This window comes from Sipha flava, unplaced genomic scaffold (assembly GCF_003268045.1).
Source record: "Sipha flava isolate LNK unplaced genomic scaffold, YSA_version1 35a_pilon_pilon, whole genome shotgun sequence".
Classification (NCBI taxonomy): Eukaryota; Metazoa; Arthropoda; class Insecta; order Hemiptera; family Aphididae; genus Sipha; species Sipha flava.
Genome location: NW_020273058.1, coordinates 3,327,633 through 3,399,721, shown reverse-complemented (window position 1 = coordinate 3,399,721; position 72,089 = coordinate 3,327,633). Strand labels below are relative to the sequence as shown.

Genomic DNA, 72,089 nt, shown 5'->3' with positions numbered 1-72,089 from the left:
CTTTTTAAAATATTTTCAGGCATTTCATATTCTAATTATGTTAAATATTTTTTATTATACAGTAAATTTCCAACTTTTATATTTATTAAACCTTTATAATTAAAATATTAATATTCTAATAGTTAAATATTTGTAAATATTATTGTTTTGTTAAATAAAAAAAGGTTCAACAAAATGTTTTCATATGTGTAACATCAACTAACAAATAATAGAATCTAATAGTTACATTTGAACATTTTAATTCCTATTTGATCAATTTTATTGTATATCCTATAAGTTACAATAATAGATGTTTTACATATTGCACCTTAATATATATATATATATATATATATATATGGATTTTGGTTTTAATTATGTGCTATTATAATACAATAAATATCACTTCTGTTGACTATTGTGTTGCACCAACAGCTTTATTTTGAAACAAAAATATATTTATATATTTATACATATGAATGCTTTTATTTTCTATTTAATGTGATTTTAGATTCCAAGCAGAGCTTATTCCCTTTATCAGTTCAAATTTTTAGTGTTTTTAATTTCATTTTACCTAACAGTATTAAAGAAAACATTTAACATACTGCTGAATTTAGATGAATTAATTTTTTAGATTTAGCATTTATTTTAAACTTTTAAATTTTAGATAATTTACATTTGTTCAAAATATTTAAAAAATTGTAAAATTGACTTTTCACTGATAATGAAATAATTTATGAAATTCATTACTATTTCTATTTCATTAATATTCATTACTAATTTCACTATTATTTTTTGAATTATTAAGTAAATTAAGTAAAGTTATATTATTGAGTATCAGTATTTTACTTTTGAAATTAGTTTCATACACACTTTAAATAGGTAAAGTCTATGCCTATTTCTTCAAACACAAAACTTTGCTTGCTTAAAATCATTTTTTGATCTGTTAATGCTTTCAAAATATGTGTACTATTAATTACAACACTATCTTTCGCCGATAAGAGTGTAGCAAATGTTCAACACCCAGTTTATGTTTTATTCTGCCTTTTTTTAGTTTAACAACATTTATTTCAATAAAAAAGTTCATCAGAAAAGTGTTTGTTTTTAAATGAGTGATAAAATATAAATGTAACTTATAGGTACGCAATCGAGTATAACCCGTTATTATGACATTGATGGTCAAAAAATAGAACGAGACAATGGTACAGATAAACCAATGTGCAAACTTCATGTCGATTAAAATGTTGACGTTTTTTTTTTTAAAATTTATGTGTTATATATGATTGTTGCGTAATGCAAATTTTACATCTAATTTATGCTACGTAACTAATAAAATAGGCACTGTTATTTTTTCTGTTTTTCTTTTTATTTATTTTTAGTTTAATTTTAATTTCATTTTCTTGTACTGAGTGGTATATTATACTATTGCGTGATTAATAAATAATCCAGTGGTTCTTTATACGCAATAGGATTATTATACTAACACAGTATATTCGTGAGTACTTAGACGTTGTTGTTTTTTTTTTTTTTTAAGTATTTTATTTATTTTTGCTTTTATTGTAGATATTAGACATATATTATACATATTGTGCTAACAGATATGAACATTTATCACATTTTACACATTTCCATTCACTAAAACTCAATCATTTCATTTTAATGTATAACCTGGTAGTAAAATATCTTGAACATTATTAGAATTGTTTTGAAATTTTTCTATGATGTTTGCACATTTGTTATATATTTATCAACATCTGCTATAATATTAATATATTAATAATATTTAATAATAATAATAATTAGTGAAGAAAAAAATGTACACAATTAGCTTTCTATCGGATTAATTTTGTTTGATTAACGTAAATAATATTTTATTCAAATACAGTTAATTTTGATTGTAATTTACAATACATATAATATTTTATATATATATATATATAAAATATTATATATATATATATATATATATATAAATAATTTATCAGTACTTAAATAAATTTTATGGATCTTTGAAATAAATACCTTTAAAGTTTTAAGAAATTATTAAAGAATAATTTTATTTTAAAAATCTATCTTTAACATTTATATATTTTCATAATTTTACGAAATGCTATACTGATACATCAATGACATACCATGGATTAATAACAAAATAAAAACATATTTACCAATATTTCACTAAGCACAAAGCTGTATTACAATTTATAAATTTAAAATTAAATATTTGTTTTATGTATTTCATTTAAATTAAAATAAATGTATGGTTAAAAAATATTTTTATTCGTTTTACTTTAAGATTTAAAATTATAATATTAGTATCCTAATTAGTAGATTACGTCGAGGACCTAGAATTTGGCTATATAATTTTTGATAAACTTAATCAAAATATGTAAGTATAATTATTCTATTATGATAAAAGAATCATCTGGCTGAATGGCTGGTTAAAAAATATTGTTCATTTTTTATTATAGTCCTAAATATATACTATTCGATGTACGTATCTAATATAAATTAAATTAAACTATCACTAATAACATTGTTTTTTTTCAATTTAAAGATTGCTTATATTAATTTAGTATTATGTTGATATGATATATATTACCAGAGTAATATTGGATAATTTAACTGAAATTTTTACATTTTTTATGCACATTAAAATAATATTTTCAACCAATTATAATATCCACGTTTTTGTGACTTGGTATCCCAACTTAATTTTTCAACAAAAGCTAAAATGGTATAAATCATTCATAAATAAATACTATGACCTGAACATTTTTAATAATCTATATAAAATGTGAGTACAAGTTTTCATAACTATTGTCAACAATAAAAAATATTTAGTAGATTGTGCTATTGCTCTTTGTAGTTTTCTAACAAAAAATACATTTTTAATCGATCCGAAGGCACGATAATAGGCAAACACCTGTTTAGTATTCAGACGCGGAGATCTGTTGTGTGTTTATTGTATGTTTACTAAACTTTGATGTCGATTTGACATCATATTGATAAAGATTTAAAAAAACGTTTTTGTTGTTTTTATTATACTAATATATATGTATCGTTATGTACTTAATACAAGTGTATAATCGTAATGATGTACATTACGTATTGAAACATAATTGAATATACAAACATGTATATGTAACTGCATTATTAACCGCTACGATACGTCTATAACAACTCAACGCATAAAATCTGCAATGTGAAACGGCCTCGGATGTGACAGATATGAATGCAGAAAAGGTAATTGATGTTGCAACGCCTAAAAAAAGCAGTTCGAAGAAGTTAAGGTAAGTATATGCTTAAGATTTTTTTTTAGTGCGCTTTGTAATAAATTACGAAAAATAAATAACTGCTCGTTTTACGTGTTGAACGAAGAATATTGAAGATAATTACTCTCGGTCGTGATAGCGTTCAGGTTAAAAATTAAGTTGTCATCATACATGGCCAGCTGATTGGTAGAAATTCGCTACGATAAAAGGAAAGTAAACGTAGACAGGAATTCGATCGATTCTTTAATAACTATTTATATACACGTCGAGGTCATCTGCGATTGTCTTCATTGCATTTTCCATAATATCGGCTAAATAATTCATATTTATAATTTATATCGGCTATATAATTTAGATACCTAATTACGTAATCCGGGAAAATATATTAGCAGTTTAAAAAAAAGCGATTAAGAAGCTTACATTGTTTTTGCAACTTTTATTACTGTTCTTCCCGAAATTCCCCACACCCCGAAAAGAATCGTACATCATTGTGACCTCTCGTCTTCGACACACGTCGTGTTACATTATGTTTCAAATATTACGACGGAACTTCATGATGCTTATACTGTACGGATTCGTACGTGTTTTTCTTGCGCTCGGAAGGATGGTCCAGATGACTATTTTAGTCATCGTCTAGACGTATGAAAATCAATGATGTCAAACAATCGCCCACCTATGTTACTCGTGTGTAATATAAACAACGATTGCCGGTTGCGCGTGAATAAAAATAAATATTAATATTAGTTAAAGGGGACCTAGGTTACTTACAGCACCGGGGCCCAAGGGCGCCCATAGGAAAATTCTTAAGGGGGGGACAACATTTTAATTTATCAATATATTCATAAATAGGAATGGCCCATGATATAGGAAGGGGTTTACAATTTTACATTATACTATTACATTATTCAATTGGAAGACTATAAAATAATAATTATTTAACCAATTTACCATAAAAGTAATTTATTGAAATTTTTATTTAATTACTAATACAAATTGGACACTTAAAACATTAGTTATATTTATTAAAATATTAATTGACAAATATATAAATATTATGGTTGTGTACAAACACACATTTTCGTATTTCTGGAACTACACAATATTTTAAGAATTGATAACTATCCATAGAATAGAAACAAAAAAGTGTATTGTTATTTATATCTGATAACCTGATTTTCCAAACTAAATAGATTTTTCATAAACAAATTATAGATTTTCGTATATTAAATTAAATTTTAATAAATATTTTCTGATCATAGTAAACAATTTTCAAAGGGGAGGGCATGTCCCTCCCTTGCCCCCTCATATGGGCGCCCTTGCCGGGGCCCTATCCTTTGGAACCGTGTAGCCATCGTGCGTATAAAACCGTTTATTTCCATCCTTTGCACCTCTCCCGCTCCTCTTCGTCACGCGTATATTATTATAACACAATACATCGCGCAAACAACATTTTGGCACCGACGTCCGTCCGGCCGCGCGTAAATGGTCCGAGGTCATTGCGTTAACGATGGCGCGCGTTCGGCGAATGGGGAGAAAAAAAAGGCGACCGTTGGCATACCGTTTTTGTGGGCCAACGATGACGGACGGACACGTGAAGGGGTGTTGGACCACCAGCCGACTCGTCAATCAACAAGTCCTCCGTCGTCCTATGAGCGCATAACAGGTGCGCGTCATCATTTTTCATCGCGGTCGAGATTGAAAATAGAACGACGTGTTTTTTTTTTTTTTAACGCCGTCGTCAAGGGCGCGGTTTACACGGTTTCGGTCGTTAAAATGTTCAGATTATCATGCTATAACAATATGACGTACACAATCGTAAGACACAATGGTGGAGGACGCGCGCGCTATGTTTAAAAATATCACCGAACGATACAGACGTCCATGTCCCAACCGTTATATTTATGGTAGCCGCGTGGTTTTTTTTTTCGCTCTAAACAATCATTATAACGGCTACATGCAAACAGGAGAAATTTTTTCGACAGACGACCAAGAGCCGGACGGACCGAAGACCAGGAGACACGAATTTTATCCGCGACTAACACGTTTTGTTCTTTTCGCTTGTAAACGTTGAAAAATCAAAACAAAATGTAGACGCATAACAGCAGGCCGGTGTGTGGTTTTTTCCGCAGTTTATATTAATTATTTAAAATAACATATCGTTTGGGAATTCGAAAATCTTTTGTAAAACACTTGTCGTCCAATGTTTGTTTTTTCCAGTTCCCACGGCAGTCGAACAGAAATGGTGAAGCGCCGCTCGTCGCGTGGACCGCAACTCGCACCATACACAACACACATAAAACACCGAGAAACAGGCGATCGTAGGCGATTTAGCGCACGCGTTCGGAAAGAACAAAATCCATTAAAAAAAAAAAAACCCTTCCCTCAAAAAACTTACCAAATTAATTTCAAAGTTGAACAAAAAATGACACGAACACAATGTCATCGCAGTAACACGTGTGTTATATATTATATAATATAGGCCAGTAATAATAATGTTAAAAAAAAAAAAAAAGATTTAAGAATAATTGTATTTTTAACGCGTTAGACTGTTTTGGTTTAGTAGACGGAGTACAAACAATATATTATATATATGATTTACATTAAATTTGACTTCAATATGTTATTATTTACTATTTTATTTTACTGCAATATAACTATTATAATACTATCATTTGCATTTTATATATTATTTTAGGAAACGCATGTTAAGTGTTGCTGTTGGCATATACTATTGTTTATGAATAATAGTACTCATATAAATTATATATCATATAACCAATGATAGTAGTAATATTACAATATAATTTAACAAGTGCTTGGGTTTGGAGAACAATCGACGGACTCGACCACATGCCAAATGACAAGAAAAAAATAAATAGATTTCCATATAATATCGTCGTGCAATTACAGAATATATTAATTAGGTGTTAGAAAAGTCCTTCCGGTTCAGAACAATTATTCATATTAATAAAAGGCGTTCAAGTATCTAGAAAACAAATCGTATCAAATCTCAAATGGTGGCGCGTATTATAAATCCTATTGCCACGGGGCACTGATATCGCGCATATTCGGACCTATTCATTAGGAACCTAACTGATTACTTATTGATTATTAACTTATTGGTGAATTGGATCCACACACGAGTCATACCGAAAATCAATCAAAATCATTAGTTTATTCTGTCTGGTTACGAAAGTAGGACCTGCGTCAGCATTTTTCAACACCATGGATATTTCCACTGATAAAGAAATGATGATAGCATATTACACTATTAACTAAAAATGTTAATTAAAAAAAAAGGTTCATCAAAATCTAAGACCATGGCCATAGGCAGTTGCTATCCTGCTTAATGTTAAATATGACTTTATCAATAAGAGAAATAAGTGTTTAACCATCAAAAATAAAAAACTGATTAAATTTTCAAATGAAAACTTTTTTCAGCCATTTGAGGCAATTTTGTCGAATTTTAGATTTAATCGACATTTGTTTAATCAAAAAAAAAAAAAACTTAATTATATACATAATATAATAATAACAGTTACACTTAAATAGATATTTAAAAAATGAAATAACTTTTTTTTTACTTTTTTACTTAAATTATAACAGTAATAAAATCAATCTAATAAATTGCTATCTCCTATTATTTGTTTCAAATACGTATAGGAATTTTATTTATTCGTCAATAATAATTAGTCATCAGTACAAAAAGTAATTATATAAAATAATTTATACAAAAAATGCAACGCTCAAAATGATGTATATATATGTATATATATATATATATAAAAAAACAATAAAAAATTATCACAAATATACGAGTAGGTCATGGATTTTATAAAATGTCACAAAAACTTTTTTTTTAATTTTGGGTTTACATTATTTTAGGTTAGAAATTAACATTTGCCTAGTACCATAGCTAACAAAGCCATTCTCACATACATACCATACTCTGCCTGTCTAAAGTATGCAGCTCTAGGATCTGAATCAAATTCTGGACTGATTTCAAACACCCTAGGTAATGGATGCATGACAATCATCTTACGTTTGGCTTTGTTCATTAGTTCAGGTGTAACCACAAACAAGCCACATGCTTGTTTATAGCTGTTCTCGTCAGGGAATCGTTCTCTTTGAATACGTGTCATGTACAACACATCTGTTTCGGGTAGTGCTGCTTCTAGAGATGTAAAGTGTTCTTGTGGAACACCTCGAGAAGAAACAAATTGACAAACAGATGAAGGCATACCAAGATTTGGTGGATTTACAAATCGTAGATTGACTTTGTAAAGAGTTAACAACCTAATGGATAGGGATATAATTTAACAAGGGATATAATTTATACAGTTAAATAGATATTAAAAACACAGGAACCATACCTAGCAAGTGAATGTACTGTACGACCGTTCTTTAAATCACCAACTAATGTAATGGTAAGCCCGTTGACCGTACCAATTTCTTCTCTGATTGTAAATATATCCAGCAAAGCCTGAGTAGGGTGTTCTCCTGTTCCATCTCCAGCATTTACAATGGGCTTGCGAGAATGTCTGGCACTCATCTGAACACAACACAATTTATGTTTAAAGTGTAAAAACACTAGTACCATTAATTAAACATAAATTGTATGTTTAATCAATGCTAGTATAAAATATTTTAACACTTACCTTTACAGCACCTGGCTCTGGATGTCGCATAACAACTACATCTACATAACCACTCATTACTTCCACGGTATCTATAAAAATTCTAAGGTTAGTAAAAATTATTATTTTCAGTTGAAATTATCATCACCTTGCAGTGTCTCTCCCTTTTTGACCGAGCTACTGGTTTCATCAACATGCACAACTCGACCACCCAATCTCTGCATAGCGACTGAAAAACTGCAACTCGTTCTAGTGCTGACTTCATAGAATATTAGAGCCATGACCATGCCCTGAAATATATATGTTAACATAATTCACCTAAATTGAAGAATTATACACTCACTTTTAATATATTGTCTAGAGGTCGTCCTTTTATTACGTAAACTCTTAGCGTTTGTGCCAAGTTAAATATTTCATTTAGTTGTTCTTTTGAGAACATATCAACTGACAATATGTGACGGTGTGCTAGACCATGTGTAGAAATGTGCATCAAATTTATAACATCATCGGATACATGGTGACGTTTGTTAGATGTGATTAAAGTATCCTTTGAGTCACTGCCAGAGAGCAAATACGGTTTTTTAAATTCTGTCTTTACACCAGTCACAATTCCATCAATTTCATGCACAACTTTTTCTTTAATCTCAGATAAAACATTGTTAAACAAATCTGAAAAAATTAGTCTGGTTTTTATAATACATTAAGAGATAAATGGTATTTTAGATTACCATGAACATCAGTCTGAATTGTATGGGGAGCTATTAGGTTTAAAGAAGTTTGAGATCCGGTAACAGTATGAACTTTACCAGCAAATAATGGATCACGTAAATCCCGTCCAAATCCTGGTTCAGCAAGAACTTTGCCTTCAATACAAACCACTTGACCTCGTAAAACAACTCTATGTATTGAGCCTTTTACTTGTTTTCCAGCAAATGGCGTCCACTTGGCTTTAGAATATGTTGTTGATGATGGAATTGTCCATTCAGCATCCATATCTACTTCAATATATGTATTTGGCTGAGCAGGAAGTCCAAGAATTCGCATGGGATTTGTATACATTTTTTCAACAATATCCTACAATAAATACATTTGATGTTTTATTTGTTGCTATTAGTGCAACATTAAAATACAATTATGAAATGTATTTATGTTAAATATTATAATTATCAAAAATATGATTTTGAAATATGCATGTAAAACTATAAAATATGGTTCAATGTTGAAACAGCAAGTTAAAATGTATTAAAATTATTTAACAAAAATCTTACAATTAATAATTATTATACTTTTTTTAGTAAAAATTATAAATATTAATAGCATTTACGTACTTCAATGGTTAAACGTTTTTCATTTACTGCATTCAATAATAATGGCAAAACAGTTTCAAGTCCGGGAAAACCAGGTGGTGCTGTATCACTTAGTTTCTCTTCTAACGTATGAGGAGCTAAAAAAATACATTTTAGTTGTAGTAAAATAATGGTATTATCAATTTAATTATTTTAGCAATTATTTTTACCGTGATCAGTAGCTATGCAGTCAATATAAGCCATATTATCCCAAAGTGCTTGTTGATCTTCTTTGGTACATAGTACAGGCCGAACTTGTGATTTGTTGGGACCAAGATGCACTAAGTCTTCATCACACATAAATAAATGATGTGGAGCTACTTCACACGTAACCATTATACCCTAATATTTTTTAATTTATCAACTATATTTTCTTATTATAATTTGTATATTAATATGTATAATAATATAATACCTTTTCCTTAGCAGCTTTAATGAGAGTTATTTCTGATTTACGAGCGACATGACAAATATGAATTGAACGATTGTATAGGGAAGCTAATGTTAATACTGCAGCACAAGTTTGATCTTCTGCATGTATACACAGAGGAGCATGTTTTGGCCAATTCTCAAAATGCTAATATCAATAATTAATAATTAATAATACTATAAGGAAACCAAGAAATTATTAAATATAATGTGTATGTATTTTACTGATATCCATGAGGAAAGATTTTTTAGCTGTAATGTACTAAATGTTTGATTAAGATACATTTTAAGACCAGCAAACTGACCAGCATTTTGTGCAATATCAACACTGTTAGTGTTAGATGCACCAGCATACAAAACATAGTCACATCTAGCTCCATTTTTAGCACACTGTTAATTAAAAAAGAAAAATTACTAGAATTTAACCAATGTTAAATAAATTAAAAATATTATATTATTTACATTTTTAGCTATTTCGTAAGCTTCTTGGTCAACTATAGAAGGTTTAGTATTTGGCATAGCACCAATCAATGTAACACCTCCTGCCAGGGCTGCAGCTGTACAAGACGCAAAATCTTCTTTTTGTGTAGCACCAGGTTCACGTACATGGACATGTATATCAATTAAGCCGGGTAATTTAATTAATTTCTGAGAGGAGATACAGTCAATATGTGTTTTCATTTGTGGATTACATCCTTTTCGAACCATTGCCTAAACAAAACTATATTAAAAGTTGAACAAAATGAGATTTGTCAAATAAAATTATACCTCAATTAAAAGTTTGGCACATTTAACATCAGTAACCAAAGGAACAGCATGTTCAACTGCTAATCTGCGCATTCGATAACCAGGAGTAAGGAATGAAGCAACTCGGCTTGCTCCGCTTACCATCATAGGGGCATTTATGACAAAATCAAAATTTTTATTACTCAAATATTCGGCCAACCCAATTAAGTCACCTCTTGTTGTGTTTATGCCAATATTATCAAACCTCCAATCACAGGGGGTCACCTATAAAATATTTTTGTTATATTGAAGTTTAATATTTGGTAATGAACTTACAGTAATTCCTTTGGTATTGTAGTTATAATAATCAGCTGTTCCACTGCTACCAAATAGCTGATAGCCCATTGCCTGCAATGCTTTGACACTGTCAAGTAATTCTTCTTTATGCTGAATTTAAATTTTATTCTTAAATTATATATACTTAAACATATAATTAGTCTATTTTATTTTACTTTGATCTTTCCAATAGATAGAAATATCTTAGCTCCAGGTTGAGGCAGCTGCATTCCAGAACTGATCATTGCTTTCAAGTATGCTTCATAACGGTTTTCTCCAAAACAAGCTACTTCACCAGTTGACGCCATTTCTACTCCCAACATTACATCAGCTCCTAGGATTGTATTTTTAAATGAAGAGATGATTAAAAGTGATTAATTTAAAATATTTTACCTGCTATTCGAGAAAATGAGAATACAGCTACTTTAACACCAACTCTTCCTTCAACTCCGCCTAAGACATCTATTGGTTCAACTTCTTCTCCAATAATAACACGAGTAGCCATTGCCACAAAATCATGTCCTAGTGTTTTAGAGACAAAAGGAAATGATCTGGATACTCGTACATTACACTCTATTACTTTGAGTTCATTATTCTTAGCAATAAGTTGCATGTTTAAAGGTCCATTAACATTTAATGATGAAGCAATAGAACGACATATAAATTTAATTTTTTCTAGCGTTTCTTCATTTATGTCTTGTGGTGGTGTTACTAATGTTGCATCACCTGAGTGTACACCAGCATTTTCAACATGTTCACTAACAGCCATGCAAAGAATTTCTCCATCTTTAGCTACAGCATCTACATCAATTTCTTTGGCATCTTCAAGGAATTTTGATATGACCACAGGGTGTTCTTTTGATAGATCACTTGCGGATTTTAAATATGCTTCTAAATCACCATCATTGTGAGCTACATTCATAGCTGCACCACTCAAGACATAAGATGGCCGTACTAAACATGGATATCCTACTTCTCGACAAAACTCTATAGCAGATTTTAGGTCTATAAGTTCTTTCCACCTAAAAAAAAAAAAAAAATTTAAGGCAAATTATCATCAAAAATGGTAGCAAAATATAGTTCATTACCTTGGTTGGGATATCTTGATTCTATCTAACATTCTTGAGAATTTAAATCTATTTTCTGCTCCATCTACATCTTCTGGCGAAGTTCCTAAAATACGAGCATTCTGTCTATGCAAATCCATGGCAATGTTATTTGGTAATTGTCCTCCCATACATAAAACTACGCCTTCAGGGTCTTCCAGGTTATAAATATCCATTACAACCTGAACAACAATATATCACATAAATACCCTAACTATTAAGAAAATGAATTTAATACCTCAAAAGAGATTTCTTCAAAGTATAAACGATCACACATATCATAGTCTGTGCTAACTGTTTCTGGATTACAGTTTACCATGATTGTTTTTTTATTAAGTCTTCGCAGTTCTCTAAGACATCCAACGGCACACCAATCAAATTCAACTGAACTCCCAATACGATACACGCCCGAACCTAAAAATAATGACAAATAATTATTGAAGTTTACTTGGTCATTTAATTAAAATCATCTTACCAATAACCATAATGAAGTTTGAAGGAAAGTTTAAGTCACTGCTAATGGCATTATAAGTCAAATACAAATAATTTGTTTCTGCAGGATATTCAGCTGAAACAGTATCTATTTGTTTCACAAAAGGAGTAATTCCTTGTTCTTCACGTCGTTTGCGAATAACTAATTCAGTACTTTGGACAAAAGATGCAATTTGTTTGTCAGAAAAACCTAAACGTTTCGCCTTCAACAAATCGGCATAAGGGACTGATGGATAATTGTACGATTCTAATTTAGTTTGATGTTGTATAATATTTTGCATTTTAGATAAAAACCAACGATCTATTTTTGTTAGTTCATAAAGTCTATCTATTGAATAATTCTGTCTTAAAGCAGCTGCTAAAACAAATATTCGTTTATCAGTAGGTTGTTCTAATTCATTATCATTAACAGCTTTCAACAACGGATCAAAGCCATTAAAGTTTTCATCCACCATGCGAAACGCTTTTTGGAATGCTTCTTCGAAATGCCTTCCAACTGACATCACTTCTCCAACACTTTTCATGGAACTACCAATCTTTTGAAAACAAAAAATAAAAATTTTAAATTGACTAAATCTTTATTTTACAAATAAATAATTAAGTACCTTTGTACTAGCGCGGAAAAATTTACTAAGATCCCAACGTGGCATTTTTACGACACAATAATCCAAACTAGGTTCAAAACACGCAGTAGTACTTGATGTAACAGAATTAATTATATCAGGTAAAGCAATACCAAGTGAAAGTTTGGCTGCTACATAAGCCAATGGGTATCCAGTAGCTTTACTAGCTAAAGCTGAACTCCGGGAAAGCCGTGCATTCACCTAAAAGTTGATAAATTAAAATTATAAGTAAATAAATAATATTAAATAATACAAAATTATTTACTTCAATAATGTAAAATTCATCCGATGATGTACTCAATGCGTATTGTATATTACATTCACCAACAACTCCAAGATGACGTACAACTTTAATTGCTGTTGTTCTTAATCTATTATACTCAGCATTTGATAGGGTTTGACTTGGAGCTACAACAATTGATTCACCTGTATGAATTCCCAATGGATCAACATTCTCCATATTACAAACCTAAAATAAAAAAATGGTTTTACTATTTAGCACATTCAAATATTTACAGACTAAATACTTACTGTAATACAATTGTCATATGCATCACGTACTACTTCATACTCAACTTCTTTCCATCCTTTTAATGATTTATCCAAAATCATTTGATTACTATGGTTAAAACATTGTTTGGCTAATGTTTGGAGTTCTGATTCATTATTTGCAAAACCTGAACCCAGACCACCTAAACTGAAGGCACTTCTCACAAGCAGTGGATATCCCAAAATTTCAACTGCTTTTAAAGCCTGAAAATAATAATATTGAGTTAAATAATTTTAGAGATGAAATTGTACAGCATATTATTACTTCAACATAAGATGTAACAACAGCACTAGGAGCAACACGCTCCCCTATTTCTACAACTTTATCAGAGAACTGTTTGCGATCCTCCGTAGCTATAATTGTTTGGATTGGTGTTCCTAATACTTTTACATTATATTTTTCTAAAATTCCAGATTTCTTTAATTCTATTCCACAGTTGAGAGCAGTCTGTCCACCAAATGTAAGCAATATACCATCTGGCCGTTCAGATTGAATTACTTGAGTAACAAAATCAAGTTCCAAAGGTAAAAAATATACTTTATTTGCTAATCCAAGAGATGTTTGTACTGTTGCTATGTTTGGGTTAATTAAAATGGTAACAATATTTTCTTCACGCAAAGCCTTTATTGCTTGAGATCCAGAATAATCAAATTCACCAGCTTGACCAATAGATAATCCACCAGAACCAAGGATTAAAACTTTTTGAACATCTATTATTGTTTTATGAATCTCTGGATTTAAATAATGTTGAAGAACATCCATTAATTGATAACTATTATTATTTCTAGTTCTAGTAACACATTCCAAGAACACATCAAATAGACATTCTAAATCTTCAGGACCAGGACATCCTTCTGGATGAAATTGAACACTATGAAACCAATTAATTATGAATTATATTTTACTATTAATATACATTATAATTAATTTTACCTGAAATATGGTAATGTATTATGCATAATTCCTTCATTTGATTTATCATTAATGTTTGTAAATAATGCGGTCCAATCTGAAACATTAGGATCTACAGCGAATCCATGGTTTTGTGAGGTCATATAACATTTTCCAGTCTCTCCAAATTCACAAGGCTGATTTTGACCTCTGTTTCCAAATCTAGAAAGATAATAATATAATAATAATACATAACTCATTACAAGATATAACTCACTTCATTTTATAAGTCTTACAACCAGCTGCTGTTGCAAGTAATTGATGGCCAAGACAAATTCCAAATATTGGTTTTATAGTATCTGTATTTTTTAATACTTTCTGTATATTTAAAATGGTTTCTTTATTCATATCAGGATTTCCTGGACCATTACTTAGAAATAGACCATCATAGTTAGCAATATCATCTAATGGAGAATTCCATGGTACAATATCAACTCGAGCACCACGTTTAAGAAAACATCTAATTTGATTATATTTTAAACCACAATCAACAAATCTAATTCTGGGAAAACCTTGCTCATTGTATGTTTTTGGCATCTAAACATTAAAAATGTAATATATTGGTTACACACATGAATATTGTAATTTTGAAAATAATAATAAGAAAATAAAAATAACTAAATTTACTAACTGAAATTGAAACATCTTTGATTAAATTAATTTTATTTGGGTCGACTACATTTTTAAAACTTTTATCAATATTTTCAGTAAGGGTAACAATTTTTCCAAGAAGTGTTCCTTTTTCTCTAATATGTTTAGTTAATGTACGTGTATCTACACCACAAATAGCTGGAATGCCACATTCAGTTAACCATTCATCTAATAATTTTTGACTACGCCAATGACTTGGACGATCACAAACTTCATCTACAATTAAAGCAGATACCCAAATACGATTAGACTCAAACCACCTAAAAATAAAATCAGTTTAAGGTATTAGTATATGATTAATATTTTAGCTATATAAAATATGCTATACATTTGATATAAAAATATTATTTAGATAATACCAACTATAACTTAAGTAACAATACAATTTAGAAGAAAGATAAATTTTAAATTGTATTTTATTCTGTTAATTAGTATTTCATAGCATAAAAATAGAATAATCAATAACTTTTTTTTAAATAAACCTGCCACTAGTAGTGCCATCACTGGATGACTCTTCCTTCACATTTTCATAACTATATTATATTAGCACATATTTTTATTATACTCAAGGGTACAAGATATACAGATTGTATATATCTTGTAAAAAAATAAAATAAAATAAACTTAAAGAGGAAAATATGTATTTTAGGCCATAAAGTTGATAGTAAGTATAATTGTAATAAATTAGTATTAAAACTAAATTTATTTTCTACTATTTAATAAGGGAACTAGTTCACAAATAAGACCATAAAAAAAATATATCATAATAGTTTTTTTATCAAATACAATTTAAAAATCAACAACTAAAATTCATTAAATAATAATAACATCGCAAAAAAGTAAATTAATTTATTCTATTTTGTATTTATAAAAAGTTTAAGCCATTAGTAAATAAAAATAATTAATGCAAATTGATAAAAATTTGAAATATTTTTTTTATTCAAATTATAAAATTAATAAATAGAATGATTATAGAAAATAACATTCAGAACTAAAATAAAAACTCTTAATATTTTAAGTTTTCTGTTGAAGTTAATAATTTGAAAATTAAATTAATAGTCAATTGAAAATAAAATACATGATGTATATTCATTAGGTATTTTCTATTTAAATTAGTCTAAAACTAACTTAAAAAATCATTAAGCAATAAAAACTAGAATTTGTATTGTATATATTGTCAATGGTGTACAACCTGGTTATTATTTTCTACAGGGGTTAACATAAAGAATTACCACCAACCAATTTTTTACACTGGTCCAATGGGTGATCTACAACTGATAATCTTAATGTGCGACCTACAGCCATTGTGCGTAATCTTAACTGGCTATTGGCTATGCATGTAAAGTAAATACAACTATGGTCGTCTTCGGTGTGGTGATATTAGACCAATTGAGGAAAATGAAAATTATAGTGATGATACCAAAGATTATGGAACACGTGTATTTGGCCCGTGGGTTTTTGGACTTGGTTGCAAAAAAAAAAATGATCTTTATGATTGCGTATGAAAATGAGTGCTACGTTGCTAACATGTACACAATAAAAATATTGTTATTATACTATAGTTGTTGATGCATATATTTTACCAACATTATATTTGTAAACTAGATTTTTGTCACTTATTGCATAAAAAGTAATACCTTAATACTTCAAATCTATAATTCACAAAATAAAAATGATCATAATAAATTAAAAACAATTTATAGAATACAATAAAAATATATATTATTAGTTATAAATTAAACTTTGATATCAAAAACCAGTTCTTGATAAAAAATATTTAATACATCATCATCAATTTTAAATTGGTCATATAGTTTTATCCTATATAATAATTAAAATTTAATATAATTTTATAGTATTTTATAAATTATTGAAATGTATTGGCAAGGGTATAATAGTCACAGTAACATCTATGAAACTATCAAATATAAGCAATAATCTCCTAAAATAAGCTATTTTATACTTTTATACAGTTGTGAACAACAGCAAAGTTGTGCTAAGTTTGGATAGATAGAAAGTACACAATTGTAACATACCCATTTTGTAAATATATTGTTTACTATTTGAATTGTTTTACATTAGCCTGTACTTTTAAAAATAAATGAAAACTTAACCATAATGGCAACACTGTGAATATTTGTAAAAAAAAAAGTTATATCTCAACTGGCAGACGGGCATTACTAAATGAATGTGTATCTAAAATGTAGTCAAGATCATTTTGAGGCAATCAACAATTATATCAAGCATACTCACCGTTTAATCCCATAATCATCTGTTTCATAGCTAGGAACTCCATAGTTGCCTACCAGCGGATATGTTAACACCAACAGTTGTTTATAGTACGAAGGATCAGTCAGTGACTCGGGATATCCAACGATTCCAGTTTGAAATACTAAATAAGTATAGGTACATTAGTGGTGGGCCCACACAAAGTAAATAACACTTCAAATAACAACATACCGACTTCACCATCAACAGGTAGCACATTGGAGCCAAAATTATAACCAGCAAATTCGGTACCGTCTTCTAGAACGAGTACGCAGGGTTTGCAGGACATCGTATGCTTTTTAAAAGACTAAAAACGTGTGAAAATTACTTTCAAAAAAGTTGAAATAAAAGAAATCGTCAAGCGCGGTGTGAAATTGCTCTGTTGGAATTCCGGGAGTAGATATAATTATTTTTTTCCTGTGTTTTTTCTCGAGCGTGCGTTTATCAAATTTCGGCTCACAAAACAATAAAAACACGTGAGTTCGAATAACGGTACTTTGTTCATAACCTTATTGTTAACGATTCATACTTACCGAGGTTAACTATCAAAGACTATGTAGATCGTAATCGTAGTACTATTTATAATAGTAGTAGTAGTAGTACTATTTATAATAATAGTAGTACAATGTTGCGGGTAAAGTATTGGAAAATCGAAACCAAAAATAGTGCACCACCGGACGACGAGCTCGGATTCGAAACGAAGAATACCGAACGTTACAAAATGAGGGGTATCTTAGGCTATAACACTTCAAACAAAAACATGAGACGCATTTGTATATATTTATAATAAAAAAAAAAACATGTTACCCGAACGTTGATCGTGAACTGAGAAATATACAACACCTACTTAGTACTGATGCCCGGAGTATTTAATGTGCCGTAATTAAAAACACTACATTACAGCCCATGGTTAAGATTATGCACATTGATATGATTAAAATATTTTAAAGTCAATTAATTTAATTATATTTAATAATACCTAGAATAATTGCCTGAAATACCCATCATGCTATCGTCTATCGACGAAGTCACATATCAATGTCAATAACTTCATGTTGCAACTAAATAGTCGCAAACGTGTTTAGTCTTTGGAGGCGGCCAGTCTTAAAAATAGTCGTAATGTATTTCATGGTCTAATAGTGGTAAAATTAATAAGTAAATATTTTTTTGTTATACAATCATGTTGATTTATTTGCATTTTAGGTTGTAAATTAGTATTAACTCTATAAAAAAAAAAAAAATATATTTCCATAACGGTTAGAAATCCAATTTTCTATTATTATAAATACAATATGCAAGTATTTATTTATTTTTTTTAATGAACTAAGATATAATATTGTTTTCTAAACTTTTTGGATTAACATATTAAATATATAAAATTCATGAACATTGAACTTGTTTAAAACTGTATTTAAGGGCCAAATAATTTATTCAACACACCTTTCTATTTTTTTTTTTCGCGGAAGGCATTGTACACTCTAAGTCTTGACTCAACATTTATAAATTATTATAAATTTAATATAAATATACAGGCATAGAAATATTTGGTTACTAAGACCTATTTGTTATTTAAATTTTATTTCTTATAAATATTTATCACCAGAGCAATTTTATTTTCAAAGGAATTTTAATTAGTCAAATACAATTAAGGATGATGGAACAAAATATTTTAGATTAAAAAATTAAACAATAAAATATTATACAAGTATCTATTTAACTAAATATAGAAATAATTATTTTATAGGTAAATATAAACTAAAATCATATTTAAGTTATAGAAAAAAAAAACATTATTAACACAAGTTTTAACAAATAAATATTTAATTAAAAACATTGATGGAATGTAAATTTATTCAGCAACATTGACAGTAATGGTTTTGCCTTTAGGATCGTCAAATGTATCCATGGTTTTGATATCCATTATCATAGTGATACCCCATGTAACAATAAATAGCAGAAGGAAAGTGACAAATAAACCAGCCAATATGGGCGGAGTAAAAAAAGAATCTCGTTCTTGAGGATCACTGAATTTTGCATTTTCTGATGACTTAGTCAACCATGGCTGAACCTAGGTAAAAATAATTTATTTTTAATGTTGATTTAAAATAACTTAAATTTTAAAGTAATTAAAAGTGCATTAATCATTGTTAATTATATTTATTATGAGAAAATAATTAGTTTAAAACTAAATAATTGTAGTGTAAAAATCCCAAATATAAAATTTGTTCTTCACAATATTTATGGTTTATTTATAATAAGTAGCAAAAGTATTTTATAGTATAAAAAAAATTACTGAGCTGATATTTTTTTAATACGCTTCTAAATATTGTACTTAAAATTATACCTGGATAATTATCAAGACTTTAAATTTAAATTAATTTTAGCTATTGATATATAATATTTTATATCATCTAAAAGGATAACTTAAACACAGTTGCCTAAAAGACACTTTAATAATTACTATCAGTATTACATGTAAATGCAGAAAAAATTAGTATTAAAATAAAATGTATACTAAATAATTTTAAAATTATACTAAGAAATATTAATTAAAATAAATTACTAACCTGAAATTTATCATTAAATTTCAATACAATGGTTTCATTAGAGAAGATTACTGGACCTTCTGAGAAGTAAGACAATCCTTTTTGAGCACCAATTGGCTGTTTAGGTGTAAGTAGAACATTAGAGCTACCATTATCAAACTCAATTGATTTCAAATCCCAATTAAATGTTTTTCTTTCAAAACGAAAACGTAATGTCACTTTTGATTCATTGGCTAAAAAGGTAGTTCCAACTTTAAGTAATGAATCACGTGAATCATCAATAAATACCTATATAAAAAAAAAAAAAAAAAAACATTACTTATATATGTTTTGATATATATATATATATATATATATATATATAACCATAAATATTTATACTTCAGCATTAGATCCTTTTAGTTGTGTATCAGGACCATTGTTAATCGATAAAGTTGGATAGCTAGCTGAATATATTAGTGATTTTCCTTTAGGATCTATAATTTTCAATGGTTCAGATGTACTATCAGCTGCCATTAGGTGTCTGGTTACAAAATGAAGTGCATCTGATTCTTCAGTTTTTTTAATCCATGGGTTCAGTTTACCAGAAAACACTAATACTACATTAGTATACTGTTTACAAAGGTGATTAAACATTTTTGAAATATTATCATTATTCTTCAATAAAGTTGATTGTCTATCGTTATTATTATTATGATTATTTTCATTAAGATCTGCCAAAGCTATAATTTTTCCAGAACCATTTACATATGTATCATCATTATAATCTTTGATAGAGAAACCATTTTTAGATAACATTTCAACAGCTTTTTCAGGTTGATCAACTGATGGGAAAAAACGCTTTTCTTCAGTATTTTCAAATAATTTAAATAAACTATGACCATGATCATCTACAAAATAAAACAAATTAAAAATTAAGTTTTAATATTAGTAATAAGAAAATTATTATATGAGCCTTTAATTGAGTTCAATATTTTAACTTTTAAAATATATAAAAAAAATAGTTGTATTTAAATATAATAAAATAATAATACTTCTAATACTTCTAATATGAACAAGGCAACATTTTTAATAAAGAACAGATTGCTGTAATTTTGAGTTTATAATGGAAGAAACTACAAACAACTTATTTTAATTACAAATCACCAGTAGAAAGAATTTTATGTATAACTATTTAAATTTGAAAGAATCAAACATTTTTTTTTTCAAAAAAAATTTTGAAAAAAATGAAAGTGTTTATGAATAAAAGTAAAATTTATAGTTATAATTAATTGAATTTCCTTACATACTTAATACTTTAAATCATCTAATAAAATAATATATTGGAATTATGTAAAAATGTATACCTTAAAAGGAACATAAACATAAATCATGTTAGAATTACAAAATGCATATAAATAATCCCTTTTGCCAATATAAAATATTATATGAAGTAAACAGGTTTCAGATTAACTCTTTTAGAAAGAATATGAATAACTAGGTAGTTATATACAATAAATTCTGACATGTATGTCACGCTCTGTACAAATTCAATTTGTACAAAAAGTTACATTTATAATTTTCAGTAATTATTAGGACTTAAAAATTAAAATTAATCTAAATTAACTATCTAGCTGTAACACTGTAATCAAAATACAAAAATTAGGAACATTAAAATCCTATCAAACAAATGCATATTTACTGTTAAATTACTACACGAAAAATATTCATGTTTATTAATTAGTTCTACTAGATATATCTATAGGTAATAAAAATAACAGATAGGAAATTAAAATACAAAAACAAATAATTTTTATAGAGAATTAAATATATTTTCAATGAAGTCTCCCAACCTAACATAATTAAATAAGATAGGTTGTTATAAATCACAATTATTATATACATTCAAAATATTACCTTTTACTGTGAAGTCTTCAAAGCTTAGTTCATTTTGCAAAACCATTACTACTTTAGTGTCCTCATCCCAAAGTGATACAAGCAAATCTTTAAACCCAAAAACATCCATAGAGTGTTGGTACTTGGGTAAGGCAGTTAATGGTGTTTTTCCACAGGAAATAGCGATTGTTGGAACTTCATCGCTGAAAGACGACGAGAAAGCGGACAACAAACACCCGAGTATAACAGTCAGATACTTGGCCATTTTAACGAAGATTTTATATAATCATTCACAAAAAACCACGCATTCTTATTAAGTATAATTCAAAAAATTAATAAATGGAGAGCTATAATTAAGATTACCCAGTGTTATAATCTGTACTTGAAACTCACCTGATAAGAGAAAAAATCGATAAAGGGAAACGCCCGGAACCTAACAGTTTATCCACATCATCGTTTTCAATGATAATAACCTCCTTGGAATATACCGTTTCGAAAATACGGCGCTAAGAAAAACAATAAGTGTACATATTGCAATTGTTTTTGAAACCAATAAATATTCAGGTACGACCAGACAATTTTATAATGAAGTTGGAATTTGAGACTGATGTATTCTTATGAACTATGAATGCTTGAAAACATGCATTGTCATACAATTCTCGAGTATCTGTGATCACCAGGGTTGGGATTTTATAGCATATGCATATTCCTTATGAGATGCTTAAAAAATAACAGAGTAAACTAAAAATGTGTTTCATGATACAGAGAACTCAAATAAAAAATTTTATTTTGCTTTTTTCGCATATTTAGCATTTTTTTAGTTTTTAGTGCTTTTTTTGTATTTTTTGAGCCTCTTTTGAATTTTACCTGTGTTTTAATCAAAATCGGGCATGTTTCATGAAATTGTATAGGTAAACGTGTTTTTTGATTTTTGTCGATCGAATTTTCAAGATTCAAAATTTTAAATTAAATTTTAATTTAAATTATAAATGTATAGATTAAGTAAATAGGTCGATCACGGTGATGCAACGCTGTACAATTACAGCGGAAGTATATAGGTAGGTATAATATAATATTGATAATATTATGACTAAAACAAATAACTTAACGATAATTTCGTTTTAGTTATTTGGTTCTAATTTTTGTTATCTGCTGATTTTGTTGGGCTTTTTCTGTCGATTTTTACTAAATCTACTAATAGTCGATTATCAACGAACGAGTGTAGAATTCGTTTTATGCAGTCCACATTGGAGATGGAAAGTTTAGTTCACTTCTGTGAATAGTTTATAAGTTCATTCAAATGAACTATCCTTAAGTTCACCTAGTTCACTAATTTCATTGATCATACTGATATTGTTTGGCAATGAACTATTCGTTTTATCACTATTAGTACAGCAGTACACAATTCAGTAGTAATTCACACTACTTATGGGCATTTAGGTATTTGTTATCTAACTGTAAACAGCTGTTTAAAATACCGAATTTCGAACAACGAACCACAGAGAATTTTTAAAGAAGTTCACGAACTATTTCAATTCTACAATGCTACCAAGTTTTTTCGAACTGTGAACTGTTAAGTTACAGGTACTGAAACAGTTCAGAATAGTTCATCAAAGTGAATAGTTCAAATGAACTATTCGTTCATGAACTTAACATCTTTAGTTAGTGTTGCCAGATTTGAGTTAATTACCCTATATTTAGATATTTAGGATTTTTTTTTTTTTTGTTAGAGTAATTTTTAGGGAGCTAAAATTATCAGGGTGCGATATTTTAATCATAGTGCAAAATTAAAATTAATTTATACAAAATATATATCATATAAAAAAGAAAAATAAATGATATAAATCTACAACTGTCAATAATTGCAATGTGATAATCTGATAACTGATAAGCAAAAATTATAATCTGGGAAGTCCCCATAGATCTCTTATTAGACTAATGGGTACATCGTGCTAGTAAGTAATTGTAATATTAGTAGTAATTACAATTATACTTTTAATTTTAAGAAATGTCACGAAAGTATACACAAAAATTAGCTATAATGAATTAAATAAAAAATAATTTTCAAGAAAAAAAAATGTTGGGGGGTGATATCGAAATTTAGGGGTAACAGATCCCCTCCCCATAGGTCTTTTTAAAATTGTATAAAATAGTGTTCTTAGTGTAAGGAAATTATAAGGAAACAAAAAAAATATTGCAGGATATATTATAAATTATTATTTTGACACATTTTTATATATAGATTTTATTATTCATTATTGAAATGTGCAGATACTTAGGTTTAGAAATTTTACTTCCATAATAATTTTTTTGCAACTGATCCCCCCCCACCATACAAAAGATATGTATAGGCCACAGGTGTTATTAATAGGTTTTCGCAAATTAGTCGTGTTTACTTCTTCGTGTTGTCGTGATCCGAGCGCGCGATATTTTCATTCGATTTTATTTATTTATTTAAAATGCCGAAGATTAGTGCAACTACATCTAGTAGACTAAATAAATTTACTGTCGAATACAAAGATATTTTTTCTACACATGGTTTAGTTTTTTTTTTGCAAATTTTTTATTTTATAGGGTATATTCCTACAAAATAATAGCATAAATGCATATTTTTGAGGTTTTTAGAGCATATAAATCCGGACTTTAATTAACAGCAATTTTCACAAAATAGCAATAGCAGAAAAAAAAGTTTACCCTCATTATGTTGAACCCAGATTACAGAATACCAATGAAAATGGACAGGGACTGTGATCGGAAAAGGAACAGGTTATCGAATGAGGAAATGCCATTGTTGGTGCGTGGACCAATGGGATTGCGTGGTAAAACAGGTGTCTCGTTTCGATTGGTCGCCGGTTGTTTGAACGATTTGTTGAATTTTACGGATAGAAGAGGGCGGGACGGATACGGGAAATCGATTACGCCCATAAGTTAATTTTTTTAGTTTTCAATAGCAACTCTTATTTTCAATTGTGATATTGTATGTTCAACGATAACGGCAATACGAAATATTTCAAATACATGACCTTGTATGTAATTCGGGTTTTTTGTAACACATTAAGGACATAAAATTACATTTATCTTTGATAAATCTTAATTTTTTTGTTTTTTTTTTTATTAAAATAGAAAATTTATAATCTGTAACATATGTACAATAAGCAAATGTGATATAAAATGTGACAAAAATTACAGATTCATATGAGGAGGGAGGCTGTCCAGTGATAGAACCCTCGTGCGTCGCTGGGGTCAGGGATTTAGTAAATCCCTGCACCAACGCCTTTTTAATCGATGGGTGGGATTATTCGGTGGGTTTGCTCCACCTTGATTAGCTATGAGGAGGTTGGGGTGGGATTTTTTATAATGTTTAGATGCAACTGTGGTAACGGATTCAATTTTTAGGTCATTGAGGAGTGAGTTGTTGGAAACATAACAGGGAGCAGAAGTTAGTAAACGGAGAGTAATTGATTGAAATGCTTATATTGTTTTTATTTGTGATGGTTTGACACAGCCTCATATCTGTATTCCGTATGCCCAAATGGGTCTTAACATTGATTTGTATATAATTATTATATTACTAAGGGAAAGATTTGATTTGAGGATAGGACGGAGGAGGTGTTTACTGTTGAGTTTTTTCATTGTTGCTTTTCAATGGGGACCCCAGATGAGACGTTTGTCAAGGATCAGGCCCAGATATTTAATTTGAGTTTCAATTGGGATTGCCGTTCCATTGAAGTGAAGGACAGGAGATATTTCTTTTCTTAAGGTGAAAGGACTTTTCAGTATTTATTTTTATTTTCCAATTGGATGCCCATTTTTCGATTTTAGTAAGATGCGATTGGAGATTGGAGGCTACTATGATGTTATTACTATGGTCGCTTAAGATTGCAGTGTCATCTGCATATGTAGCTATTAGTATGTTGTCAGCGCTTGGTATATCTTCGGTGAACATATTATAAAGGTCTGGAGATAGGTCGCTCCCTTGAGGGACCCCTGCATGAATTTTGAAGTAGGAGGAGAAATTGTTACCTTGTCTAACAACAAATGTACGGTTAGAGAGGTATGATTTAATTATTAAATAAAGGGGTGCTGGTAGAATTTTTTTTATTTTGAAAAGTAGTCCTTGATGCCATACACGGTCGAAAGCTTGTGATACGTCGAGGAAAACTCCGGGGCAGTATTTTTTTTCCTCGAACGAGGAAGATATTTTGTCTATAATTCTATGGATTTGTTGGGTGGTAGAATGTTTGGACCTAAAGCCGAATTGAGTGTCAAGAATTATTTTTTGGGTTTGAGTGAAAGATTTGATTCTAAGGAGTAACATTTTTTCAAACAATTTGACTAAAAAAACCGATAGTAAGCTGATAGGCCGATATGAAGATGCCTCATTTCTGGGTTTGTTTGGTTTATGTATGAGAATTATTGTAGAAAACTTCCATATAAGCGGGAAATAAGATAATCTTAGCATTGAGTAGTATAAGTAGGTAAGAAGTATTATGGAATTTTTCGGGAGAAATTTTAGCATTTTATTTGTGATTAAGTCGTAGCCGGGTGATTTTTTATCCTTTAGTTTAAGTATTGAAATTTTTTATTTCATTAGGGGATGTATGTTTTACGGGGAATGACATCGGTAATGGGTTATCTAAAAAATGTTCAATTTCGTTTAGTTTGTTTGGGTTGGGAGATATATTAGAGTGTGGTGTGAATATATTTGAAAGGTGAATACCAAAAACGTTTGCTTTTTCTTCATCGGATGTAGTTAATGAGCCATCTTCTTTTTTTAGTGGATAACTATGATTTTTAATTTTAATTTTTAGTGGCTTTCCATATAGATCCGTCCTGTGTATTTAGTGCTTGATATTTTGATTTGAAGTATATTGATTTATGGGTTTGTATTAATTTTTTGATTGTACTGGACATGTGATTGAGTGTTCGTTTGTCAGAAGGGAGACCGGATCTCTGCCAGCAAGAACGAATTCTGCGTTTCTCGGCAATTAATGACTTTATATCGGGAGGCAGTTCGTAAGCATTATTTTTAGTCAAATTAACTTGATTGGGTGAATAGGATAAGATGAAGACGGCGGTTTGTATTGAGGTAACCAAATCATGTGGCGGCATTTTCTATTTATTATTAAAAATAATTTGTAAATAATCTGAGAATGATGATATCGGAATACCCGAATACCTAGAAACTAAAAAATAAAGAACTACAGTACAAGCTACAATTATATACAATTATAATGGTTTTATGATGGTTTCCTTATCGATGGGAATACGAAGTTTTGGGGGTACACTCTCACTACGTCGCGCGTCGCCTAAACTCGTAATTAGGTATATATAGTTTCTTTTGATATTATTATATAAGTTATATAAGAAAAAAATTAATTAACACGAATTAATGATTAATATGACTATAATTACTTGTTATTTTTAAGAAAAAATGTTTTAGGTTACTAAAAACAGTAGAAGTAGATTCTTATATTTTTACATTTATAATATTTCTGTTTTAGAGGAAAATAAGATGAACGCTAACCGATGTAAAAATCGTCTAAAAAAAAAAAAGCTCAGAACCTACAAATGTGTTCTACTCTTGTAATTTGATAGCACAAATTATTTTTCTATGCAAAGTAAAAATGTAGGTTTAAGGCCGCCCGAGGCAGTATTATTCAGTATTTTTATTTGGCCTGAGTAAAATTTAAAAAGTTTGGCGCCACAGGTTCTATATATACATTAAATTACAAAAGAAGAATAAACTTGGATGGTACACGAATAAATTATGTTGGTAGTAATTTATTTTCAAATCTAACATTGTTACCGAATCAAATTGATTTTATTCACAAGGTTCGATGAAAACTTCTTCCTTAATTTGGTCATGTAGTTAAATATTATAATTTAAAGAGAATAAAAAAAAAAAAAATCAAAACAATTACGTTTAATAATAAAATATTATTATAACTTAAAATAACAACATTTAAAAAAATAAATTAATGTCCAACAACAGTGGATACAACTAGCTACTAGGTATATTTCAATTATACCTACACATTGAACAATGAGAATATTAAGAGTAAATGCATTTTATACATTAAGAAATTGTCTGTTAAAATTGAAATACATAAATTTACATTATATTCTTAAAAATTCATAAATAATTTTATTATTTTAAAATATAATTATATATAATGTTAATGTATACATATTTTATACTTACAAAACAATAGTTAAAATTGTCAACAGACATTTTAATATAAAACCATCATAATATTTAAATTAGGTATTATAAACTTATCATACTCTAATCATATAAATATTTAATCTAAATGTTTTTAAATTAAGGCAGTGTACAATTTTATTTTAAAATATTAGGTAAACAAATTAAATATTATACATTATCCATTTAACAGGTGTTATATTTTTGGAGAAAAATTAAAAAAACCGATTTATTATAACTAGAAAAATTTATATAAAATTTAGCAAGAAAAAATAATAACACATTAATTTTTTTTCTAATACAATATTTTTGGGTTGGTGTTTTAAAAATTAATTTGGCTATATTTACAAAATATACACATATATACATCAATTAAAATTATTTTTCCTTTATAACTACACACATAAGTGTATAGTCTTAAAAAATAGACCATTTTAATTGACTATCAAAAACCAAATATATGAGAGTATGTACTAATGATCACTTTATGAGAAAATGACTACTCAAAATATATAAATATCAATTTAAAATAACTTGATAATTATGTAAAGCACACAGAACAGTATTGCAATTTATAGATTAATAAAAAAAGTCAATTTCATGAAGATATAAATATTTACGCATTTTATACATTTAATATTATATTATGCTATAACTATTTGGCAAATTGTATTTTATAGTTACAAATTCAATATATCAATAGAAATAAATGTACTTCATTTTTCAAGAAATGTTTGAAACATACATAAGAATAACAATATTAACACATTCAAAATTGTTATAATTGACCATAAGCGTAACATCCGGTACATTTATTTTCGATCCTAAGTATAAAGACAAAATTATTAATATTATATTATAATATACTATAAATACACTAAAATAAGTATTTTCTATATACAAAGAACCATTAGGAGACACATATGTTTTAATCACAAATTGTCATGGTACACGTGTCATATGTTATCTACCAAGAAAATCATATCTACAAAAATCTACACAAACGTATTAATGCCTGTTGGTTCACAGTTGTCCTATTTTAAATAGCTTATTTGTTAACAGTTGTTCATATTTTTCTTATTTTTTAACAAAAATGTTTTTTTTTTATATCTTGTAAAAAACATTGAAAAACATTTTTTTGATTGATGGATTTCCACCATTCTTCTTGTATTTGTCTTTAAAGATTGGTCACTTCACGAGCTCTGATTCCATACTTTACTTGCATTTGTTTACATAAGCCTTCAATAGTCTATGTTTGACCACCTGTACACGAATCTATAAATTTTTTGTTGTGGTTAACTGTTTGGTTTACGGTAGATGGCATACGACACAGACAATTTGTTGGTAGATAGCATACGACACGTGTGCCATTGTCATCTAACAATTAATCACTTAACGACTTCACCCAACAAAAATCAACTAAACCACAAAAACACGTGTGAAGTTAATGTACTTAGTTGCAAACAATAAAAAATAAAATAAAATTAAGTTCCTGGTTTTGTAAAAAAAATAAAATGATTATCTTAAGAAAGATGAATGATAATTATAATTTTTGATTATATAAGACTATATATTTTAACGTTAATTAGTTTTTTTTTTTTTAAACTATTTTGATTTTATTAAATAAATTAAATTTTTATAATAGTAAATAATTTTAATATAGTAGACTAATAAATCATACCTTGTATTATCCTGATGCTTGGAAATAAAAAGGTATTATTGTAGTTCCTATTATTTGTCTATAGTAATTTAAGATACTTGAGGAGAATTTGACATATGTTTAGTATCTGAAAAATCCAATAAAAATGTATGTTGTAAAAGTAAAAAAATATATTTAGTCAAAAAAAATTATATTTAAAAGTATATCCTCACCATTATATCTGTATTCCATTAGTCTTTCAAGTTTAACTTTAACAGGCAACAGTTTATACTTCATTTCTTGTTTAACTACCCAATCATTTGATGCTGTAATATCATGATTATTATTGTTCACTACAGAACATTTTTTTTTTTCAATAGTAACTGGTTTTGTGTAGATTTTCTTTGTAGTTGAATTACCATCATTGTTACTTTCATATATAATTGACATGACTTCTTTAAATGTTCTTTGATTTTTAATTTCATTTCCATCACATGTCATACTTGACTCTTCACCATTTATATAATTTTGTTTTTTGGAAAGTTCTAGTTGTTGTTTGATAAACTGATGACCACTACTCATTAGAATTTCCTCTTCAGAAAACCCTGGAAAGCCTATTTCTTCTTTTAACTTAATAATCTGTAAGTTAACCAAATCTCGGTTTTTACATGGACGGAGTTCTTCATCAGTAAAACCCTTGAATCCATCAGTATCAATTATACTTTTAATATTTTCATTGGATAAACTTTTCTTTAAGGCTATTACTAAATGCTTTAATTGCTCATAATTTTTACATGGGACAGCATCTGATTGTGTAAATCCTTTAAAGGTATTAAGTGATTCATTATTTTCCAATGGTTGTGCATTATTAATTTCATTTTCTTTTGGTAAACTAAATGTTCCTTGGTTAGGTGCAGAAATCACATTATCATTTAATTTAAGGTCAATATCACAGATAGGTTCTAGGGTATTTTGTTTACAGTTTATAGTCGTTGGTGCAGTATCAATTATAGAAATGCCAACTTCATTAGAGGAATCTTGTTTTAATTTCTTCACCTTTGATTTATGATTTTTATGATGTTTTTTTCTTTTTTCATGATTTAATAAATTAATTTGGTTTGGTAAAAGTTTTAATTTTAATTTTGGAACTTCTAATTTAATTTGTTCATTAGGTTCTGAAGTTATTTTAATATTTTCAAAAGAAGTTTTTTGTGGAGCATCATCTTTACATGATAATAATGTGCAGCTTTCAGCATCAGCAGAATATTCTTTCTCAGATATTGATTGGTTGATTGGTAGAACACATTTTTCATTAACATTGTCAATAGATTGCAATGACTGTGGTGTTTTTATATCACTAGATTGTGAATGAAAATTTTCTTCTATATCATTATTATCACTGAATTCAACATTGTTTGTTTGAATCAAATTTTCTTGGTTTTCTAATATATTTTCTGAAGTATTTGATGTGGTTTTCAACGTATTATCAGTAAAAGAAGGGTTGCCAATAAATAATATATTTTCTGTTATAACTTCACTATGAGAATTTTCATAAGAAATTTCACTCATTGATAACAAAACATTTGCTGCATCCTGTTCATCGTTTGTCATAAAATCACTCCATTTTGGTTTCTTTTCTTGAATACTAGGATTGCTTTCTGATAGCTTATCATCATTATTTAAAGAATGTTTACGTTTTTTAGAGTGAGTTCTATTAATTTTATGACTTGAGTTGTAAGAAGTTTTAGATATAGATGACTTATCTTTAGATTTATCAACAACATCTTTACTACCATTATCTTTTCTACTACTTTTATGATGGCTAGAGGAAGACTTTGATTTGTCAGATGTAGAACTTTTATTTTTATGAACATTACTTTTTTGCTTTGAAGATCCCCCAGCATTACTTTCATCATCACTTCGATTACCATTTAATGACTTAGGCTCTTTACAAAGACTAGAGGACTTTTCTTTTTTATCTGATCTAGAGTTTTTTCTATCCCTTTTTGGTGTTTTATCACGTTCACTATGGTTTGATTTTTTATCATGTCTATGTTTTTTATCTTTGGAATCACTATGATGCCGGTGATTACTATTTTTTCTATCTTTGGAATGATTACTGTTACTTTTTTTAATATCGTTCTTTTCTTGGCTAGTAGAACGATGGCTGTTAGAATTACGATTTTTAGACTTATGTGTACTAGATTTTTCTTGATTACTAGAATGTTTACTGGAAAAACTATTTTTACTTTTGGGTTTTGTATCATTTGTTTTTAATTTTTCAATATTAGTTGAAATCTTAATATTGTCTGGTTTAGTATTTTTGTGGTTTATAATACCATTTTTATCTATATGCTGTGGTTTTTCTAATATATTTTTGTCATTTTCAAAACCATTTGAAGTATTATCATGGTTTTCTTTTGGAACAAGTTGTATTGGGCTACCAACACTGACTAGATCTGACATACCTGAGATGCTCTCATCATTACTATTTTCATTATCAAGAACTGATAGTGGTTCAAATTCAGGAGACGTTTCATCAATGTTATCCACATTTTCAGTATCTGAGATTAAATCTAAAAAATGTATATAGGTTTTAGAATTTGGTATATAAAAAAAAAAAAAAATTAACTATAGAATTATTAAAAACATTGATAACTTGCCTATTTTAGTATCGGAAATAATGTTTTTTTCAACATCAGAAATATTTTTTGGGTTCGTATTTGATTCTTTTAAACCTAAAAACAATACAATATATTTAGATATATGTAAATTTTATTTTTTTTCATTAACAACCCAACAACATTATTTTTATAAGATGTTTTTTTTTACTTAATACAAGCAAATAATGCATACATATTAACCAACAGAATTTAAACTTATTACTATTTAAACATATTACCATTTTTTTATTATTTAAGCTTATTACTATTTTTTCTTGATATTTGTTATTTCCTCCAGGTTGGGGGTTAAGCGCAGGGCTAACGACCCTGCCTTGTAAAAAAGCTAACGTTCAGGACTCAAACACCAAGTCTCAGACTAGAGTTAACGGAAAAAAGACTAGAAACTGGAAATTGGATCTATTGTGTGGTACTTGGAACGTAAGAACTTTGTACAAAGAAGGAACAACTGTAAATTTAGTAAGAGAAGTTGAAAAATACAAAATGAAGTGTGGTGCACTTCAGGTTAGATGGCAAGATGTTGGTACAACAAAGGTGTCTCAAACAACTATTTTTAATGGAAAATATAAACAGGCTCACAGACTGGGAACGGGATTTCCAGTACATGAATCAATCATTCATACAGTAAAAGAATTTAGAGATGGTAATCCAAGAATATTTACGTTAATACTAACAACAGAAAACTTTGATTTGGTTTTAATTAACGTACATGCTCCTACCGAAGATAAAGATGAAATGGAAAAAGAGCTCTTCTATGCAACATTGGAAGATGTATTTAATACTTTGGTGGGTCAGGTCAGACTGATCCTGGGAGACTTTAACGCAAAAATAAGAAGGGCCTTGTTATAGAAATACCGTTGGAAATCATAGCCTGCATGCAAATTCAAGTGACAATGGATCAAAACTTATTGACTTTGCTGTAGGAAAAGGGCTGGTGTTCAAAAGCACCGTTCCCAAGGAAGGATGTATACAAGTATACTTGGATCTTCTCAGATGGAAAATATAAGAACCAGATAAACCATGTACTAATTAATAGCAGATTTAAGAATGGTGTCCGGAATATAAAGACATTACGGGGAGCTGACCTGAATTCGAATCACCTACTTGTTGGCATATGGATGAGAGTAAAATTAAAAAAACTTAATAAATGACGTGTGTTAAATACAGGACGGTTTGATATTGACAAACTGGAGGACCAATCAATAAACCATCAATTTAGTAACAAAATTAAGAAAATTCTACAAGAAAAGGAAGTAGTAGCCGACGCGGATGTGGATAGGAACTGGGAGCAAATAAGAAGCGCCATTAATAATGTAATGGCAACGATTTTAGGAAAGAAAAACTTAAAAACCAAACCTTGGTTTAACAGAGTTTGCGAAGAAGCCATTGAAAGAAGAGTGGCAAGAATGAATTGGCTAAATGACACAAATAATGATACGCATTATTTCGGCAGGTACAAAACTCGCCTAAGAGAAGCGAGCAACATATTGAGGTGTGAAAAAAAGAAATACCTCCAGGACATGTTGGAAAAAGCAGAGCTCGACTATAAATCGCATAAAACCAGAGACATGTACAAGCAGATAAATCGATTCGCAGGAGGATATAAAAAGAAAGAGAGGTTCTTAAAAAATTATGATGGGATATTAATAACCTCGAGCGAGGAGATATTCAAAATATGGGGTAAGTACTTTGATAAAGTATTAAATTGTGACGAGCCGGACGAAGTCTTCAGTTTCGACCTAAAATCTTGGAATAAACAAGATTGCCCAGAACAACGCTGGAAGAGATAAAGCTACATATAAAATGGCTTAAAAATCACAAGTCACCTAGTGAGGATGAAGTTCAAGATAAACTACTAAAATATGGAGGAAAAGAACTACTGGCTAAGATAGGGAAACTGATAAACCAGATCTGGAAATTTGAAAAAATACCAGAGGAATGGAAAACAGCTATGATATGGCCGATCCATAAAAAAGGAAGCAGGCAAGATTGTAATAATTATCGAGGCATAGCTCTTTTAAATGTGACATATAAAATATTCTCTAACTGTGTCTTATCAAAATTAAAAGAAAAATCGGAGGAAATTATTGGCGACTACCAGGGAGGTTTTAGACCAGGAAGATAAACAATGGATGAAATATTTGTTCTTCGGCAGATATTCCAAAAGACTTGGGAATTCGATAAAGAAATCCATATCCTTTTTATTGATTTCAGGAAAGCATATGACAGTATTCATCGAACATTTTTAATTAAAATTATAAGAGAATTTAACTTCCCACAAAAATTGATAAAGTTAGTGGAGATAAGTATTATGGAGACATTCATTAAAGTCAAAGTTGGAAGTAGCCAAACGGAGCCAATATTAGTAAAGTCAGGTCTGAGACAGGGCGACTCAATGTTACTGGTGTTATTTAATATAGTGTTAGAGAAAGTTATTAGAGCAATGAAAGTTAGACCCGACAAAGGAGTGAAGCTGCAGGACTCATCAATAGGCCTATTGGCGTACGCGGACGATTTAGTATTAATGGAAGAATCACCAAATGTACTGAAATCACTGTTCGACCGTCTACAAAGATTGGCAGCGAAAGTAGGACTACAGATAAACGAAACTAAAACGGAGTATATAGTCGTTGGCAGACGAGAAACTGCGGGTGCGTACCCATCCTTGAATGTAAGAAACTATGTTTTCAACAGAGCCAAGCAGTTTAAGTACTTAGGGTCAGTCATAACTGAAAAGAATAGCCAAGGAAATATCAGCAAGGATACTTGCTGGCAATAGGACTTACTATGGACTAGCAAAACTGCTAGGATCGATATCGTTATCGAGGGAGCTTAAGATACAGCTATATATGACATTACTACGCCCAAGCTGATAGTATAGGAAAAAAAAGTTCTAAGGAAGATTTATGGTCCAATGAAAGATAGCAATAGCAATGAGTAGAGGATAAGAATGAATAATGAACTAGGATTTCTTTTCCAGAAGTCAAATATATTAGAGACAATAAGGAGTAGAAGACTAAAGTGGGCTGGACATGCTTGGCGTAGTTAGAATCCCTTGCTACGTATAGTGTTAGAGAAAGATCTAGCTGGGAAGAGACCTTTGGGAAGACCTCATATGAAGTGGGAAGATCTGGTTAAAAAAGATGTAAGTGTCTTAGGTGGAGAATCAGATTGGAAAGAACGAGCATCCGACAGAGATGGCTGGAGGGAAGGATGTTTGATGGGATGGCCCTAGGGGCTGTTTACCCAAAAAAGAAGAATTACTATTTTTCCTTAATATTTGTTCTCATATTTAAAATATCAAGGCATAAATAATGATGATTATCAATTTAATGTCAAGAGTTTTAAGATTATAATTTAACAACATAAAATTTAAAATTTATCAAACAAGTACCTACATACTTACTTTTGATATTTTCCCATTTTTTTTTAAGTAATATATAAAATTATCAAGCTATTTTTAGCTAATACCAATTTTTTTCATTTTTTCTTGGTGTTAATTTTACTAAGACCGATATTTCATTATAATGGCAGCACAATGAGTGTGGTCTACCGGTACATTCAGCACACGAGTAAAGTATATGAAGCATCAAACTCAATTCTTCCTTGCTGCTAGGAGAGCTATATCATCTGCAAAGCAGATGAAATGAAACTGTTTCCCATTTATTGATATTCCTCTGGAGTGGTTTTTCATTTCATCTATTACCTGTTCAATAAACAAATTAAACAAATATGGAGACAAAGGGCAATTTTGCCTTACTCTTTGACAAATTTTCACTTCTCTCTCGCTTCCATTTATATCTATTTCAGTGGTTTGATTTTTATACAAGTTCAATATTAAGCGCTAGTCTTTTCAACTAATTCCAGCTCTCCTTAGAGTGTTAAATAGAAATTTCCACTCTACCTTGTCAAATGCTTTTTCCAGGTCTATGAATGCTATAAGTTGTTCTGTTCACGTCAACTCTCCTTTCCAGTAGCTGTCTCAAGGCTATGATAACTTCTCGCATTCCTTTACCCTTCCTAAAACCCAATTGGTCTTTGTCAAGTCTTTCTTCCACTTTGTATTTCAATCTGTTCTTTATAATGTTCATAATTATCTTTGACGAGTGAGATAAGATAGCGATAGTTCTGTAGTTTGAGCAATCAGTAGCATTCCCTTTCTTGGGTAGGGTGATAGTTTTACTTTTTATGAAATATTTTGGAATTGAGTCTTCCTCATAGCATTTCTTGATAATTTCAAATAAGTTTTCACCTGTTTTTTCGTCTAGGTTTTTCAGTATTTCTGAAGGTATATCATCAAATCCAGTTGATTTTTTATCACTCAAATCTCTAACTGCTCGGTTACACTCATCCTTAGTAATTCCTTGGCCCTTTAATAACTGGATTTACTTGTTTGTTCTCAATATATTCTTCTTGCTTATTGTTAATGTTTTATCCTAAGTTTTATCCATGTTTCTCCTATGTATAGATCTTTGAGGTATTCTTTCCATCTGTTTGCAACCTCATCATTATCGAACAAAACATCCATTGCCAGCTTTTAAACAAAGATACATTTCTTAAAATATACTACAGTTTTTATTATTTATGTTGACTGATTATTGTTAAAATAATATCTCATCAATTTCCACGTCTGATTCATCTTCATTGTCTCTAGTCATGAATGTATAAATATTATTTGGTCTTTCCTTGGTTTATTTACCTCATTTATTAGCATACTTTCATTAGCTTGATATACTATTTGCACTATCTTGTTTTATATTGCTAATAATAATTGGATTGTCTGCAAGGGGGAAAATTTTCATTTACTCCAATTGCCTATATTTGCGGTAATCTTCTTATCATACTTTTGAACGTTAAATTTAAATTAATCCCGTCTTGGTTCTTTAAAAACTTTAAAAAAAAAATCTGATTGTACTGTCAATACTACAATCACATATTTTATTTAATTTTTATACAGTTTTATAAAGTTTATGACTTAAATTGGGTTACTTTAACCTGTTTTGTATATAATTATATTTTCATATGTTTGCTTGAAATCCACAAACCCTAGATTAATATTCTTATCACCATAATGTTTACTAAGAACTAGTTATACTGTAAATATTTGATTTGCTGTTAACTTCTCTTTTTTTGAGCTACATTAGTTGTTTCTAGTTATACATTCAGATAATTCTTATATTCTTCTTAAGAGGAACATAAATAAAAATTATACCCCATATCTAAAAGATATACAATACGCAATATTTTCTCATATCATATTATTATAAATATTATTTTAGTCAATTTTTAAAACATTCTACATATTAAAAAATGTTTGGATCTCATATGATTTTAAAAATTAGTATCTAATACTAAATGAGGGTATAATAGAATATTTTACAAAATTATAATAATGAAATAAAATAGATTAGACATACCATTAACTTCAGTTAGAGGGTCTTCATTTTTGATTCCTAAGTATTCATTCACGGCAATTTCTATTTTAGGTTCAAAAACATTAACCATTCTGGGTGCCAATACTTGATTGAGTATTCTATCAGTGCCTTCTTCAATATCATGAGCTTCACGTCTTAATTAATTTAAAAATAACAAGTAAAAATATTACATCACTATTAAATATGAATGGATTTATATATATAATATACATATTCATAATTATCAGTTATCATCAATTATATGATACATACCCATCAAATAAATGTTTCTTTAATCTCTCACGGACAATGTTCTTATTCAATTCAGGAGTATATTTAATTTTACTCAAAAATTTGATGACATTTGATTCAATTCGCTGTTTCAAATTCAGAAAAGTTGGCTGCAACAATGAATAAATTCATTATAATAATGTTTAATACAATATAAGGAAAATATAGATAAAATTGTTATATGTAGTAATTTTCATTTAATGTATGTTATTACAGTTAAAGGGCTCTAACTTAAGGTCGTTCTGTGTTTACAAAAGCGAAGAGAAAATTAACTAAGAAATTTTGATCAGTGGTAGAGACATCCAAGTAGCTAGTAATCTGTAAGTCGATCAAGTAAATGTTTCACGAAACGGGCCGTCAAACAACTAGCAGTTAATCCTGGACGGTGCATGAAAAATAACTAATACGTCCGCAAAAAACCGACGTTCTCATTTACCTTGGCGTCAATATCGGTAACACAATATCTACGAAATTCGTCGAACGTGCCATTAGACTTCAACTTCTCCAGCAGCATGAACACCGTATCGTCGACACCCATCAGGTTGTTTTTGGGGTCCATCGCAAGAGGACAACGTACACTTGAACTACTTGATGAACAACGATTTACATTTCTGTCGAACAACACAAATAGATAACTCAATCTGTGCTCTGCGACAGATAATATTCTAAGAGTTTCTTTTTTTTAATCACGGCCGCTGACGATCCGACCGATTTCCTTTCAGTGATTGTACGTGTTTTTGATGTGATAACCGTCTCGCCGTGAAACATTATCATGGAAAGAAAACTTGCAATATCATCGCGGAACCCCATAGTCCTATAAGCGTCTATAGCTATGTATGCGGAACCCAGGCAGAAAATTAATTTACATTACATTTCAAAGATTTAATTTTATTATAAAATAATATGTCTACGTAAACAATATTAAGGGTAAAAAACATTAAGGTACATGGATCTATAATTTATGCTATATGTAAAAAAAAACAAGTAAACAACATATGCATTGAAAACTTCACGTTTATTATTTGTATTGGTAATGTCCTAAGTCAAAAATAATATAATAATTTTTAATTGTAAAGCTAACATGATATAAAACAAGAACATAACAAAAATTCATAAATACTAATGTCAAAATTTTTTTTTTTTTAACAATTAAAATGTAATAAAATATTTTGATTATTATGTAATTAGCTACTTCCATTAGATAAAAAATCTTCATCTTTAGAGTCGGACATCATTTCATTTGATTGTAAAAATGTAGAAAATTTCTTCTCTAACCTTAAAAGTTCTAAGTATAGGTGGGAAGGCGCACAATCCAATATTCTACAACACTGATGCATGAACCAAAGAAATGAGTGAGGTAATTTTTTTTTTAAAACCATATCTATTTTAACAATATCAGCTCTTAGTAAAAAAAATGTACTCAAATGTATGTACCAATAATAAAGGCCTGTTCCTAAATATATTGTATTTGGTTTTTCTTTATAAGAGGTATTTAAAGTTTCCGTCTGTTGAGTCTTGTTAGGTATATGGTTAGTTAAAAACACTTTGACTTCAGTATTATTTGGTACAGGTATTTTCGTATCAGGATCTTCATTTTTTTCTTTTACATAATATAATGGTTTATTACTGTTGATTTCTATTGGTATATCATACTTATTGGCTAAATCATAAATCCTGCGAAAAAAAAATTATATTATTTTCGAATAAAAATAGACTAAATTTTTAATACATAATAATTTCATTTCAAAATTTAATTTTTTTTTTTATATACTTATATTTGTTTAAATATAATAATTTTACAAATTACATTATTAGTATTTCATAAGAATATCATACTCAGAAACCATATTTTGTAATTTTGAATGTTAATATCTGATAAATATATCATATTAAGTTTTAATGTTTTATTTATAATAAAGGATATGGCTGTTGTGTTTAAATACACAGTCACCAATTCGAATAGCTTTGCAAATCTCAAGAGAAGAAACCTCAAATACCTTTTTTTAAAAACTAGTTATGTTAAATTTGACCAAAGAATAATTGTTAAGACAAAAATAGTTCAAATGTTGATATCTCAACATAAAAGACCACCTACATTTAAGAAAATATTAAACAATTTATAGCAAAATAAAGATTTACACTTTTTTTTCCAATTAGCAATACATATATACTATAAATGATGTTATCAATATCAACTCTAGTCTTCAATTTTTCAATACTATTGTGCACCACTGAAAATTTCTATACTATGTATAAGTAATATTGAATATTGATAGCTATTAATATATCATTACATAAATACCTTTCTTCATTTGTTAAATATAAAATATCAGTTTGAGTGAAATCATTTTCTAATGTAGTTCTTGTAACAACACTTAATTGCACTGAATAATAATCTAGTATCCATTTTAAAGTTGATGTTAATGGTTTAGTTGAGGCAGGGATACCTCTATAACTTTCAGTTCTTCCAATATCTGGCAATGATTTGAATAAACATTCAGTGTTTTCTCTAAATTTCTTATTAAATATCTCTATTCAACATAAAAATATTAAAATTAAATGATGAAGTATAAAGTGTATATAATATTAATTTACTGTTTTTTAAGGGTAAAGTTGACTTTATAATGTTCCAATTGTTGATAAATAATTTAGTGTTGTGTATTTTATTTTCATATAGTTTTGTATGCAACACAGAATTGTAGTCAGAAACTACAGTATTTCTACATTCAATATATTTCACATATTCATTCCAGCTAAACAGTTTTTGATGTTCATTATTTAATCTAAAATAAAATGTAATATTAAAATACCAATTCAAAAATAGATACTTCAGACAATGAATATTATTTTTACTTTCAAAATAACTTAACTTCAGCAATTAAGAATATTAATTTAAAAAGAAAAATAAGTTGAATTGGGGAATTTTATCTACTTTTGTAATAGAATTGTAATGAAATACTAAAATTAAATTAATGGGAAATAATGAAATAATTTTATGTTTTTCACATTGTAAAATCTGTATATTTATGATTTAAAAACAAATATGGCAACACATAAAATTTTGATGTATCATTTAGTTTAACAACTAATTAGTATTAGCTTATTATTGTTTGACTATAGCTTCTAAAATATGTACTTTAATCTCTTATCATATTAAATATACTAATAAAGCAGAACTATAAAAGACTAGAATATAAAATAGTTTATCTAGCATCCTGCATCATTATATCTAAATGTTAAAAATTAAAATGATCAGTTAAACTAATAAAATTTAAGATAAAGTATGCAAAATATTGTCAATAAGATTCCAAATATTTAGAAATTTTAATTGTTAGATAGATAAATCAAAATGTATACATAGTAAGCAACATTTTTAAAATTTTGTAATAGCTCATTTCTAGTAAATTTTTTTTCCTTATAACTCATTAAAAAAAAATAAAAATAAAAAAAATGTAGTTAGAAAATATGTTTGCTGCTTTCAATTAAGAAATTATGATTTAAAAAAATTAAACAATTACATACCGATTCACTTTTTCAGCAAAGTCTGAAGATAAGTTTTCTGCATTACCATCAAGACAAAATAAAAACTTAGCAGCAAAAAGTAAATAAGCCATGACTTTGATTTCAATGTCAGGTAATACATGAGTAAAATGTAGGCTAGGAGGAGATATTGATATAAGTTTACAAACAATGTTTGTAAAATCACCTAGTTGTAAACAGAAAAAAATCATAAAAAAATACAATTACTAAAAGAGTAGTAATTACTAGGCAGTTGTAGTTCATCACAAAATCGTTTAGCCATTTTTTTAAAATCAATATTGGGTAGTTGGTCAATTTTTAAAAGAAACATTATCATAGTAATTTCTTGATTTAATTTATTTCTTGATGACATTAGCATAATTTTTCGCAAATTGATACCATGAACTACATTTTCTGGTAAAAATAAATTTATATGATTTATATGAAAATGTCCTTCATGTATCCACCTATTAATAAAATTAATTATAAGTACTTAAGAATTACAAATTGTAAATTATATCTTAGGTACTTTAATATACTTTATCCCAAATAAGAGTGCATCATGGTACTGCGAATTAAGTATTGACAATTTAATATGGCAATAAATAATAATATATATATATACATATATAATAAATGAAAATATTTAATATAGTTGAATTGTTGATGTTCATGGTCTAGAGCAGTGGTGTGCAACTCCTAAAGGGGTTGCCAAATTTTATTAGGGGTTGCCAATAATTTAACATCAAATTAAAAAGTTATATATTATTTTATATTTATGAAACTCTAATTTTGTATTTATATAAATATAACAATTTAATTTATATGAATACATATATTATTGTTATTATTATTTTAATCAGTATTCCCCATAGAATGTAGATAAAAAAATAATATGCATTTTAATTTTAATGTGATCCTTTAGGTTGTATGATAAAACTTAATTTTTAAAATCTGGATCCACAGAAAATAAATAAACTTATAGTCTGAACTCACAAAAAGTCTATTAAGATATTTATTTTTTATTTTTAATGAACGTGTATAATAAAAAAAATCTTTTCTGCAAACAATGTTTTTAATCAAATATTTCATAAAAATGTATTAATTCAAAAATATTAATTTTTAAATTTTTCGCCATAGTTCCTTTTTTCCTGAGTACCCTCTCGTACATTTTTGAATACTATGAGGGTTAAGCGTATCCCGTTTTGAAATGTTGATCTAGAGTAAGTATTTTTTTTATTTGTTTAAATAATGTTCCTTATCAAAATTACTAAAAATTGGTGTAAAGAAAAAATATATTCTAGGTTCTATATTAAAATACAGGTTCATACGATAATCTTCTCATAAAAATTATTATAAATATAAATATATAACTACAACTGTTAAGAAGAAATACATTCAATTTGCTTACTCCCAAGCTATGAATGTTAACATTAAAACATTCTATTTAAATGCTTTTCGATTTCATCCAAATAAAGTGTTTGAAATTTAAAAGCATATTTAAGTACACATCGTTTTTCTCACTAACAAAATAGATTGTCAAAATTTGGCGCTCCAGCCACTATAATTAATTATGCCCCTCTGTACAGAAAATGAACACTCTTATTTGTAATAGAATACAATTAATATGATAGAAAATTAGTAAAAAGTTAAAAATATAGTTTACCTTAAAATATCAGATAAATAAATATCATCATTGTTGATGATAGTGGCTAATCTAATAATAGATATTAATTTTTTTATAGTAATCATATTTTTTTTTTCTTTATGTTTTAACCTTTTCCAACATTTTCGACCAGATTGAAAAATTTTTGTCGATTCCTCAAAAGTTAGGTCTTTACTAATGGAAGGCATTGCCTTGAGAGATTTTTGTACATTTTTTGCCATTTTAATACTAAAATTTAAAGTTAATAATCTAATTTAAGTACTTCAAATAAAAATAACAATTTGATATTTTATACTTAATTTTTCTTGAATTTTTTCTTCTTTGCAACACATTAACATCATTTGAAAATCCTATTGAGTCGTTATTAATATCAGTCTTGGTGTGGTCTAGTTTACGTAACTTGTGAGTAACCTGTACAATTGTTTTATAATTAAAATCAAAGTTTTAAACTAATTATAAAAATATGATTTACTCTAATCTGTTTCTGACTAGCTGTTAAAATTGAACTAGCATTACAGTTAAAAGATGTAAATAACTTTTTTCTTTTTGATCTACTAGTTTTCTGTTTTCCTTTCCAAATTCCAGTCTTGGAGTATAATAATTTTTTTCTTATATTTGCAATGTCATATAAAATTTCACCATCGCTAAAAATATTTTTTATGTTTAGAAAGTATCTAATGAGTTTAATCGGAATTAAAATAATTATCAATAATTAGTACTACCTACACAAATAATTGTCGGTTCTTTTATTTTGTTTATATATATATGTATATATATATGTTATCGGTAATATGGATGATTCAGGTATTTTGCAAAATGCTGACCCATTTTATGCAATTTAAATAAAACAAATGATTTTCAATATTATTATATTATTAAATTATTTTCAATATTATTTATTTTATAAAACACCTAGGCATTATGCAAAACACTAATTTTTTTTTAGGCAAAGTACAAAACATTTTATTATATGAAGATTCTTATAATAATTATATATTATTACTCATATTACAGACAAAATTTAATTTTTATCTATTATTATGTTATTACTATTATAGAAATATTTTAATTAAACTACTAGTTACTTATTATAACATGTTGTAGAAAAGTGATATTTAGAAGTATGTACACAAAATGTTATTTTTAGGGCAAATACACTTTTTATTTTGACACTTGGACTTACAAACACATTTTAAAAATCCTTGGCCAATTCTTGTGGATTGAATTTTTATCAATTCATTATATTGTTCATCAGATAAAAAACTATTATTAGTGGCCAAATTTTTAAAAAAAATTTTGTAGTTTGTTATAAAAATTTGATTTCTTATAAATCGTATCCATAGTTGCAACACCATAACGAGACACGAAAATGATAAGAAAAATGACGATATAGATTGAATGAAATTATTAGTACGTTCAATATTGTACCTTAGATTTATTATTTTAGTAGTAAAAGAATCTTAATATTTATTGCATTAAATTTTGCACACACATTTATGATAAACGGTAAGTAAAGTTGTTGGTAATAGACGATGCCCAATTTTGTTTATTTTCATCATATTGCCTTCTCCACGTTTGGCATTATACATAATACCTAGATAAAGCTCGTATTATGTATATTGCCAAGTGATTTTTGGCATTTTATATAATGCCAAGGCATTTTGCAAAATACCGGATTATTCTTATAGCCGGTAACATACATATATATTCAGTGATTCTTTATTTTAAATTATTCATAAAATAATACTATAATTAAATATCAACATTTAGCATTAAGTAATTATATACAATTTTATTGGTAGTTGTCTAAATATTTTAAAATCATCCAAATTTTTATCCTATAAGATTTTAACGGGCAAGAACAAAAATATAATATGCTTCTAATTATAAATGATTTTTCATCTTACATGTTATTAAATGAAGTATTTAATTTTGGAAGCTTCCTAAATTTTTTTGAAGTAAATGCTGCCTCAATGCACTGCAAATATCGAACCCATAATTGTAACACTATAACTTTTAAACTAGGATTAGCACCAAGTTCAATCATTTCATTGGTAAGTCCTATAAGAATTAAATTGAAACATTCCCAAGATAATAATTTCTTCTTTTTTTCCAATTGAGATCCAACTGTAATTTCATGATCTTTATCAATCATTTTGTCATGTTTACCATACATAATATTATCATTAAAATTGATTAGTTCTTCTCTAAAATTCTGGAAAAAAAAAGAGATTAAATAATATATAATAAAAACACAAAAAAAGTTAATTTGAACAATATATAATAAATAAATTATTATATTTAAATCATACAACAAAGAGTAAATATGTAAAATGCCAATACAATTATTTTTTAAATAAAAAAATTTTTTTCTATGAAAAACAATTGTAATAATTATGATTATTCAATACTGAATGAGGGAAATATTCACCAAAAAAATATCAATAAGTTAATTAAGTTTTTGTTAACATAAAGTGATAAATTAAATTTCATGTAGGATATCTTTATTAAATTATACATAATGAATTTGGGTAATTTTATATAGATACCTATATAGGTTATAATTATCCCAATAACTTATTATGTTTTTATAATTAATATATAAAATATAAAAAACAATAAATACGTAAATTAACAAGAATTCAAAAAATACTTACTTGGGATTGTATCCCACACTCGTTGCATATAAACACTCCATCAGCTATTGTGAAATCATGGCCACCGCAAACAAAGCATTCATTATTTGACTCCATTTTCGCAGTTAATGGAAGGAATAAATCTAACACTCGTCCACCGGATGTATAATTTTAAAATTGGCGGAAGAACGTTAGAGGTTTTTCAAATTTGAAAATAAAAAATAGAGCACGCTTGTTTATTGATTTTCGGTTAGGTGATAACAGTTATCAACAATATGATATATTGATATATAATGATATATATATGTATAATATATATTTTATATGACATTGCAAATATAAGAAAAAAATTATTATATTCCAAGACTGGAATTTGGAAAGGAAAACAGAAAACTAGTAAATCAAAAAGTAAAAAGTAATTTACATCTTTTAGCTGTAATGCTAGTTCAATCTTAACAGCTAGTCAGAAACAGATTAGAGTAAATCATATTTATATAATTAGTTAAAAACTTTCGATTTTAATTATAAAACAAAAGTTATATTTAAGAACATGGTTCTTCAATCTTTCAATAGGTACTGTTATAAACATTGGCGCTGGAACAATTTTTGAAGCGTGAGGGCTGTGCACCACTACTAATACAGATGAAGGTAAAGATTTTCCCGTTTTAAGGGAACAATTTAAGGCTCGTATTAAATAAAGGAAATAGTAGAAAATAAAGTCTTTAATAAAAAAAAAAAAAAAATTTCAACTTATTTTAATTTTGATATGGTTACTTACCAATTTTAATAGTATATACGCACAAATATAATACAAATAAAAATGAATAAAAATTTAATTCAACAATTCAAATTTTTCCGAAAACTTATTTTCACTCCGCTGTCCGACTTACGAGTGTATATTCTTTTAAAATGTCATTCAAAAAGATTTCGTTAAGTATATTTTGATTTAGATGTATTATCAGCAAATGAGTTAAACGCTTTTAGCTCGTAGTGGAATGCTAATAGGTTTTTAAATGCCTCAACCCACTAAATGTTCTCTCTGGTGTTGCTGAGGTAATAGGTAGGTAGGTATATTCTAAAATCAATGCTAGTGTCATCAGCCATAATAGCCATAAATGGACTTTCACAAATATAAAGTTTGATTTTACGTAAGATAAAATGTGCCATTATTCGAGTACATCATTCTGAATATCTTCAATTAGCTAATTATTTCATTTTTCAAGCCATAACTTCAAAGCAGGATTTTCAATTGAACGTTCTTGTAATAAATAAAGTTTCCAGAATCTCATGAACCATTACAGATAGCTAAGCCACTACGTGCTAAATACTGAATCGAATTTACTACTACTTTAAATACTTTACGAGCTTCTTCTTGTTCATTTACTGACTGTTCTGTTAGTAAAGAAATAACAGGACGAACGTTTTTACGAAGTTGAAAAAACACTATTGAAGATCGATGATTTTCGTTTTTTTCGTGAATAGAAAACCTTTTAATTGCTTTTTTCCAATTTTGAAAACCAATGTCAATAAATGCATCTTGTGAATGTAATGTGGTTATGCTTTTTTTGGTTTGACAAGTTAAAGCACAAGGGTAACATAAAACCATATTTTTTTCACTTACATAATGAAGCCAGGAATATTTGACAAACCATTTCGATTGACAAGACCATTTTCCATTTGTTTTAGGGAAAATGAACTCTTTTTTTTTGGTGTAAATTGTTCAATCAAATTTAAATTTATTATTGACACAGGATTGTGTTATTTATTGGAATGGGTGGCAGCAGGGACAGCGAGAACTCCTGAAAGCCCCGGGGCTGCGGAGGTTCCGGGACCCCTTTTTTTTTGCGATTGTTTGATAAAAACCACTTGTACATGCTTTGGTACAGCAAAAACATTTTTTACAAGGCCGAAACGACGGGCCCTCTCGGATGTACGGGCCTCGGGGCTCTAGCCCTTCCTGCCCCACCCTCTCTCCGCCCCTGGGTGGCAGTCAGGGTTGGACTATCTCTATAGCACGGTCCGGGCAAAATAATTTCGAACGGTCTCAATGGAACTTCATAAGTAGGTACCTACCTAATAAAATGTTTGTTGACTGAAAATGTATCTTCGTAACTCAAAAAACAATATATATATACAATATATATATATAGGTACATTTGAATATTTTCTGATTTAACGTTATATCTTAAAGAAATCAAGTATACGCATAATACTTGTATACATAGCCGTCCCAAGGGGGGGCAAATGGGGAAGTGCCCCAGGGCGTACATAGTATTACGAATTTAGGGGGCGACATAAAAATGAATGATAATCAGAAAAATTGGGTTTTTTATTATAGATAGGTAAATTAATACAATATATAATAAGTAGAAATGTAAATCAAAATTTAATTAAATTTTTTATCTTTTACTGATAGTTTATTTTATTCTTTGAATTATTATCTATAATATAATTTTATGAATTAATACATTTATAAAGAAAAACTAATATGAACTTCTGTTAATAACTTAAAAAAATTGAGACAAAAACAAAAATGAGGGAATTTTTTTTACTAAACATAAATTAACTCTGTTTTTCAGTCAATATAAATAATATTTATGGTAAATTCTAAATAAGTTTTATATTATTATGAGTATGAGCCAATAATAGCACCAAAACTTCGAAAAATATGTTAAAATTCTAAAATACTTTAAATATACAAAAAATATCAAAATAAAATTTCATTTTTAGAGTCCCTGATGCATAAAACTGATTTATATTTCACTATGTTATTTTTATCTGCATTCTTTAACAATTAGCAAATGCTATAAAATTTGAATCTTTAATAATATTTATTATTAATGAATATTATTATAATATTATGGGCACATCCCTAGCACTATTTACTTTTAACCAATGCAGGTTATACCTACCTTTTTCCATCCACTTGAATAATACACCTGATCAATATAAACAAATGTATTTATTAGTAAGATGTTCCTGGGCACCCATGATCAATTGGAGTACAAAAATTATTTTCCGACCAAATAAAACATTTATAAAAATAATATACTTATAGTCATTATTTTTAGTTTAAACTTTAAAATAATGAATTTAAAAAATAACAAATGAAATTTCTAGAGCTCAAAATCCATTGGCTTTAAAATAATAATGAAAGGAAATAAGAAAGGGTCCTCAGACGCCTGAAGCCATATAATTATTTAACAACTAATAAAACAAAAATCTAATTTAGATAGTTGATTATTTATAAAAATTAAGAACTGAGTGAGAGACAATTAAAGATTTAAATTATTTCAAAATATTATTTACATTACGGAAAATATTAAACTAGTTTTGGTTTTAAAAATCTAATATTATCTATGATAATATCTATATTAATAATTTTATCAATCTTATTTACATTAATTAATATATATTTTTAAATGTTAATTAAGAATCTATACAAAGTACATATTCAAAAAATTACCAATAATGGAAATTCCATAAATAATTTTCAAAATTCGACAACTGTTTTGTATAAATGTACAATCAATTTTGATCAGAATATAAAATAATAAAAAAGCTATTCATGCGATATAATAATGACATGCAGAATTTCTGCATTGCAAAAGAAAATATTACTTTAACGTTTACCATATATCTAAAAATTATTAAAATTAAAATGTTATTTAAAGGGTACCACAAATAATGAAAATAGGTATTAAAAAATAAAATGTATTAAAATATATTGTTACAGTTTATAAAAGTACACTTACAATTATAAAATATAATATAAAATAATATAATATAATATGTATATAAAATAATAATAATATAGATGGTATCAAGAGGTTAGGAAGCATATCTATAGTAATACGTAAAAATGAGAATACCTAAAACTTAAAATAAATGTACATATCAAATATTTTATGACATATGCTGGTAATAGGTACATATGTGTACAAGCATTAAAATTAAAAAAAAAATAAAAAACATTATTATGTTTGTAAAAAAATTAATATTGTTTTATATAATACATTTCTCACGTTACAAATAAATAAAACCATTGACTTATCTATTAGTAGTATGTGTTTTTCACCAATCGTTAGACGTATGATGATTATAATATATTCCTTAATTCGAACGGGTATTCTAACACGGAATCATTCTGAAGGATAGACCTGCTTCTAAGGCTATTGATTTCGGAGGACACAATTTTAGTCTGGAAAAAAATATACTTACATAATAAATATAAGTTTTACATCATGTACCTGTATTGGTTTACTATATGCTCAAAACCTAATCACGGTGATTTAAATTTTAAATTAAAAAGTAAATGTTTTGAAATTTTGATGATATTAAACGATTGCTTCTTGCTATCTCGTTTACAACAATCTTTATTATCTTAATATTGACAAATGGTAAAATTTAATTTTTCTAATGGGTCAAATAATTCTATAACTGGACTGATGAAATTATAAAAAACCAGAGCTTGCAAAAGTTATTATAACGTTATGATTATAAAATTATAACTAAAAAAAAAAAAAAACGATTAAAATTTGGAAACAAAATGATAACGAAAACAATAAACAAAAAATGTAGAATTACATTAACCAGAAAATAACGCAAAACAAAATAATTCAAAACAGATTTATATTGAAGGAAACGGTGTATAAAATAATTATAGGAAACATGAGTAGAAAGATATCGAATCCCGTACAGTAGATGCACTTTGAGTATAATGTGAATAATAATGAGAGTATTGCCAAATACCCGAATTCACTTATCCAAAATGGACAGGAAATCATGCCGGGAATGAAAAACACACCCAAGATAGGATTCGAGGCAAAAAAAAATATTTTGTAAATGCTATTTTATAATAAAAAAAAATTACTCTTCTATGACATACGTATGATATGATACATCGTATCACTAGGGCAGAGAACTTGTAGCATTTACATATATGTTTTGCAGTTACAAAAATAGCAGAGTATGGAACAAATTCGTTTGATGCTTTAACAAAATTAGTTTTGAAATTGTATTTTACATATAAATGCATATTTTGAGTATTTTTTGTTTTTAAAGCTTATTTAATACTTTTATACATAATTTTATACTTTTTGAGACATATTTAATTTAAATCAATTTTTTTCACTCCATCGTTTTTGTTTCAAACAATAAACTAAAAACGTTTGTATAAAAATGTATTAATTTTTAATTTTTCTCGCCTAATAGGGTTTATGACTGTTCGGGACACAAGTTTTTTTTAAAAGTTCTTGCGGAATGCCGATAAGACAATAATATTATTTTGCTATAATTAATTTTATTAATAGATGGATAGTTATTTATAATACCGCATCATCGTCCCGGTGAGCTAAACGCATATTTAATTGAGAAAATTAAGAAAAATATATTTTATTTACTTGGCAATGGCATAATAAATATTGATATTAGATAATTGTTTTAATTTATTTTAAATGCTATTAATTGTATTAATAATTTGAAATTAAATTGCTGAACATTTTTTTTTAAGTGCATATTATAGGGTTTTTAAATGCATAAGTGCTTGCATATTATTTTGATTTTTTCGAGCAACAAGTCCTCTGCCCTACATATCACTAATTACGTCATTGTCTAGTTAAAGGTATATTTAGTTGAAATTAATATTTTTCATCGTGTTATTACTTTTGGCCGCCGTTGAAAGTCTCAATGATCAAAGATTCGACGTAGATAACCGGTGCTTCGAATCTCCAAGTCAATATATTCATCGTGGTCGAATGGTTCCACAGCAACAACACTGATTTTATGATACCTACGTTAATAGACCCGAACACTTTACGGTGAACACTGCCAGGTTTGTAATGTTGTTCTCTGTTTGGAAATATTATAGAAACGAAACCATTAATATCAGTTTATACATAACTGCTGTGTATTTAGGCACATGATTAGATGACAAGAAAATAAAGAGAACGAAAATATATCATAATCACTTTCACTTGTGTCATTTTTTGATAGTTTTATTTTAATTTTAATTATGATTTATACAATCTACATTGGTAGATATAATAAATACAATCGATAATATTTTTGTTTATATGTAAATTGAATTTTTTTTAACATGAAAAAAAGAGGAATTCCAGTAGTTATCACTCTATTTAAATATAAATATATAATTCTTTTTTATTACTATTTAATTATTTAATTCGGCCGAGACACCATTTTCACTTTAGATATCGAATTAGGACATTAGGGATCAATGTATGAAAAAGTTGATACCAAAAGATATGTATGGTATAAAAGTCTAAAATGATACTTTTTGTAGAATGATTTTGCGGATTCAGCTGTAGTAGTTAATTTTAGATTTTTATTGAAAGTATAATTTAAAGCGTGGAATAAAGCTTTTGTAATAATTCTTAATATTTTTGATTGAATTGTTTCTATTAATATTTATTTTTTGTAGTAATAATGAAATTCGTAAGTTACTAGAGGTTAATTTTCAAAAAAGAAAAGATTAACAAAATTCGAATTAATTCAACGAACTCGTGTAGTATTTGAGACTCTTTTTATTAAATATAACACTCGTAGACTCAAAATTATTATAAAATTATTAATGAATATTATGTTTTTGAAAGAATATTGTATATGAGGTTTTGCGAAATACTCACTCGAATACGTTCAAAAGCTTCGATTTGGTATTGGTACCTTCGAGCTGCACTAAGAAATGGCCAACTTCTCCACCGTGGTCTTTACTCGCTTGTGAATTGGCTAAATTCAACGTAGCTCGGTACAAATACGCTGAAAACAATAAGAATTATTCGATTAAAATAAAATAACATAATATAAATAACACACTTATTTATAATATTAAAATGCTATATATTTGAATATCTGACAAAACGAAAATTATTATAAAATAGAAATAGAAAATAAAATTAAAATTATAATACTGTGTACATGAATGCAGGAGACTAAGTCCTAGGAAAAATCTCCGGAAAAAAATTACAGGTAAGTAATTACAAGTAAGTATATTGGTATATGGTTAGATTTTTGCAAGTTTAAGAAAAAAAAACATACAAAAAAATACACTTATTACAAGTTTAATCATGTATCATTATTTTATTATGCTCTATAATTGTCAAAAATAAATCAATGCTCAATTCTTTCCTAGTAAATTATTCGCATAATATTTGTATATATAATACGAACGCAAAATAAAACAAATAATAATTCGTATTACAAAACTAACGTAACCTGACCAACTTTTGGTAAAAATGTGATATGTAGCAATGTTTAATATTTTAATTAATATTATACTATGTTATAAATTCTTTTATTAACAGGAAATTATTTTCCTGGGACCTTTTTACCGGGGATTTTTTTTTTAATCCGTTTACCGTGAAGCTAATATTCTTCTATTGTATTTATGTACTCACTGCAAAATGGTGAATCCGCGTTTGTCAGACTATACAACCGTATGTGTGGTAATGTGCCAGAATCACTGGCACTAGCGATTATAGGCGCGTATTTTCTCCAATGGCCTAATGATCGTATGCCCATTTCTGCGCAGATTTTACCATCTGGGTTCTGAAAAAAAAAAAAATATTGAGTTATTTAATAAAAATGTGATGTAATTAATGATTTTCTATTTTACTGACATGAACAACTAACTGTAAAAGTGTATTCCTCCGAGATGGTATGAATAAAAATTAAAATCAAGTATTTTGATCATTATAATAAGTTGCTATATATAAAAATAAAATAAATATTAATCGAATGCACTTTACAACTTATAGTTAGTTACAATGTCAGTATGAATACAATTATATGATGTGTACAAACCGTTTCGCTTAGACACGAAAAGCATTCTCCATTAATGAAATCCTCATAAGAATCGCATTCTATTGCTAAAAAGTTGCACTGCGTGTTTACCGATTCGTTGAAATATTCATGCGCCCTGACGTGATCGCAAGCCAGAAATCTTCTCATGCCCTGATAGAAACTACCGTTTTCACGGTTAATGTACTTCATCATACCGTGGTTACAGCCAGGTTGGTTCTGCCCACCATTGGGATAAAAATCTAAATGGCCTATCGGTGCACTCATTCCTAGACCTGAAAACAATTAAAAATCAAGATTATAATAACATATTAACAACAATAATAACAAACATTAAAGTGATACAAAGATATACAACCGAAATCATATTTTAAATGCGAAACGTATAAATGCAGGATGTGAATTATATTGTGTGATCGTAATGTTATCATTATAATTGCACATGTATACATAAAATACGTATTATATTAGTATATAACTAAAAGCACATAGTACCTAATTCGCCTCCTTTGATAAACGGTTTGGAGTCCGTGTGTATGATGTCCACGTAAACGGCGTCCGAAGGATCTAACCTTACCATCGGCTCGGTCTGACTGAAGTGCGGTTCGGCTGGATCCAGACCCGTGATCCGACCTATTGTCACGCCGAAGTTTGTCTGCATTATGCTTCCTACGTAACCGGAGAGATGCGAACCTAAACTGTGGCCGATTAGATGAATGTTGGCGACGTTTAATCCGAGTTCTGTCTAATATTAAATAAAAATAAAAATGAACTAAGAAAAATAAGTTTTTTCATTGTTTTGAATGCTGAGAGTAATGTACTATCGACTCCAGTGATTATTGTCACACACTAGTATTTTCAAGTGATTATAATGATTGATGAACAATGAGTGTACATTTTTTTTAAAATGGGCGCAAGGGACCGCTTCCGAGATAGAAATACTGTTGCCTTTTACCTAATGTTATGAATCTGATATTGGAAAACTATTATTTTTAATTTACTCAAAACTTCGGTTCGCGAGATGATCTCTCGTTTTTGAAAACGGTATTTGTTGTTATAGTTTATCGCAGTGGAAACATTCGTCATACTATATGAATCCGTGTGGAGCGCGGCAGTTGCGGTTCGCAGGGACCTAACGATTCGCCGAGACTGCAACGAACGGGATCGCGCACCTCTATGGGGCGATTGTAAATTCCGCCCGAAATTAATAGGTAAAAACAAGGTCTATGGTAAATTCCATCCGGGGAAAATATCCTAATAAAAAAGGTACATGTAAATTTCGTCCGAAAAATAAATATTTTTAAACTAAGCGTTCCGTGACTGTAATGTTCGAACGAACACGGAACAATCGTATCTCAAACAACAATCGTCAATCATGTCATATCTTATCAGCTTTGCCACATATTATGCTAAATATTGATGTAACATGTGAAATTTATTTGTATTTATTTAAACACCCACATAATACTTTTGTATTTTTTTTTTTTTTTATATTTTAATACCTACTTATAAATTATAACGATTAATCTATGTTATGTCAGTAATAATATGATTAATAAAACACATTCAGAAATTTGTTTATTAACAGTAAGTAATAAATGTATTCTTTATAAACATATAGGCTATTATACCTATACGATGTTGATCGAAAAATACAAAGTAATAAGAACTTCTTACTTATAACTTATAAGTTATACGTAAGACGTGTTTATTAACTATCAATTTTTTCCGGGCGGAATTTACATGCACCCCCTCTATGATGTAGCGGCGTACCATGACATTATGCTCACCCGCAACACGTTTATCAGTTGGGCCGTCACCCTGCCCACCATGCGTATGTTGGCCACGGCCTGCGTGTACGGCGCTCCGGAACCGCGTTCCCAGTCGATGATTATCACGTTGGCGTCGTACCGGCGGAGTATCTGGTACGCGATCTCGCGCAACCACGGCCGGTCGCCGCCCTCCAGGAACCCGTGCGTGATGAAGTACGTGGGCATGGACGGGATCACGTTGGACGCGGCCACCGATCCGGGGTCCTTGTGGTCCAGGTACTGGCACTCGTTCCGGTTGCTGCGGGTGTACAAGCAGTACCGCGGCGCTATCTTGTCCGCGTGCTCCGGGAACAGGTTCACCGGGCGCGAAGAGTTGTGCAGCCACGGGCCGGACACCGAGAAGCAACCGTACTCGCCGTAACACTTGACCTCCACATCTGCAGCAACGTCGTTATCGTTATTGCAACACGGTTTGAGCGGGGAACATAAATTATCATCGCGCGCGCGGCACGCAGTACGTGATTTCTACAACATTTACGGGATTAACCATAATAATCCTGATTTACCGGTCGCACACCGCGGCTGATCGGCGTGATCGGCGTGCAGCTGGAATCACCATACCGATTCAGGTATGAAGTATCAAGGGAACATGTAGGTACTAATCGCCTCCGCAGGTATGGTCAATAAACTTAGGAACGTTGAAATTTTCATTTAGGATGCGAAGACTAATACACTAATTATAGCTATGTAATTGTAGCTACAGCTAGTAAATAATATACTCGCTTTCTTCTTCTTCTTCAAAAAAAAAATAAATGGTCTATAACAAAACGTACAACTACGCAGGTTCTCATAGCTATGGATATTAGATGATAAATGTTATCGGTTAGTTTTTGCCACAGACGTATTATATGTGTAATATTTTATGTGAAAAGATTTATTATTTAGTTCTGTTTCATTTAATCGTTCTTTTTATTTTTTTGGTAATTATTTTTAATGATTTAACTATGAATTTAAAATGGAACCGGATTTAGCAGGCCTGGCCGTAGCCACTCTGGCTATAGCCGTAAACACGCCTATGATTGCATCGATGACGTTGTGCGAACTTACTCGCTGCTTGACGGCGAATTGATCCGCGCGCGAGTGAGCGTGTACCGACCGATTACAACACTTCGGCTTGTAAACTCGATCGCTCGCGCATGTCATGACCGCACGTTGCAGTGGAATAATTATTATTAATAATATTAAATAATAATTTAGCATCTTTTTAATTTTTAATGCGTTTAAACAATGTAGCGGAACAGTCAAAATATTAGTGATTTTTTTTAATAATAATATACGAACACCATCCACTTCTTTGGAATGTAAAACCTAAGGACTATTGTAACATCCAATGAAAATATGAAATGTTAAAAAATGTCTATTCAGAATTTGGTAACGAAGGATTGGTAGAGGGGGTGGATAAAAAACAAATAAAGGCCAAAATAAAAAATATAAAAAAACGTTTATCAAAACAAACAAGCTGAAATTGAAATAAGCAATTAAAGTAATTTAAATCTTGAAAACACAACTAGTCGCGGCTACTCGCGAGCACATTATCGATGTCGAATACGCGAAGCGAATTTACTCGCCGCCCGAGTGTAAAATAGCTAACTAGTAACGACCAAAGTGGCCGTCAACTTTAATAGGGGGCGAATAGCGTATACTCAACAACCGGAGAGTAAACGAGTAGATCTATTATATAAAGCGAATTTAACGAGTAAATTCGCTCAATGTCCTCGAGGCTTATACTACGTATAAGCTGTTACATGAATATTCAATTTCAATATAGGTAATGAAATTGTTTTTTTAAAAATTCGGTTACAAAATCTCAGAGAACCGAAACTCTATCGCGTTAATCTCCTTTTCTGTCATTGTATAATATAATATTACTATTGTTGCCTGTGAATTATAATGTAAAAATAAATAACTAAAATTACATGTTTTTAATTAATAGGTTTGATATATTTAAGGTACACGGATATTGTTTTAAACTAAGGAGTAAGCTATGATTTAGTATAGAAAATAAACTTCACGGAATTAAGATACTTAATATAATTTATGTTTTCTTAGTGAATTATGATGAAATAAATAATAGAAATAATATTATTTTTTGATGGCTTGTTTAGTGGTCAGAATTGAAACTTAACCGGTTTAATTCGTATTTTATGGTATTCGAGTTTTAAAGTAATAGTATAACAAAGTTATTGTAAATGTTTAGCTGATTGAATTGTATACTCACGTACCTATTTATATACAGTTTCCAAATTAAACATATTTATGATATTGACTAATGACGAACATAATAACAAATAATAAAAAAAAAGTTATAAGTTAATATTTTAATTTTTTTTTAAAAAAACTAATAATTAGTTGTATTACAACTTTATTCGAAACCCAATTACTACAGGTTTGTGTACTTTAGAATACAAAGAATAATGGCAATTTAGACTAATTAAATTAAAAGTAACACTAATTAAAAGTCTAACATTTTGTAATTATCTAAATTGACCAATTAAACTATTCGTGTCTAGTTGTTATATGAGTAAGACAATTATTAATAATTTCACAAGTAATGAAAAATGACGTGCTGCTTTGAACTATGAGCTGATATCAAAAAACTCCTGTAATTTTTTTTTACGCACATCAGTGTTGGTCCACAGTTTACGATAATGTGTGATGCGTCACAATATTCATGGAAATAACATATTTTAATAATGCTATAATGTATCGACGTACGATAATTGTTACAATGCCTTATGTTGTAATTTTATATCCAATATGGTTATAAATAATTATTGTATTATTTCTGATCGAGGTATTAACAATAACATTCACCGTTTAAGCTAAATTACCAATTTTTTTATTTTAATTTTACTAAAATATTGTTATATAATACAGGCTAAGTTGACTTCTTTCAAAAACGTCGGTGTTCATAACAGTGCCCAAGCATTAAATAATTAATTGGATTACTTTTTACGGAAAAAAACCTGAGAATTTCTCGTACCAAAAGTCAGACAAGTTTAGTAGGTTACGGTTAATGAGATAACGGATATGATAATATTGTTAGTTACATTTCAACGAGTACTATAAACGAATAAAAGATACACTTGTCTTATAATATTTAGTTATAAGGATGTAGATAATACTAATATTGCGACGGTTACATGAACTTTTTAAAAATCTATGTACAATTTGTTTTTCGTTTACTTATATTTACATTTACATAATATTGCTAAAATAGATTGCTCATTTCCAAAATTATTTTTTTATTGCAATAAATTTAATATTATTACATTTGATGTTAATGCATACCTATAATAAATATGTACAACAGTATATTGGTAAATAGCTATTAGTGTCAAAATATAGATTTTAGACTGCCTTTTCTATATAGTGTCCTATCTCAATTTTATTTTGCTCATAGTTGGTAAACGAGCTTAGAAACTAAGGTTTAATTGAAATATAATGTTTCGTTTATGTATCATATAAACTGTATAAATAAGAAAATACATTTCAAAATCACAAAAATAGTTTTTTAGAATACTGAAGGCCGAAGGAGTAAAGAAGAAAAAAGAAGTCTTCAAAACCATTTTTTATAAGTTTAGAACAGGAACCTTATATTAAACTTTGTTGTGACCGTACATCCACCGTTAGTTACAAGTTTACGATTGTTCACGTTAAATTATATTTATATAACTATAAAATATCAAAATACGAGTGTTTAATATTGGTTCATATTAGTCAATATTAAAAAATAGTCATGAAAATATAAATATTTTACGATTTAAGATATCTGATGTATTTAGATTTCTACGTATAAGAATATAACAGTTTTCAAATTTATTTTGATACTGCACGAGCATATGAAAATATGAAATTATAGTTAATTTTTTTAAAAATTGTTTTAGAAATCGGGAAATAGACGAGTTAAATCATTTTTTTAACCCATCAAGTTGATCTAGATATGTGTAAATAAAGTTTAAAGTTAAAATGTTACTTATTTTTTTCTTATAATAAAATGTTATACAACATGTATGTTCTTCTATGATGTTACTCACTGTCGCCTTCCAAAGTGATGTTGTTGGCTTCCGCGGTGTAGTTCAACGGAAAGGTAATGTTTTCCGTCTGCGCCAGGTACAGCATGGTCTGCAGCAGTAAGTTGCCGGTGTTGTTGAACATCGCGCGGCCGTTCCGTCCGATTTTCCGCGACGTACAGTCGTAACACTATTACGCGTGTAGGACGACGTAGACGATCAAAAAAAAAAAACGGGTGGTTCAAACGAAATCAACACCGGTTGACGGCCGGCATGTTCGGCCCACAGATGCTCCGATCGATTTCTTCCGTATGTTGCGACGACGATGACGTCCTGCGGCGTTCGAAGTTTCGGAACGAGACGAACAATTCTGATACCGCGGTTAGCACGCAGGTAATCCGGAGCGCGAGGTGGTTAGACGGACGAGATGTCGAAGAAGAAAAAAAAACCACATGAAAATGTTGTTGCCGCAGTGTTAAATGCGTTAAGATCGTTCGACGATGACCACACGCCTCGGACGCCGAAAGCCGTATGAGTGCAACACGGGCTTCCATGCGTTATTATTCGCGGCGCTGACGATTGCCGGTATCCACCTGCCTACCCAATAATAATAAAAGAAACAATAATAATAATAATAATAGTAACGTGTGATAAATATTATAATACTCGTATTATTGTGTATAGTACTGTTATCTAATTGAAGCGCACAAAGGTCGGGTGAAAAAAACGACACAGTAACGTTGCGCGCGGGTTGCCGTGAAACACGACTCGTGTGCAAGCATGACGCGTTTGTTTGCAATATTGTACGTTATCATTTTCATCAAACGAAACGCGTAATTAGACGGGTACGTAATGCGGTATAATATGGTACTCCATCATTCGTCCGAAAACGTCGCGTGGTCACCGGTTAATACCAGTGTTCGAAGAGAACGTCGTGCGTTCACGTTCATGTTTTGCGAACGACACGCGAACGTTACGCGTTTTTTCTTCAAATGGAATGTGAACGTGAACGGCGTGTATATATTCAATGCGTTTTTGGTGATTTTCGAGCCGTTAAAATTAATTTACCATTTTAAAAATACGTGTATGAGTAATAAATATTGGTTGCAATATGTTTAAGTATAGGTTTTAAATAAAATGGTAAAATATACCTAATACGGTTTGTAAAGGTCCCATTTATACAAAATGCTGGTTGATGATTCATAAAAATATTATATACAAAAAAAAAAAAATTAAATGAACGCGTTCATTTTTTCATAGAAATTTAACGCGAATGTGTTCGCTTTACAAAAAAAAAATTAATGTGAACACGTGAACGAGTTAAACTTTTAAGTGAGCGTTCCGAATACTCGTTAACACCATCGCGACCGTTGTATTCGCAGTTATTGGAGAACAACATTTCAAGACCTAATGTGGGCGGCGTCATTTACCACATAATATTCATATGTGTCATTTATACATATCTTACGGAGTGCGAATTGTTTACGTTTTTTGCAGTTAATAAGTCAAACGAGACGCAATCGTGTTGCAGCAGTTCCCGTTCACATACACTTCCATCGTTCTATACAGACGGGGGCCCGGCCGTGAGGAATACGTTAAGAGTCATTGGGTTAACTTAGATTAAGATATCCTAAATTAAGATGCATTTCCTGAAAACATAACTTATAAGTATATATATATATATATAATATTATGATATAATATAATTTATACTTATAAATAACACAAATTATATGGCGTAAATTCAGACGATGTTTGGGTCAGCACATTTAGTTAATGCTAAGCCTATAAGCGTTACTAACCAGAAAATACCACGAAGAGGTTGGCTCAGTACTGTTCCAAAAACATGTTTCATGTTTGTATTTTTTTACATTTTAAATTTTCGATATTTTTTATTTATCCATGTAAAATGATATGATTATTTTGTTTGTTTCTTCTTACAATAGCTGTTCAATTTATTTTGTTCCAACTTCCATCTTATAGCACAAACTATTTCACTTAGTTTTCCTTTCCAAAAGTATCGTATCCTTGAAAAAAAAACCTACATTGACTTTTTCTTCTCGCCTTTATTTAAAACTGATCTAGCATTGTAATCTAAACAAAACAGATTAATATTTAATCTGTTGTTATCATTTATCATTTTTTCATTATCATCATTATTATTTTTTTTTGATATTATAGCTATATTGTAAAGTATAAGTTACAATTAATCTGTTAATGGCTTCAGCCCGTTATTATTCACATAGATTTGAATAAAAAATATTTATGTTATTATCTAATGTAGATTTTATTTTCAATGAAGAAATTCTTAACATATACATCATACATTTTTTTTAAAATTTTATCAGTTACATTTGTGCGTTAGGTACCTATCGTGCCTTAATAAATACGCTAAAACATATTAAAAAAGCGTCCAAATAGGTTTATTAATTTTTGATAAAATTGTTTATAATGCGTTCGAACGTATAGTACCATATACGATACGATACGATGGCACTGGATCCGACATATTTACAACAATATTTATTTTATAGGTTTACTTTGGGCTTACGACACATTTTAACTGATTTCGGAAAAACATTACAAGTATTTAAAAAATTGAAATTCCAGCAGCGAAACTATGAGTAGGGACTGGAATAAACTATCGTCCACCGAAAAGGATGTAAGAGGTATACTGCTATAATTTATTTTTAAAAAATTATTAAGTAGTTAACATGTAATTTTGGTTATCTAATATAATCAAAAATATTGTTTACTTATATAAAATACATTAAATACATTTTTACTGAAATGGTACTATAACATGGCCCACAAAATAATAGGAAAAATCGTCTATGACGTATATACCTGTGAATGAACCAAGTAATTGACTAATAGATTTGTTACCATTTAATAGTTCACCAAAATTGTAATCATCACCCAGATGTAAAAAATTATAAGTAATACAACAAGTTTTCATTACGTTTGCAAAATCCGGTTTTATTATCAATGGAGTATGAAACAATCTCAATTTACTTAATAGTACTCCAAATATATATTCTATTGTTCGTCTAGCTCTAAGGAATTTATAATTAAAACTTTTCCATGACAATTTCTTTTATGTTTCAAACGTTAATCGTTTTTTGTTACGTTATTCAATATTAATTTTAATCGTTTTTCGTTTCTGTTTTGTTTTCCGTTATACGTTTTTAATCGTTTATTGTTTACCGATATGTTATCTGTTATCGATTTCAATCGTTTTTTGAATAGTTTAACGTTATACTCATAACGTTATAAAAACGTTTTGGTGCCCTGATTAAAATACTTAAAATATTATAAAATTGCCGACTCAATGTATCGGATAAAGCATTGTGACAACTGTGCCCAACTAAAATGCCGTGGGGGGGTCCACCCTCTACAACCCACCATCCCTATTGGGACGGCCTTGAATATACAGTTTTCTTATATATAGTTCACATGGCATGCGTGCACGATTACGACACAAGAATCTATTTCCGCGTGTACACGCGCGTTATTTTGAATACTGTTATGATATGGATCGTTCAGATGACATGTGCGTTTCATTACGATTGGTTTAAGAATATTTAATATTTATATTTATATTAATTAAATTAAATTATTATATTTAATTTATTTATTTATTTATTTATCCTTAATAATTACTTTTGTGTACTTTTCAATCAATATTTTTTTAAAAAAACATTGTATAAATATGGTAGTAGACACCTAAACTCTAATGCCGTGTCCTTGTAGGTGAATCCGACAAATGCGATAGTCGTTATACGATGCTACCAATACGATTAAAGAAATATTCAATATTTCGTTTTATTTGCCTGTGTTCTATGAAGCATATGTTCTATTACACATGTTAGGTATTTAAATAGGCAGGCCTGGATTAACACTATCGTAGGTTCTGTTCTCAAGGCACAGTGTTTTTGTGCTAATACGGTCCTGCAGTGTTTAGAAACCTCTTTGGGAGAGGAAGTGTAGAATCAAATCTAAACTTTTATAATATAACTTCAATTTTTTTAAATGATAACAATTTTAACAAATTAAATCTTAAGAACAATTAATTTTATAATAAAATGAAAATTTCAAATATCATTAAAAATAATATTTTTTATACTATTTTACATGATTTAATACAAAAAAAAAAAAAAAAAAAATAATAGTATGCATAATAATAATAATATAATAAGTTAATTTTAACTTTCTTAATAAAACGTGTGCCGCATCTGACAATGACAAGAGCCACTAGTGGCTCGTGGCCCACAAATTGGCCACCTCCGCTATAATGTCTTAACTAAAAATATTAAAACATTCACGTTCGACGCTCGTACGCGAAATAACCTATTACTAACCTAACCTAACCTATTATTTCTTCTAAGGGCATCAAACGTGATTTTTTTAATATTTTTAGTTAAGCTAACTTGCGGCTCACTAAATATAATAATATAATAATATAATGTAATAACACACAGCCATCTGAACATACGCTTGTTTTGTAGCAGGCACGTGTATGCACGTCAATGTGAACTTAGCCGTAAACTTTTTCGTGATTGGGTGGTGGTGGAAGGGTTCGAAGTTGATGACAATACGTCTCGTAATACTCGATTCAACAACCTTTGGTTAGATGTTTGTTTAGTTTTCGTGGAATTTTTTTCATTTCTGCGAATTCATATAGATTTTAGACTTTAACACGAGTACTTCAGGAATTCTGTTTGTTTGTTTTTATAATTTGATTTTGCTTTTCACGTTGAATGACGTATCAATGTTATTTTGTGTGCCTGCGCATGTGTTATAAGTTTTGATTGATTAGCTTAATGACCTATCTATAGTTTTCAAAACGCAATTATATATGCACGCGTACAATGGACTCAGTGCGATTTACTTTACATACATTCAACTGAACTGGTTATGTTAGTTTTGATAACCTGAAAATGATGTTAATTTATTTATAATTTATACATTTAATTATTGATAATTAAGAAGTAATTGTAAATTTTATTTATTAAATGTGATTACTTTGTTAACTATAATTTAAAATTGTGCATTTGAGTTTAAAATTGGAATATCTAAAAACTTTTATGTTTTGAATAACTTTAAGAAGTTAGTAATTCGAGTTATGTACATGATTTATGCATTAAATGTTTTTTTTCCAAAATATTTTTATCTATAATAACATTTTTAAATTGTTAGGATAGTATTAAATTCTGAAGTTGCCATAGTATTTTTCAATAACTTCAGAGAGTTCCCTGTTCAGATTTATAGAAATACAATTTTTTTTTACTACGTCTAAGTTTATTTTATAAAAATAATAATAATAAGTGTAAAGAATATAAATTATTTAAAAAAAATAAACTATTGAATTACTTTGAAAAAACACTCAAGTTAATGTTTAAAAAATTAAGAATAATTAAAAAACTATAATTAAAAAATTTAATAAAAAAACTACTGAGTTGGTAGAATAAACAGATGCATACAGGTATTAAAAAAATGGTGAAAATAAAAATTGTGTATTCGTCCTAAAAAATGAAACTACTAGATTATGTTTATAGATACTTTAATAATTCAGATTAAATATTCGGTTAATATAGATTTAAAGCTTTTTTATCTAGGTTAGTTGGTTGCAAGATTTATTTTAAAAACTAAATATTTAAACATAATATAATTTGTTGGAATATATTTTGTTGAAGTATTTCCTTAATTCGAGTATAATGGATACAGTCAAAACTATCAATAAGCGTGTTAAATCCTCGTTGTTAGTTTTACCTAAAATTAAAATTTGTAAACGAGAAATTATTGTATGGTATGAAAAGATTCTAAAAAAGAATGACATTACCTAAGAAATAAAAAATCGTCTTGTTCCATTTCTGACCGAAGTTATGCTGAGGTATTTGAATATAATAGAATTTCAAGAATAAGCATATAAACAACATTACAAAAGTTAATAATAATTTAATGATTTGTTTTTTCTTTTAATACTTTTTAATAAATTATTAAACATAAGATTATATTAAATTTGTATATTTACCTAAAAAATTATTTTGCTAATGGTCGAAATATTATCACTAAAATGTCTAATGAAATAAAACTAAAATAATATTTTTGTAATCTAAATAATTTTGAATTTTACAAATATTATGTTAATATTAATATAAAATTATTTTTTCTACAAAAGTTATACGTCATATATATATCAGTTGCCGTCACGTTCATAATTTTTAATAAACACTCAGTCGTAGTGACGTATAAAATAACCAATGTAAACTGATTGATGTTTGATGAATAATGTTTTCATAAAAGATAAAATAATACGTTCCCTTAATAAGTAATTATAAAAAAATACATTCAAGCCTATAAATCATTTATTCGAATTTGTTTACCAAGTTATATATATTTTAGAACATAAATATATATAATTCAAATAATTAAAGATAATTCTACTCGTATTAACCTATAATATGTAGTATTATATCTATCGACTACTTGTACACAATTGCTTATATTTCAGTAATTTAATCGATATTTGATATAATATTTTAATAATTTAATTAATCATGTATTTCAACTTGAATCAATTGTCTACACAGGAATGTTATACCTAGTGTATTGGAATAAATTATATTTACATAAAAGGTGATATGTTTTACTTTGTTTTTATAGGATTGTTGATGGTTTAGTAATCAACATTAGTAACTAAAGGTCTTTCCACTATTTTTACTATTTATTCACTCAAGATAAAATTTATTTTTATTTTTCTCCCATAAAGTTACTGCGACTTAATTTAACTATTTCAGATTTATATCCTTTTGAGTTTTAGTTTTTCTTTATTAATTGAGTTATTTCAAATTTGAGAATAAACAATTTATTGGTCAATGCGTTTAAATAATGTGTTTTATAATTTAGTCGACCAATCACCAAATTATAAATGCATCTTTTATAAAGCCATTGACATGTTGTAAATCAGAAAAATTAGACGTGTACTATACGAGTACTTATGTACAAAGTACAAACCATTTTTGGACTGGTTTGACATCCCACCCATGTTAATAGGTACTACTAGGTAATATGAGCCACCGAGCAAGCATTGAATAAGAGCCGACTAACCTAATCTAGAAAAAACGGAAATGACACAACTTTGATGATGATGACTTCGTAAATATTTTTCTGAATTTTCATAATTCAAAACTAAATATAATTGTACGAGTAAAACATACACGGACAATATTAGTTGACATTTATAACGTATTCTTTTGCAGACTATTAAATACTAAATAATGACAGTACCAAATATTTTAGTACACAATATATTACATAATTTAATCGTGTTCAATTTAACAATAAATAATAAATACGTTTGAACAAATATAAATAAATTAGTGGACAGAGTTGAGTTTGGGACAGAAAGTCGTAGGAATATCATAGCGCAGTGGTCCATTTCCGACTGAATATCGTTTCAGTTTAAGCCGCCATGATAGTTGTCGAAAACACCTAAATCGCCGATGAAAAACGTTTCTATCTGCTGCAGTGTTTTGTTTTCCGTCTCGGGCATGCACGCGTACAGATAAAGGGTACCGACTAAAGTTATTGCTCCGTAGACGATAAACAACCCAGGCAGGGTGATCCATGCTTGCAATATCAAAAATGATTTAGTCAGAATGAACGTCATCAAAAACGCCAACGCAGCCGTCAATCCACTTGCAACGCCTCGACCCCTAGAACCGATCATATATGATTAATCATGTGTAATAATAAATTTAATTTCATCGTCATTGAGCCTTGATTTATTGAAGCATATCATACGCGATACGATTGGTGGAATCTGGTATGGTTATTTTTAAAATTCACTCGATTAATCATAAACAAAACATTGTAAAATAGAGATCGTACTTTGCTCTTGCAAGTAATTTTTTTTCATATTTTGTTGTCGATGTACTTTTTTAGGCTTGTCGAACGTTTAGACTTTTGATATTAAGACAGATTTCCCGGTATAAACTTATTAGATAAATAAATAAATATAATAAATAAATTAATAAATAATATATTTGATGTGTCTTACGGTTGCAAGCGTAAGACTTTTTTTAGATTAAAATGTTTGTTTTCAATATTCTTCAATTAGTCTTTAAAATGTTATAATGTAGAATCGAAAGAATAAATATATGGCCGTTAACGGTAAAAGATATTATTTTTTAAATTAATTAAAATACATATGGCATTTTTACTCGCCATGCTTAAACGTAATGTTATAATAATTGTTATTGTTGTAGGTTACCTATGCATACAATTTATATATATTTTATACTCATTTGATAAACTTACTTTGTCGGATATATTTCACTGACCAACATCCAAGGAATTGGAAATACGCCGTACCCAGAGAAGAAAAATAAAGTGTTTAGCAATACCATTGGTACCCAAGTGCACGAAAACGAGAAGTATGTAACAGAAACCATGTGCATTCCGATCCCGAGCATTGAAAAAGCACTGAGTGCCATCGAAACCAATGTTATAGGTCGTTTGCCAAACTTGGATACGGTGAGTACGTTCATGAGTGTTCCCATCAAGGTTAAAATTGATGTGTAAACCTAAAAAACACAAACAACACGTTACGATTATCCGATGATCAGTTTAAATTTAAAAACAAATACTTAAGATTGTTTTGATGTTTCGTGACGTCGAAAGACGACCCCGCGTCAAGAACCGTTATTCCATACCCCCGTATTAATATACATGTACTCGTACCTTATACACTGTACTTGTACGAATTTTTGTTTAAAAATTAGTGACTTACTTGGTGATAATTAATGTTAGAATAGAAAAAAAACACAAATGGAAAACCGTGGTGAATTTCTATTTTAATCTTTTTAAAAACTCTCGTTGGGTAGGATTGACCGCGATGGTTTTTAAATGTTAGTTCTAGTCTTAACACGTTGAAACTATAATTTACCAAAATGTAATTTGCACTACTGCAGATAGTTAAAAGTAGAATTTGTAATTTTCACAAAAATGAGTATCTATTTGTTCTATTATAGAATATTCGATATTATAATATTCGATTATTCCTCAATATCCTTGTCAACGCGTCGACGTCGTCGAAGTTATAATCGAATTCAAGTTGCTTTGGACCAGTATAATAATAAATAGATATCAAGAACTGCATTTCATTAAATTAGTTGCATACAAATCCAAAAAACGTGTAAGTATCAAAAAATTTAAGTATAACAATTAATATATACCTAAGTTTACTTTATTTTAATTAAAAATTATTATTTCCAAATTATTTCCTTTTTCATTTAACCATGAAACATAAAATGCTATCAAAAAATCTGGCAAATCAAATACAACATACATTTTTTTTACTATTATTTTTTTAATAGGCTAACTTTTTTTTATATTCATAGCAATAAGCTTTTATATAAATCTAAAACAATCTGTGTATAAGGTCAGCTATTTTATAAATAAAAACTAAACTATAGTTATATTATGATTATAGGCATTCTTTATCGAAATCTGTATTGTATACTAATAATTTAATAACATTATGTATTTTACAATTATATTTTTTGCCTAAAATAATGAAATTATTATACTGTTATCATAAGTTATTGACTATTATTATAGTTTTGAGGTCAATACTGTAGTACCGTATAGACCTCCATGTGAGTAAGTTAAGTAATGAATCAGAATCCAAAATTCTATGTTATTAGCTTCTTATATCTCGATATATAGAAAATTTATATTGGTACTATCGAGATACTATCGAAAAAATGATAGATTTTAATTTTGATACAAATTAAAATTACTATTTCTTACTACTTGAGTGTGGTGTAAATTTACATATCCTTATTTTGGGGTAAATTACAAACGCATTTCAAAAATGTTGGTGTAAATTACGCATGTTGTATATGTTTTTAGTCAATGTTGGTACAAATTGACTGCAACCGTTTAATCATATTTTTTGAAAACAGCATTTCTTATGATATAAGTCGTATCAGGGATAATACAATTTTGTTATTCCGGTTTATGACATTCCCCCACCGTACCAAATATCTGCGCATGCCATTGGCTGTAACATATTTTATAGAATATACAAACAACTGACCAGTGTCCATTGCGCGGTGCACGGCAAACCTATTTCCTCGAAGACGGCTATCAGGTACGGTTTGGCCGGTATGAATGTGGCGAATGACCAGAAAAAAAAGAAAATCATTATGAACAGGAACGGCCGGTTAAGTTCAGGCGGCCAAAAGTTGTTAAACGTGTCCAGTACGCTGCTATCCATCTGATTCCGTTCCGTGAGTGCTTCAATGTCGACTGATAATAAAAACCAACCGTTGATAACCATTTAAGTAATTTTATAATGTATATATTACGCAAATAATAATTACTACTTATAATAACTTATAACTCTATAGCATAAACTGGAAGGTATGGTAGAAGGGAAGTGCGGAAGAGAAAGACCAAAAATGAGTTATATAAGTCAAATAATCAAAGATGCAAGAGTCGATTCGTATAAACACTTAAAGGATAAATCGTAAGACAAAGAATCATGAAGAGAACATTTAATGTAGACCAATACGGGTTGAACACTATTAAAAATAAAAATCTAGGTATAGCGCAGTGATCAGTTCAGACTTTATGTCCCACTTATGAAGGGGGGAGTTTATACATAAATATACAGATATCTTTAATAAATCGGAAAACTCGTTAAACAATGAAATACCTATTACGAGCAGATGTCTATGCTGATGAGATGGTAAATGATCACGATATTGGATGCATACACGATATCTTTACTATGTTCATTCATATCATACACAGGGCCGGTTAAAGGTATAGGCGAGCTAGGCACCTGTCTAGAGCGGCACTTTAGTAGGAGTGGCGTTTTTAAAATTGACTCATACATTTTTTTTAGTTCAGTTCTATCTATCTATTTTATAAGAAAAATATTTAAATTAATTCGTTCGTGAAAACCACTTACCTATATAATAAAATAATTTTGTCTTAAGTTATTATATTACTTAATATCAGGCCATAAGGATTCTACGCCCACCATATCCGACGTAATTTCACAAAGCATATTTATAAATAAATTTATAATTGGTAATGCTTATTTATACTTTATTAATTGATAAATATATTGTTGTTCTAAACATCTTTTTACATTTATTTTATTTAGATTACCTAGTAATTTAAGTCAATTTTACAAAAATAACTATGTTCCAAATCTATTTTACTGATAGAAATATTTTTCCATGACAATTTCTTTTAAGTTTCAATCGTTAATCGTTTTTTGTTACGTTATTCAATATTAATTTTAATCGTTTTTCAATTCCGTTTCGTTACCCGTTATCCGTTTTCAATCGTTTATAGTTTACCGATATGTTATCCGTTATCCGGTTTCATCGTTTAACGTTTACCGATATGTTATCTGTTATCGTTTTCAATAATTTTTTGAATAGTTTAACGTTATAAAAATGTTTTGGTGTCCTGCTTAATATCACGACCTATGCTGGGCGTCGTTTTCAATTATTTCAAAAATATTTTAACCACAATTCTGCGATTTCTGATAATCGCGATAGTGATGAATTTTGCTTAATAATTATATAAATCATTTTAAAGTCTTTTTACATATAATGTTATACATAAAATAAAAAATAAAAAAAATTTTTATGCGGATATGTGACATAAAAAAATAGGAGAAGGGGCTAAGTTGAAATGAGAGCTTATATTTTTTTTTAGAGGCGGAAAAATTTGATTTTGCCTACTGTACTATTTTTGCTTGGGCCGGCCCTGATCATACATATTTAATGTATTGTAAGAGTAATAATAGTACATAAATGTAACACATTGATCCAATATCTGGGGTGGAAATTGTTGTTATCCCCCTTATCCACGGGTAAGCCTCTTGAAACTATCACTGGCTTCACGTATATATTTTTTGGACGAACAGCTATTACCGTTGGTCGCGTCGTTAGTTTTGATCTGCAAGTACTTGACGTACGACAGACGACGTTGGTCCATTCCACAGTCCGCGTACTGTTCGAGATCGACGCACTTGTTGCACCCCGCATAGATCGACAGTTCAGAAAACTCATCTTCCACGTCGTCAGGGCTTACGCACCCCCTCAGATAGGCCAGCGACTTCTTCGCCTCGGACAACCGGTTCCTGGACAACAGCCATACTGGTGATTCGGGCGTCTGTGATAGAACGTAACACGTGTGAAGCATAATTATATAAGTTAATCGATGAGGTCAACTACAGTCAGCCGGAAGCAGTGGCGTAATTTTGGGGGGGATATGGGGATATATCCCCCCCAGACGCTTTTTTTTTTTAGAATAATTATAATTAAATTTCCGCAAGCACTAAGCTTTAAAAGATTTTAAGATAAGACATAAGAATACATGGATATTATCATAGTTGATATTTTTTTTATTTTACTAATATAAAACTACAATTGTTCAACAATTATAATATATGACAAGAAAATTGTATAGCTCAGAGTTAAAATATAACACTGATAAATCTACAATTTACCATTCTTGTTTAGTGCTTAAAGCATGCAATATTTCACAAAAACGTGA

At 28.8% G+C, this 72,089-nt stretch overlaps 7 protein-coding genes across 10 annotated transcripts in view; 1 reads left to right on the top strand and 6 right to left on the bottom strand.

The window, feature by feature from the left end:
- Positions 1-5,859, top strand: part of LOC112687719 (calcium-transporting ATPase sarcoplasmic/endoplasmic reticulum type) — a 19,471-nt gene extending 13,612 nt beyond the window's left edge. For 2 of the 3 annotated variants that reach the window (XM_025560596.1, XM_025560597.1), the window contains one exon: positions 1,119-1,256. In XM_025560596.1, coding sequence (XP_025416381.1) covers positions 1,119-1,219 — 101 coding nt within the window. In that variant the 3' untranslated portion in view covers positions 1,220-1,256. Of the gene's footprint in view, positions 1-1,118; positions 1,257-5,471 lie in introns of those variants that run through there. The other variant, XM_025560599.1, reaches the window with a different exon arrangement.
- Positions 5,860-7,062: 1,203 nt separating this feature from the next.
- On the bottom strand, positions 7,063-18,134 carry LOC112687726 (CAD protein). Its single transcript, XM_025560607.1, has 27 exons — positions 17,562-18,134; positions 17,355-17,493; positions 15,082-15,361; positions 14,668-14,987; positions 14,433-14,612; positions 13,764-14,370; positions 13,481-13,702; positions 13,215-13,418; positions 12,932-13,150; positions 12,310-12,862; positions 12,073-12,248; positions 11,817-12,016; positions 11,122-11,750; positions 10,905-11,062; positions 10,729-10,839; positions 10,435-10,677; positions 10,129-10,377; positions 9,892-10,056; positions 9,653-9,814; positions 9,408-9,579; positions 9,220-9,335; positions 8,620-8,965; positions 8,235-8,560; positions 8,040-8,181; positions 7,913-7,983; positions 7,628-7,806; positions 7,063-7,550 (listed from the first exon to the last, which is right to left on the bottom strand). Exons 1-27 carry the CDS (start codon positions 17,656-17,658, stop codon positions 7,148-7,150), a joined length of 6,669 nt encoding a protein of 2,222 aa, XP_025416392.1. The 5' UTR covers positions 17,659-18,134; the 3' UTR covers positions 7,063-7,147.
- A 1,062-nt stretch (positions 18,135-19,196) lies between these two features.
- LOC112687638 lies at positions 19,197-22,179 on the bottom strand. The gene is made up of 4 exons (XM_025560469.1): positions 21,812-22,179; positions 20,297-20,805; positions 19,937-20,203; positions 19,197-19,437 (listed from the first exon to the last, which is right to left on the bottom strand). The coding sequence occupies exons 1-4, from the start codon at positions 22,053-22,055 to the stop codon at positions 19,219-19,221; spliced, it is 1,239 nt and encodes a 412-aa protein (XP_025416254.1). The 5' UTR covers positions 22,056-22,179; the 3' UTR covers positions 19,197-19,218.
- A 6,412-nt stretch (positions 22,180-28,591) lies between these two features.
- LOC112687573 (biorientation of chromosomes in cell division protein 1-like 1) lies at positions 28,592-38,716 on the bottom strand. Its single transcript, XM_025560325.1, has 7 exons — positions 38,457-38,716; positions 38,003-38,130; positions 37,733-37,884; positions 32,298-32,372; positions 29,868-32,210; positions 29,677-29,782; positions 28,592-28,819 (listed from the first exon to the last, which is right to left on the bottom strand). The coding sequence occupies exons 1-6, from the start codon at positions 38,577-38,579 to the stop codon at positions 29,745-29,747; spliced, it is 2,859 nt and encodes a 952-aa protein (XP_025416110.1). The 5' UTR covers positions 38,580-38,716; the 3' UTR covers positions 28,592-28,819; positions 29,677-29,744.
- A 413-nt stretch (positions 38,717-39,129) lies between these two features.
- Positions 39,130-46,076, bottom strand: LOC112687574 (TATA box-binding protein-associated factor RNA polymerase I subunit B). The gene is made up of 10 exons (XM_025560326.1): positions 45,863-46,076; positions 45,113-45,420; positions 43,678-43,849; positions 43,501-43,616; positions 43,206-43,433; positions 41,786-42,006; positions 41,543-41,726; positions 40,616-40,803; positions 40,323-40,551; positions 39,130-39,694 (listed from the first exon to the last, which is right to left on the bottom strand). The coding sequence occupies exons 1-10, from the start codon at positions 45,956-45,958 to the stop codon at positions 39,205-39,207; spliced, it is 2,232 nt and encodes a 743-aa protein (XP_025416111.1). The 5' UTR covers positions 45,959-46,076; the 3' UTR covers positions 39,130-39,204.
- A 3,579-nt stretch (positions 46,077-49,655) lies between these two features.
- LOC112687669 (pancreatic triacylglycerol lipase) lies at positions 49,656-60,098 on the bottom strand. Its single transcript, XM_025560518.1, has 8 exons — positions 59,526-60,098; positions 55,447-55,865; positions 54,152-54,401; positions 53,660-53,931; positions 53,254-53,404; positions 52,486-52,615; positions 51,506-51,691; positions 49,656-50,042 (listed from the first exon to the last, which is right to left on the bottom strand). The coding sequence occupies exons 1-8, from the start codon at positions 59,644-59,646 to the stop codon at positions 49,973-49,975; spliced, it is 1,599 nt and encodes a 532-aa protein (XP_025416303.1). The 5' UTR covers positions 59,647-60,098; the 3' UTR covers positions 49,656-49,972.
- Positions 60,099-66,812: 6,714 nt separating this feature from the next.
- The window catches only part of LOC112687711 (facilitated trehalose transporter Tret1-like), a 15,434-nt gene continuing 10,157 nt past the window's right edge, over positions 66,813-72,089 (bottom strand). For both annotated transcript variants that reach the window (XM_025560586.1, XM_025560587.1), the window contains 4 exons: positions 71,465-71,705; positions 69,607-69,818; positions 67,824-68,089; positions 66,813-67,219 (listed from right to left, as the gene is read on the bottom strand). In XM_025560586.1, the coding sequence (XP_025416371.1) occupies positions 66,961-67,219; positions 67,824-68,089; positions 69,607-69,818; positions 71,465-71,705 (978 nt within the window). In that variant the 3' untranslated portion in view covers positions 66,813-66,960. The remainder of the gene's footprint in view (positions 67,220-67,823; positions 68,090-69,606; positions 69,819-71,464; positions 71,706-72,089) is intronic.

Excerpts from the sequence above, each read along its gene's own strand:
- LOC112687726 (XM_025560607.1), bottom strand. The coding sequence starts at position 17,658 with ATGTCCTGCAAACCCTGCGTACTCGTTCTAGAAGACGGTACCGAATTT. Across the intron at positions 15,362-17,354 it reads GATGATTATGGGATTAAACG|GTGGTTTGAGTCTAATCGTA; the intron begins GTGAGTATGCTT and ends TTTTATTTTTAG. Across the intron at positions 14,988-15,081 it reads TCAAAGATGTTTCAATTTCA|ATGCCAAAAACATACAATGA; the intron begins GTTAGTAAATTT and ends TTTAATGTTTAG.
- LOC112687638 (XM_025560469.1), bottom strand. The coding sequence starts at position 22,055 with ATGGCCAAGTATCTGACTGTTATACTCGGGTGTTTGTTGTCCGCTTTC. Across the intron at positions 20,806-21,811 it reads TGAAGACTTCACAGTAAAAG|ATGATCATGGTCATAGTTTA; the intron begins GTAATATTTTGA and ends TTTATTTTGTAG. Across the intron at positions 19,438-19,936 it reads AATTTAATGATAAATTTCAG|GTTCAGCCATGGTTGACTAA; the intron begins GTTAGTAATTTA and ends ATTTTTACCTAG.
- LOC112687573 (XM_025560325.1), bottom strand. The coding sequence starts at position 38,579 with ATGGACCCCAAAAACAACCTGATGGGTGTCGACGATACGGTGTTCATG. Across the intron at positions 32,373-37,732 it reads CCCTCTAACTGAAGTTAATG|GTTTAAAAGAATCAAATACG; the intron begins GTATGTCTAATC and ends TATTGTTTTTAG. Across the intron at positions 32,211-32,297 it reads TATTTCCGATACTAAAATAG|ATTTAATCTCAGATACTGAA; the intron begins GCAAGTTATCAA and ends TACATTTTTTAG.
- LOC112687574 (XM_025560326.1), bottom strand. The coding sequence starts at position 45,958 with ATGGAGTCAAATAATGAATGCTTTGTTTGCGGTGGCCATGATTTCACA. Across the intron at positions 41,727-41,785 it reads TGATGAACTACAACTGCCTA|GTGATTTTACAAACATTGTT; the intron begins GTAATTACTACT and ends GTTTACAACTAG. Across the intron at positions 39,695-40,322 it reads TATTTAACAAATGAAGAAAG|GATTTATGATTTAGCCAATA; the intron begins GTATTTATGTAA and ends TTTTTTTCGCAG.
- LOC112687669 (XM_025560518.1), bottom strand. The coding sequence starts at position 59,646 with ATGTTCAACAACACCGGCAACTTACTGCTGCAGACCATGCTGTACCTG. Across the intron at positions 53,932-54,151 it reads TATCAAAGGAGGCGAATTAG|GTCTAGGAATGAGTGCACCG; the intron begins GTACTATGTGCT and ends AATTGTTTTCAG. Across the intron at positions 53,405-53,659 it reads TTTCGTGTCTAAGCGAAACG|AACCCAGATGGTAAAATCTG; the intron begins GTTTGTACACAT and ends TTTTTTTTTCAG.